Source organism: Benincasa hispida, chromosome 9 (genome assembly GCF_009727055.1).
Source record: "Benincasa hispida cultivar B227 chromosome 9, ASM972705v1, whole genome shotgun sequence".
Taxonomy (NCBI): Eukaryota; Viridiplantae; Streptophyta; class Magnoliopsida; order Cucurbitales; family Cucurbitaceae; genus Benincasa; species Benincasa hispida.
In genome coordinates, this window is record NC_052357.1 from 7,639,327 (window position 1) to 7,711,415 (window position 72,089).

The following is a 72,089-nucleotide window of genomic DNA, read 5'->3' on the forward strand; positions in this document are numbered from 1 at the left end:
TCCTTGGTATTCTCGGTGTGAGAATCCAGAGGGTGGGCTCTTTTCGGACTTGATATGAGGCAGACGAAGGAGGAAACACCAATCACGTACATGACTGGACAAGTGGGAGATGGCAGAGACCTATTATATAGGTCGATGCCCAATCGTTTAGATAAAGCTAAGCGATCGTATAACAAAAGCCATGCGATCATTTAGCTCGGTCTACAAACTCTACAAGATCGTTTAATTTGGGCAAGTGATTGTCTAGCAAAACTATACGATCGTTTAGTAAATACTGTCCGATCGTTTTAGCTCGTTCCCAACCGTCGTTTAGTAATTCGTATTTACTTAACGACTACGTGAGTTTCTTTTTTTTTCTCGTGAGAAATCTCAAAAAATTTTATAAACTTTTTTTAAAACTCTTTTTCAAAATAGGAAACCACTTTCCTTTTAGTCACAGTTACCATGAATCCAATAACCACCTACTCATTTGGTTATTAAAGAATAGAATTATTTTATATTTAATATTTTATTAATATAAATGATAACCAACTTGTCATACTATATTTATAACCTATAGTTTTAATATTTCATCTCATGAAACATATAAACCATAATTCTTTTCCTATTCCATGGTACTTAATATAAATCTCATTTACATCAATCCTCTACTAGATGTATCTCATACATCATACCGATTATATCATATATAATTAAAATACCTCTTGTCAATTTGAACATTTCAAATCAACACCAAGAACTTATCCTCAACTGAATCCATTGAGCTACCAAGGGGACCTTATGGACCTGTAGATTCGAAACGGTACGTGAATAACTGACTAAACTCTTTAGTCACAGGATCCACCATCCATTAACTGCCAGGCACTCCACTAAAGACCGACAGCTGAACTCTCCTCACTACAGATATATTATGTGTTCATCTTAACCAATGAGCAGTGCGACAACCCTTTACAGATCGCTCGTAAGTACAACTAGGCCAATAACCGTTATGCTTCTGTAGTTACATCTGTCTCTTTAAGTACCACTGATCCCTCTAATGAACATAAGTCATAGTCCTACTATGATTGAGTCTTCTCTTCTAAAGATAAGTTGTGGCCACTATGTTCAAGCCCCGAAATCAGCCTTTAAGGGAGCAATCTCTCTATTTATCCCTGCTTCGGGAAAGGAGTGAATTCCATCTTGTGGATTGAGTTCCCAGCTCCCAGATCAGACAAGTCCCCAAAAAGGTAGGCATGTTGAGTTGACAATTCGACCACTTTCAACCATACTAATCAAAGGACCGCCTTCAAAGGTAGGAATTCCCAAAACACTCAGGATTGAGGTCGTGTCACCTATGGTCGTTTAGGTGAGATGTAAGTCTCTAGTATCAATGACGTTATATACAAAGTCTAGTCATCTCATGGTCCAGGTCTTATACAAACTCTTTGTATAGAACACACTCGCTCGTACATTTCCACATAAATGGTTAGAATCTACCATCTATAGTAGTTTACAATACTTGCAAACCTCCACAAAGTGGGTCATATCCGTAGTGTCACCAGGATCAGGTATCCCACCTTAATCCTTATACTACAAACTTATTTAGGTTATCACTTAAGGCATGATCCACTTGTATATCACATATACATGCTTAAGTTCACATAAGATAACCAAGAAGCTTTGTTTATTGGATATGAGTAAATGTTAGAATTAAATAACACTTATTTTATTCATTAAACAATGTGTATCTTTATAAAACAACGAGACTCCAGGAGAATTAGAACACCAATCCCAAGAGTAAAATGGGTTTCAGAACAACTCAAACTCCACAAATGGATAGGATTTCTTAGGTTGATTCCCAACCTTGACTCTTCGACTCGGTAGCATTGTCAGGGTCAACCTCTAAAGTCTGAAAAAAATGTTGGGATTGGTGTCCTCATTCTCCCAGAGTCTTGTAGTTTGTAAACAGTTTGTACATATTGTTTATTAATAAAATAAGAGTTATTTTATTTGTATTTACTCATATCCAATAAACTAAGATTTGTGGTTATTGTATGTAAACTTAAGCATGTATGTGAGACATACAAGTAGATCATGCCTTAAGTAATAACTTAAATGGTCTGTAGTATAAGGATAAAGGAGGGATACCTTGTCCTATTGACACTACGGATACGACCCGCTTTGTAGATAATTGCAAGTGTTATAACGTGCTACAAATGGTCTGATACTGACCATTCATGTAGAAACATGCGAGCGGGGGTTTCCTATACAAAGAGTTTTTATTAGACTGAACCACGAAATGATCTTTATATAACATCGTTGATAATTGAGACTTACATTTTAGTAAAACAACCATAAGTGACATGACCTTAATCATAAGTGTTTTAGGAACTCCTGCCTATGAGGGCGGTCTTTCGATTAGTATGGGTGAGAACGGCCAGATTGCCAACTCAATAAGCCTATCTTTTTGGGGATTTGTCTGATTGAGGAGTTAGAAACTTAGTTACACTAGATGGAATTCACTCCTTCTCCGAAGCATGGGTAAGTAGATAAATTGCTCCATTAAGGGCTGATTCTGGGTCTTGAACATAATGGCTACACCCTCTCTTTAGAAGAAAGAACTCAGTCATAGTAGGACTATAACTTATTCTTCATTAGAGGAATCAGTGGTACTTAAGGAGTTAGATGTAACTGCAGGGGCAAAATAGTAAATTGGCCCAACTGTACTTACGAGCTGTTGGGATTGGTGTCCTAATTCTCTCGGAGTCTCGTTGTTTTGTAAAGATACACATTGTTCAATGAATAAAATAAATATTATTTAATTCTAGCATTTACTCATATCCAATAAACAAAGCTATTTGGTTATCTTATGTGAGCTTAAACATGTATATGTGATATACAAGTGGATCATGCCTTAAATGATAACCTAAATCGGTCTGTAGTATAAGGATTAAGGTGGGATACCTGATCCTGGTGACACTACGGATACGGCCCGCTTTGTAGAGGTTTGTAAGTGTTGTAAACTACTACAGATGGTAGATCCTAACCATTTGTGTGGAGACGTGGAGCAGGGGTTTCCTATACAAAGATTTTGTATAAGACATGGACCACGAGATGACTAGACTCTATATATAACGCCATTGATACTAGAGACTTGCATCTCACCTAAACGACCATAGGTGACACGACCTCAATCCTGAGTGTCTTGTGAACTCCTGCCTTTGAGGGCGGTCCTTTGATTAGTATAGGTGAAAGTGGCTAGATTACCAACTCAATATGCCTACCTTTTTGGGGACTTGTCTGATCTGGAAGCTGGGAACTCAATCCACAATATGGAATTCACTCATTTTCCGAAGCAGGGATAAGTAGAGAGATTACTCCCTTAAGAGCTAATTTCGGGGCTTGAACATAATGGCCACAACTTCTCTTTGGAAGAGAAGACTCGGTCATAGTAGGCCTATGATTTATGTTCATTAGAGGGATCAGTGGTACTTAAGGAGACAGATATAACTATAGGGACATAACGGTTATTGGCCCAGCTATACTTATGAGCGATCTGTAAAGGTTTGTCGCACTACTCATTGGTTAAGATGAACACATAATATATCTGTAATGAGGAGAGTTCAACTGTCGGTCTTTAGTGGAGTGCCTGACAGTTAACAGATGGTGGATCCCGTGACTAAAGAGTTTAGTCAGTTATTCATGTACCGTTGGAGCTTCAGATCTACAGGTCCATGAGGTCCCCTTGGTAGCTTGGATTCATGTTGAAGGATCAGTTCTTGGTGTTGATTTGAAATGTTCAAATTGACAAGAGGTATTTTGATTATATGTGATACAATCGGTATGATGTATGAGATACATCTAATGGAGGATTGATGCAAATGAGATTTGCATTAAGTACCATGGAATAGAAAAAGAAACTATGGTTTTTATTTATAGATTTAAAATATTAACTATTAAAGATAATAAATATAGTATGATAAGTTGGTTATCATTTATGTTTATAATACTATTAATTATTAGATAATTAATATTTTTCTTTTAAAATAACCAAAGTAGTGGGTGGTTATTGGATCATGGTAACCGTGAGTATAAAAAGAAAGTGCTTTCCTTTTTGTTTTGTTTTTTTTTTTTTTTTTAAAGAAACTTTTACAAAAAGTTTGAAAAGAATTTGAGTCTTCTCTCATGCGAAAAGAAACTCACAGAAGTCGTCAAGTAAAGACAGATTTACTAAACGACGACTGGGCGAGCTAAACTATTGTGCAGGTGCTAACTAAACGATCGTGCAGTGTTTACTAACGATCGCATAACTTTGCTAGACGATCGCTGGCCCAAGGTAACCGATCGTGTAGAATCGACCGAGCTAGACGATAGAGCTAAATGATCGCATAGCTTTTGTTAGACGATCACATAGTTTTATCTAAACGATTGAACATCGACCTATACGATAGGTCTTCGACTTCTCCTACTTGCCCAGTCGTGTACACGATCGTTGTTTCCTCCGTTCGTCTGCCTTACACCATGTTCATAATTGGTGTGATATATGAGATACATTATTTGGAGGAATTGATAGAAATATGATTTATATCAAGTACCATAAAATAGAAAAAGAATCATGGTTTGTATGTTTCATGAGATGAAATATTAAAACTATAGGTTATAAATATAATATGATAAGTTGATTATCATATTTATTTATAATGTATTAATTATATGATAATTAATTCTTTTTCTCTAATAACTGATTGAGTGGGAGGTTATTGGAAGTTTTATGGTAACCGTGAGATAAAAGAAAAATTGTTTTCCTAAATTTAGAAGTTGCTTAATTCAAAAAGTACTCACGGAAAGAGGCTATTAAGTAAAATTATTTTACTAAGTGATAGCCGTTGAGAGACTACATGATTAGCTAATCGATCACTTAGAGTTGACAATACCATAGTCATTCAGTTGATCATTGCTACACGATCGAGTAGCAAAGTCTATACGATGGGCTTTATTTTACTAACCGATCGAGCACATCGTCTATACGATAGACCAACTTCTTATTTCCCACTTGCTCGATCGTCTATTCAATCGTAGACCTCCAGTCTTTTCCTCAATCCAATATCATACAGAGTCCACAACTCTTGGATTCTCACACCAAGAATACCAAGGTAACACTTGTGGTGGTGTCTTTACTCAGTTCGTGAATCGAGTTGGACTCAATTGGGTTCAAGGAACATTCAGACGATCATTTTGTTCGTGTTCGTTGGTGTTTCTGTTCGTTGCGTCCAAGAGTTGTTGTGGACACATTGGAGATTGATCGGGGGATTCTTGAAGAATGATTCTTCAAAGGTATACATCCTCTTTCCCTTGTATCATTGTATAGCATGCTGTAATTTCTATTTATGCATGACCTGTTAGTTTCCGTTTTTAGACTGTAATTGTTTGTGTTCAATTCGAATGGGATTTGGAACGATCCCTTCTGCTGCTGATGGAAATCCCCGTGTTTGATTTCCTTCAGAAAATGGGGGGTTATACTTACCAAAAATGGTAACTAAATGACTATAGGAATATGAGTTATTATGGAATTAATATTAGTGAAGAATGTCTTGCTTCAGTGAAGGAGTATTTGACTACCCCTCGGTAGCATCTATTCCGACTCACTAAGTATCGTTACAAATGTAATAATGAAATTTGGGTATATTATTACTTTGCTAAAACATGATTGGGTTTAAAAACAATTTACTAATTAGAATTTGCTTATAATTTCATCATGTTGACTTCTTCAAAATCACTTGCTTCCAATAAAAGTAATGGTCTTAATCATTAAACATCAAATATAAATGTAATACTAGCAGATGATGTTTTAAAATTTGTTTTAACAGAGGAATGTTCTCTATCTCCCAACTCACCTACAAATCAAAAGGTTTTGAATGTCATAGATGAGGAAACAAAATAAGCACAATAAAGTAAATATGATTTTCTTGTCATTGAGACATGTTTAGTGGAAAAGATAAATTAACTTGGATATTAGATTCAGGTGCCGCTAACCATATCTGTGCTTTCACTCAGGAAACTAGTTCCTGGAGATGGTTTACAGAAGGCGAAACAACCTTTAAGGTAGGGACCAAAGAGATTGTTTCAGCTAATGCAGTGGGAGATATGAAGTTATTTCTTGATGATAGACTCATTTTACTTGAAAATGCTTATTACATTCCTTCCATGAGAAGGAATTTAATATCTATCTCATGTTTGCTAGAACAGAAGTACAAAGTCTCTTTTGAATATAATGAAGTGTTCATTATTTCAAAAGGTATTAAAATATGTTATGCAAAACTGGAAAATAACTTATATGTATTAAAACCGAAAAACTGTTTTGAATATAGAGATATTTAAAATAGTTGAAACTCAAAACAAAAAACGAAAAATTTCTCCTAATGCCTATCTTAGGCACTTAAGACCGGGTCACATTAATCTCAATGGGATTGGAAGTTGGTTGAGAGTGGACTCCTAAATCAGTTAGAAGACAAATTTTTACCACCATGCGAATCTTGTCTTCAGGGTAAAATGACCAAAAGATTTTTTTGGGGAAAAGGTCAGAGCCAAGGAACCTTTAGAACTAGTACATTCAAACCTTTGTGGTCCGATGAATGTTAAAGCGCGAGGAGGGTATGAATATTTCATCAATTTCGTAGATGATTATTCAAGATATGGCTATGTTGACCTAATAGATCATAAGTCTGAAATCCTTGAAAAGTTCAAGGAATATAAGGCAGAGGTTGAGAAACAATTAGATAAAAAAATCTAAAACACTTCAATCAGATCGAGGTGGTGAGTATATGGACTTAAATTTCCAGGACTATTTGATGAAGCACGAAATTCAATCTCAAATCACTGCACCTGGCACACTCCAACATAATGGTGTAGTAGAAAGGAGAAATAGAACCCTGTTAGACATGGTACATTCGATAATGAGTTATGCTCAGTTGTCTAGTTCTTTTTTAGGATATGCAGTACAGACTGCAGTGTATATTTTGAACACGGTTCCCTTAAAAAGTGTTTCAGAAACACTTTACGAGTTATGGAGAGGACGTAAAGATAGTTTACGTCACTTCAGGATTTGAGGATGTCTAGCACATGTTCTAGTGCAAAACCTAAAGAAATTGGAATGTTGTTCGAAAATATGCCTATTTGTAGGTTATACTAAAGAGACAAAAGTGGTTATTTCTATGATCCTTGGGAAGATAAAGTATTTGTATCGACAAATGTAACATCCCTCGAGGAGGACCACATAAAGAATCATCAACGTCACAGTAAACTAGTATTAAGTGATATGTTCATAAAAATTACAGATAGATCAACAAGAGTTATTGATCAAGTTGGTCATTCAATAAGAGTTGTTGATGAAACTGATATTTCACATCCTTCTCAAAAGTTCAGAATGCCTCGACATAGTGGTGGGGTTGTTCATCAGCTTGACCGTTACATGTGTTTAACGGAAACTCAGATCGTCATACTTGATGATACCTTAGAGGATCTATTGACTTTTAAACAGACAATAGAATATGTGGATAAAGACTAATGGATAAAAGCCATAGACCTTGAAATGGAGTCAATGTACTTCAACTCAGTCTGGAAACTTATAGATTAACCAGAAAGGGTAAAACCTATTGGTTGCATATAGATCTACAAGAGAAAACGAAATCAAACTAGTAAGGTACAGACCTACAAAGCTAGACTTGTGGTAAAAGGGTTTACCCAAAGAGAGGGGGTGGACTACGAAGAAATCTTCTCTCCAGTTGCCATGATCAAGTCTATTAGAATACTCTTATTCATTGCTACTTTTTATGACTGTGAAATCTGGCATATGGACGTCAAGACAACATTTCTAAATGGCTATCTTGAAGAGAGTACCTATATGTTTTAACCAGAGTCAAGACATATAGAACAGGGTCAAGAGAAAAAAGTTAGCAAGCTTAAAAGATCCATTTACGGGTTGAAACAAGTGTCTCGATCCTGGAATATAAGATCTAACACTACGATCAAATATTATGGCTTTGAACAGAATGTTGACGAACCTTGTGCTTATAAAAAGATTGTCAACAGAACTGTAGCTTTTTTTATTTTATATGTTGATGATATTCTACTTATCAGGAATGAGATAGAAGTCCTTGCCGACTTTAAGAGACGCACAATATGTTCTTGGAATCCAAATAGTTTAGAATCACAAGAACAGAATGCTAGCATTATTTCATGCATCTTATAAAGACAAAATGTTGTCAAGATATAAAATGCAAAATTCAAAGAAAGAAATGTTACCTTTCAAACATGAAATTCATTTGTCTCAGGAACAATGTCTTAAAACACCTCAAGAGGTTGAGGTTATGCAACGAGTTTCTTATGCATCAACAGTTGGAAGTTTAATGTATGTCATGTTGTGTACACGCCCTGACATATGCTATGCAGTTGGAATTTTCAACAGATATAAGTCCAGTCCTAGATATGATCATTGGATTGCCATTAAAAACATCGTCAAGTATCTTCAGAGAACGAGGGACTATATGCTCATGTATGGTGCTAAGGATCTGATCCTTACATGATACACTAATTCTAATTTTCAGACTGATGTGGATTCAAGAAAATCAACTTCAGAATCAATATTCACTATGAATAGAGGAGCTATAGTATGGAGAAGTATAAAGCAAAGTTGTATTATTGACTCCACCATGGAAGCAGAATATATAGCTACACGTGAATAAGCCAAAGAAGCAGTATGACTCAGTAAGTTCTTGACTGATTTGGAAGTCTTTCCAAATATACATCTGTCAATCACCCTCTATTGTGATAACAGTAGAGCAGTTACAAATTTCAGAGAACCTAGAAGCCATAAGCACGGAAAACACATCGAGTGCAAGTACCATCTCATCAGAGAGATCGTACACTAAGGAGATGTGATCATCACGTAGATAGCCTTAGAAGATAACTTAGCTGATCCATTTACAAAGGCTGTCATGGCTAAAGTTTTCAAGGGTCACCTAGTTAGACTAGGACTACGAGATAGATAAATCTATGGCAAGCGGAAGAAATACTGGGTATTTGATGCCCTAGTTTATTGTATTTATTCTTTCATATTCAACATTGTATATATTTGTATATTTGTAAACCCACTGGAGATTTAGTCCAAGTGGGAATTTGTTGGGTTGTATGTCCTAAAACTCGCAATTTGTAAGTTAAACATATTCTGTTTGCAATAAAGATGTTGAGGTTTATTCAATAAATTTGTTATTGAATATATAAATTGCACTTGTAAAACCTAAATCTAATAAACTAAGATCTATGGCTATTACATGAGTACTTGGACTTTACGTGGAGACATAGGAATAGATCAAGTTCGAGTAAATGGCTAGAATGGTCCATAGTATACGAAAAAGCTTGGGTACCTTATTCTGGTAATACTATTGGATACGAGCCACTTTGTATTTAGTAAAAACGATGTGATCCTAAATCGTTCATGTGGAGACATGCAAGTGGAAGTGTCCTACGCAATGAGTTTATGTAAGATCGGACCAAGAAATAAGTCACTCTTACTTTATAATGTTGTTTACTATTTTAAGACTGACTATTTCAAAGCGATGACCTAAGTAACTCAACCTTAATCCTAAGCTAACTATGAACTCTTATTTATTTGGGATTATTCTTAGATTTGCAAAGGTGAGGGTTGGTTCAACAGCGTCGACTCAATAAGCCTCCCATTTTAGGAATAGGACTAGATAGATAGTTGGGGACATAGGGTGCAAGACGGAATACACTTATACCTGCTTTTAAGGATAGTAGAGAGGTTGTTCTCTTAAATATTGATTCCAAGTCTCGAACAAGAAGCCTCACCCTCTCATTGGCCCGAAAGGGAATCAGTTTGGTGATTGGATCACAAACCAATTGTTAATTAGAGGATCAGTGGGAATTAAGGAACAAGATGTAATCTCGGGGGTAAAACAGCTTTTGACCTAGCCGTTATTACGAACAACCTGTGAAGGGTTGACTTACTGATTATGGTTATATCGAGTGGATAGAAATATTCTCTAGAGATGGGAGTGCAACTACTGGGCTTTAGTAGAATGACCCGGTAGTTAACAAATGTTGGTTAATTAGGTTAAAGAGTTTAGTTGGTTAATCTCGAATCGTTGGAGCCCATGATTTGTAGGTCCATTAGGTCCTCTTACTAGCTCACAAACGGATTAAACCTTAGAATAACGTGATGAGAGAATTTGAATCGTTCAAATTCAAATCGAGAGAATTAGTAATTATATACGATATAATTACACATTTAACTATCGAATTAAACAAAATTGAAGAATCGGATAATATTTAAATATGATTTAAATATTATTTAGATGAATAGGGATTCATGTTTAGAATAGGTGTTATATTAATTTAATATTTGACATTAAATTAATATTATTAATTTAATTATTTAATTTAGAATTAATTTTAGTTTAAAATTAATTATTATAATTAATTTCACTTTAAAATTAATTATTAGAATTAATTTCACAATAAAATTAATTGGATTTTAAATATTAATATAGAATTAATATTTTATTATTTTTCATTTTAAAAATTTGAAATTTGATTTCAAATTAATAATTCAATTTTAAAATTAAAATTCAATTTAATATAAAATGAAGAATGGAAGAAAGTGGGTAATTCCAACTTCTTCCACATTCTTACATCTATTTTTCCACCCAATTATATGGATATGGTGTCAAATTATTACAATTTTAGTTTTTTGCATGACAATTTGATAAAAAGGAGTTTTGAATTATGAGATGAGGATTATGCAATTATGAAATTGTAAGAGAGAATGAGTTCTATCAAACTATAGACACCAAACCAGAAGATCCTTTCTAATGTCCTTCAATTCCAACTCATTTTGGATTCCACCACCCAATCTAAGGTCCAAGAGAATAGTAGGGAAGATCAAGTGGTGGTCTATAACCATTTGCTAAGGAGAATGAAGCTAGATTCGTGGATTGAAGAAGTTCTTCAAAGATAACTTCTGAAACCATCTTTTTATCTTATGAGCATGTTGTCTTAGTTACTAAAATTGATGAATTAGAGAGCTTAATGATTCTTTTTGCTTCCGTTTATTGCTTGCTAACTCCAACAAGATTGACTTGTAATATAAATGTTCCACCATATTTAGAGAGGAGCTATAAATACCTAGATTTATGTCTATTTAGTTTCTAAAATTAAAAAATTAATGAGTCGATGAACTTGTAATATTGTATCAAATGGATTTTTTTATTTTTAAAAAGTGTTTAATGTAGATACAAATTCAAACTTATTGACTGATCTATAAAATATCAATTTTATGAGTTCATTTGTGAGTAACATACAAAATCCAAAATTCAAGAAGAAAGATTTAAATAATCCATTGTCTCATGTGTCAAGAGGCCATAATCTTGTCTCTCAATCTCATTGAAATGCTTAAAATGTAATTTAGCTCGAAGACCTCCCTCTTTTGATAAAGTAATTAGGTTAAACCTTTAATCTTAAGGTCGATAGTGTTGGGATTTGTGCCCTAAAGTCTTGTGTTCAGTAGTTTGTAAATAACTTTATACGAATACTTGTGATGTATAATATAAATGATATTTACTTCACTACTTGGCTTTGCACATTTAGATTTTACCACAAACCAATAAACATAAAATCCCTGGTTATGTGTATATGACTCAAGCATGTATGTGGTGATATATAAATGGATCATGTCTTGAGTGATAACCAAAATGGTCTGTAGTATATGGATCTAGGAGGGAAACCTTATCCTAGTAACGCTACGGATGCGACCCGCTTTGTGGAATGGTCATGTGACTTGTCATAGATGGTTTGATCCTGATCATTCGTGTAAGGGACTTGCAAGCGGAGGCATCCTATACAAAGAGTTTGTATAAAACCTGACCACGAAGTGTTAACATCTCATAACACCGTTCATAACTGAGACTTCACTTCACTAGGATGACCATAGATAACATGACCTCAATCCTGAGTGAGTTATAAACTCCTGCCATTGAGGGTTGTCCTTTGATTTGCATGGGTGCGAGTGGCCAGAACGCTGACTCAAACCTACCATTATGGGGATTCGTCTGATTTGGGAGTTGGGAACTCAGCTACACAAGATAGAATTCACTCCTTCCCCGAGGCAGGGGCAAGTAGATAGATAGCTCCCTTAAGGGCTGATTCCAGGGCTTGAACAATGTGACACCATGCACCTTCTTATGGCCCAAGAGGTGTTCACACATAGTAGGACTATGTTGTAGTTCATTAGAGAGATCAGTGGTACTTAAGGAGGAAGATGTAATTACAGGGGCAAAATGGTAAATTGGCCTACGTTAATTACGAGCATCTGTGAAGGGTCATCGTACTGATGATTGGTTATATCCAATGGACATAGAAATATATCTATGGCAAGAAGAGTTCAACTAGGTCTTTAGTGGAATGCCTGGAAGTTAACGGATGGTGGATATCGTGACTAAAGAGTTTAGTCAACTATTCATGTACCGTTGGAGCTTCGAGCCATAGGTCCATAAGGTCCCCTTGGTAGCTTGGATACAAGTTGAGAGTCATTTTTTGGGTCAATTTAAAATGTTCAAATTGACAAGAGGGAGTTCGATTATATATGATATAATTGAATGAGTTAATTAAATATGATATAATTAACTTTATGTATGAGATACATTAATTTGGAGGAAAATAGATATAAATATGATTTATATCTAGTAGGGAAAAAATATTATAATTAATATTTGAATATTAATTTATAAGTTATGAATGTGATAAGATCACATTAATTGGACGGTTATAAAGGAAATGGGAAGGCGCCTCTTTGTTTAAAATAATGGATGAGTGCATTATAAATAGCCAAACGGTATGTTGATCTCAGGGTGCCAGATATTGTGAAAAAGATAGTGTCATCGTTTAGAAAATCAGTGCCTATACGATAGGGACTGCACGATCGCTTACATATACGATATTGCTAAGCGATCACATACCGATTACACCGTCGCGTGCTATTACCTAAATGATCGTTTACCTTTTTCTTAAGCGATCGTTCAGCTCCCGGTATTTACTAAACGATCATATAGACGATCGCTTAGTTTTTCATACGCGATCGTTTTGGACGATCGCTCACCCTTTTCCTACACGATCGTTTAGACGATCGTTTACCTTTTCCTACACGATCGTATAGACGATCACTTACTTTTGCTACACGATCGTATACTTTACCTAAACGATCAAGAATATTGTCTATGCGATAGAAGACCACATCTCCCACTTGCTTGATCGTTGTGTACGGTCTCTCTTCCTTCTTCCCTCTACCAAATCCGAACAAAGCCCACACTTTGGATTCTCACTCCAAGAATACTGAGGGCTCTAAGTGGTGTTGTCTTCTCTGATTCCTTCTGTCTGAGTGGTGATTGTTCGAGGTAGGCAGTTGGGCTTCAGACTCGCTGTGAAGAAAAAATCTTCATCTGGTATGATTTCTTGATCCCCTTTGCATTATGAAAGTATGTTTGAATGTATATGCGGTAATTATTTCACAATGAATTGGAAAGATCCGCTTCCGCTCGTAAGTACTCTTTAATAAGAGTTCCTTCAGATAGTACATGTTTGATCTTAGTTGAGCTATGCTCATTTAGACGACGAATTTTGTTTTCGTGATTTTTATAAAATAAAATCTTTAAGGGCCTGTTTGGTCCCAATAATGGAGTGGGCTATAATAGTCCACTTCATGTTTGGGGCTCAAACTATTTTTAGTTGGAGCTTTAATATTATCTTCAAAATTAACCCTAGGGAACATTGTTCCTAACCCCACAATTTCTGTCATTTCACTATTTGCAACATCTTCTATCTTCTCCCTCATCTCTTTTGTCTCCTTTCTTGTTCGATCGAACAAAATACTCAGATTAATAATTTTCTTTATTCTTTCTTTATTTCTCTGTCTTCAGATCTGGTTTCGCGTTTCTTCATCATCGTCAGTTTCATTATCGTCGAAACCAGATCTGAATCCTTAGATCTATAGATCTAGCCCTTCATAGATCTACAAATCTACGTTTATGGTGCTACTCTTCTTGCATATTTTTCTCTAGACTCTTCACAGATCTATAGATCTACAAATCTGGATTCGTATCTCTTCCCATTGCCACTCCAAACAATCTCTCTTCCACTGCTTCAAACTTTTGATTCCATTTTCTGCTTTATTCAATATTCTCACTATGTCGAAACAGGCCCTAATTTGTTTGGTTAAGGGACGATTGTGCTTTGTGGGGGTGAAGGTTATCATCTGGAGAGTGGTAGGGTGTGAAGGACGAGTTTTGGAGCTTGGTAGGACGAAGGCCGAAGGTAATCTTCTTTTTCCCTTTTCCAACCGATGATGAGGTTTTTTTTTTCAATTTTTGCTCAAAATTTTGTAAATTATGCGCTATGTTTGTCCAATGTTGTCCACTATTTTTTTTATGTTCATTGTTTTGCTCAAAAATGTTTTGCTTTGAAAATATGCTTTGTATTTCGTTTCATGTTCATTATTTTGCTATTATTGTCTCTGTTTGTTCATTATTTGTCCATTTTATAAATTATAAAAAAAATATATAGAAACATGTGTTTTGGGCTACTGGGTATTTTTAGGTTGATTCTATAGGGTATTTGATGGATTTTGCTAATTTTGATTAGGTTATTTGATGAATTTGATGAATTTTGGTAATTTTGATTAGGTTATTTTTCATTATATTGATGAAGAATGATGGTTTTTCTCTCCGCAGCATCCATTGTTTGTCCATTTTGGTCACTATCTGTTAATTATTTGTTACTTTTGGCCTCTGTTTGTCCATTGGTTGGCCATTTCTGTAAATTTTGGTATCTGTTTGTCCATTGTTTGTTCATTTCAGTTTTTGTTTGTCCATTGTTGGTCCATTTTATAACTTTTGGCCTTTGTTTGACCATTGTTTATTGTATATTGATTGACAGTGGTTGTTAGATATTGTTTTTAAAGAACTCTTATTGAAGAAAACCAGTGAGCGGAAGCAAAATCTTTCCAAGCCGATTGTGAAAGAATTAAACGCATTCACAAACATACAGGAACAGTTATGCATCTTAAACAAAATTATAGCATATTTTCTTAATTAAAAATACCAAGAATGAGAAACATACCTTTGAAGAACACTTCTTCTGCAAATCTCTCACTCTCGTGAAGAATTGGATAACAACCTCTCGCTATCGTTCAGATCGCCTAGCCAATCGTCTAGTAATCACGAACAGTCTTCTCCTTGAACAAACACCCTTCAACACAACCACTCGACAACCTTGGTATTTTCGGAGTGAGAATCCAGGAGGTGTTGGCTCTGTGTGAATTTGGTAGAGGGATAGAAGAAGGAAACGATCGTACTACACGATCAAGCAAGTGGGAGAATATTTTGTCTATACAATAGACTGAGAAGGCTTGATCATTTAGTAAATATCACTAGTACACGATCATTTAGTAAATCTCGCTCTACACGATAGTTTAGTCTCTCAATTGTTTAGTAAATCTTTCGCTGTCGTTTAGTCTCTCGTAAGGGCTATCGGGTAGGCTCTCATGAATAAACGATTAATGATTCACTAATTAAGCAATCTCTTAACAAAATAAAAACACTTTTCATTTTATCCTTTAGTTATCCAAAACTAAAAAATAACCTCCCACCTTTACGGTTAATGGAGAAAATAACCAACCACAATTATTAATATAATTGTTTAATTATAAATAAATATAATAACTAACTTATCAAATCATATTTATAACCTATAGTTTTAATACCACATCATATGTAATATTTAAACTATAGTTCTTTTTTTCTTTAATTAATATAAATCATATTTATATCAAATTCCTCTAATTAGTGTATCTTATACATCATATCAATTATATTACATATAATTGAACCAATTTAATTATACCATATATAATTAAACCCCCTCTTGTTAATTTGAACACTTCAAGCTAACCCAAAAACTGATTCTCAACTTGAATCCATTGAGCTACCAAAGAGACTTTATGGACCTGTAGCTTGAAGCTCCAACGGTACGTGAATAACTGACTAAACTCTTTAGTCACAAGATCCACCATCCGTGTGTCCATTGGATATAACCAATCAACAGTACGATAACCCTTCACAGATCGCTTGTAAGTACAGCTGGGCCAATTTATCGTTTTACCCCTATAGTTACATCTAACTCCTTAAGTACCATTGATTCCTCTAATGAACAATACATCATAGTCCTACTATGAGTGAACACCTCTCGGGGCATGAGAAAGTGTGTGGTGTCACATCGTTCAAGTCCCGAAATAGCCCTTAAGGAAGCAATCTATCTACTTACCCCTGCTTCGAGGAAGGAGTGAATTCCATCTTGTGTAGCTGAGTTTTCAGTTCCCCAATCACGAATCCCCAAAGTGGTAAGTTTGAGTAGGAAATCTGGCCACTCGCACCTATGCAAATCAAAGGATCGCCCTCATAGGTAGGAGTTCCCAACTCACTCAGGATTAAGATCATGTTACCTATGGTCATCCTAGTGAAATGAAAGTCTCTGTCATGAACGGCGTTATATAACGAGACTAAATATTTCGTGGTTTGGTCTTATACAAACTTCTTTGTATAGGACACCCCCGCTCGCATGTTTCCACATGAATGATGAGGATCAGACCATCTGTAACACTTTACAACACTTGTAACATCTACAAAGTAGATCGCATCCGTAGTGTCACCAAGATAAGGTATTCCTCCTTTATCCATATACTACAGACTATTTAAGTTATCACTTAAGGCATGATCCACTTGTATGCCTCCATATACATGCTTAAGTTACAACGATAACCAGGGATCTTAGTTTATTGGTATATGGTAAATGCAATTAAAATATCCTATATTTCATAGACAATAGTGAAGAAAATATCTCATATTATTACATCACAAGCGTTTGTTCATACAGGTGTTTACAAACTACAAGACCCTACGAGATTAGGGCATTACTGTATTCATCATTAGCATATCCCCTGTTTTTAGAATGATTTATTGTATATTGATTGACAGTTGTTGATAGGTATTGTTTATTATATTCACCATTGCCATATCCCTTTTTAAGGATAGTTTATTATATATTTATTGACAATGGTTGTTAGTTATTATTTATTGGGTATTTTTTTTTTTGTCAAAATCATTTACTTTTATTTATATATAGATCTCACTTAAAAATTTTCATAGGCGAGTAGTTCACACAACTATATATACGTGTCTCACTTCACTTCAACTTTAGGCCAAACCCATTCCATCTACTTGCTTAATGTAATTGGTATGTCATTTCTTGTCTCCAATATTTTCTTATCCTATGTTTGATTTCAAAAGACCATGAACTTCTTTGCATCTTTTGGTTTCTATTGTCTCTATTGTTCGTCCCTAATTTTCAATTCTTCTTCCTTGAATGAAATAATTTACTATTGTTTGTCTCTGATTTAAAATTAATTGTTGGTCGTTCTACCTTCATTGTTGATTTCTCATTTACCATTATTCATGATATTATCTGAAATTCAAGTTTCAATGAATGAATTTCATAACTGTGAGACTGGACCCTATTCCATTCTTTTTTTCTTTTTTTTTTTTTTGCACTTTATAATATGGTCTCACTTGCCTTTAACTATAAAGACAAACACATTCCATCTATTTCATAAATGCAACTGGTATGTCTTCTCCCTCTTTATCCAACATTTTTTCATCACCGGTGTTGACTAGTGCCTCCCTGTTATAACTTCTTTCATATAGTACTAATGTTCTTTGTTGTAACTGATCGAAAAAACATGCATATAACGGAAGCAAAAAGAATCAATAAGCACTATAATTACACTTAATTTGAGTTTAAAAGCATGCATAAAACTGTTCTATAAAAAAAGGGTTTCAAGATATATACCTTTGTAGAAACTCTTCAAGTCTTTGTTGAAATCCACAAATTTGACCTTTAAATCAGTAGTAGACTACCAAAAGAGTCTTCTCTACTATTCTCAGCCTTGGATTGAGTGGTGGAAACTCTCAATTAAGCTAGAGTTAAAAGGGTTTAAGAGAGTGATGAGAGTAAAAGGAAAAATTCAGAATTTCTCACTAATTTTCCAGATAAATTCGGAAAAAATGAAGCTTTTATCAAGCTCAATCATGCAAGCACCACACTCATCCAACAAAGTGACACTTTAAATTGCATTAAGTGAGTGGCCTAGGTGTCAAAGATTGGAAAACTCCACTAAAAACCTAAATGTAGGACTTTTCCACTTAAAAATTAAAATCATTTTTTATTTAAATTTATTTAAATAATAAACTCAATTTCTAAATTTTGAATTTATTAAATTTGAAAATAATTTTATTTAAATAATTAATTAAACTAATTTAATTAATTAATTAAATAACAATAACTTAATATCAAATATTAAATTAATAAAATACCTAATTTAAACATGAATAATATTCATGTACAATATTTAAATACTTTAAACTCTCTAATTTACATTTAGTTTCAATAAATTAAAATGTTTAATTATATCAAATATAATTATCCAAACCCTAAAATTGAATTTGAACATTTCAAATTCAAAACCCTAATTTCGAATTTTGAACACTTCAAATTTTGCTTAATTTTCTAATCCATGGTGTAAAGTTTTATGAGCTAGTAGAAGAATGTTATGAACCTACAGATCATGAGCTCCAAAGATTTGAGATTAATCAATTAAACTCTTTAACCCGATTCAATCAATATTCGTTAACTACCAAGACATACCACTATAGCTCGATGATTGCATTCTCCTCACTGTAGATATATTTCTGTCCACTTGATTTAACCATAATTTGTAAGTCGATCCTTCACAGGTGTTCGTATTTACAACTGGGTTAAAATTACCGTTTTACCCCTGATCCTCTATTGAACAATTGCTCCTTAAGCTCCCATTGATCCTCTATTGAACAATTGGTTTATAGTCCAACTAATAAACCATGTCCCTCTCGACCATGAGAGGGCGGGGCCTCTTTATTCAAGACCAGGAATCAATACTTAAGGGAACAACCTATCTACTAACCCTAAAACGGGTAGGAGTGAATTTCATCTTGCATGATCATGTCCCAAACTATCTATCCGGTCTTATCCCCAAAATGGGAGGCTTGTTGAACAGTGTTGTTGAACTACTATCACGTATGCAGATCAAAGGATAATCTCGCATAAGCATGAATTTATAGTTAGCTCAGGATTAAAATTGAGTTACCTTAGGTCGTTGAATTGAAATAGTCAGTTTTAACAGTAAACAGTCGTTATAAAGAAAAAAGGGACTATTTTGTGGTCCGGTCTTATACAAAACTCTTTTGCATAGGACGCCCCTACTCGTATGTCTCTAAAGGAACTCTAAAATTAGAGAACTAGTGAGCGGAAATAGATCGTTCCAAACTCCATTGTGAAAGAACATAAACATTTACAGTCATACAGAAATAGTTATGCATAAAGATAAATTACAGCATGCTTCTTAACAAACATACAAGGGATCGAGTAAACAATACATTTGAAGAATCCTTTCTTCACATATTTTCTCGATCAATCACCAACGCATCCAACAGCACAAACTGGAAAAACCTCGATCACCAGCGAGTACAACTCGATCCTCGATCCTCAAACAGAACTGGACACCACCACTTGATTACCTTGGTATTCTCGGTGTGAGAATCCAGGAGTTGTGGACTCTGTTTAATTTTGGAGATGGAGGAAGTACAAGAAGTAAGTGATCCAGTAAATAATAGAACGATCGTGCAGAAGATTCAATCTATCACATAGACTCGATCCTCGATCGTGTAGTAAGCAAGTTCTATCGTATAAAAAACTCGATAACTATCGTTTACTCTCTCAACAAGCTATCGTACAACTTGGTCTTTTTGCATGGAGCGTTTTGCCATTCAATAATGAAAAACTATTTTTTATCTTTATCCCTCAATTGCCATAAACCGTCTAAAAACCACTCACTAAGGTAGTTATTGGAGAAAAAGAAAATTAATTATCTCATAATTAATAATTTATAAATAAATACAATATCTAACTTATCATATTATATTTATAACCTATAGTTTTAATATTGCATCATATGCAACATATAAACCATAATTCTTTTTCTCTTTTATGCATTTAATATAAACCATATTTATATTAATTCCTCTAATCGAATAACGTATTAAATACATCAAATCAATTATATCATATATAATTAAATTCTCTCTTGTTAATTTGAACATTTCAAACTAACCCAAAAACTGATTCTCAATATAAATCCATTGAGCTATCAAGGGGATCTTATGGACCTATAGCTTGAAGCTCCAACCAACGGTACATGAATAACTTACTAAACTCTTTAATCACGATATCCACCATCCGTTAACTACTGGGCACTCCACTAAAGACTGAAAGTTGCACTATTCGTACTATAGATATATTTTTGTATCCATTGGATATAACCAATCAACAGTACGATGGTCCTTCATAAATTGCTCGTAAGTATAGTTGGGCGAATTTACCGTTTTGTCCCTGTAGTTACATTAACTCCTTAAGTACCACTGATTCCTCTAATGAACAATAAATCATAGTCCTACTATGACTAAACCATTCTCGTGCCAAGAGAAGGTGTGGCGCCACATTGTTCAAGCCCCAGAATCAGCCCTTAAGGGAGCAATTTATCTGCTTACCCCTGTTTCGGGGAAGGAGTGAATTCCATCTTGTGTAGCTGAGTTTCTAGCTTCCCAATCAGACGAATCCCCAAAGTGATAGGTTTGAGTTGGTGATCTGGCCACTCGCACCCATGCAAATCAAATGATCGCCCTCATAGGCAGGAGTTCCCAACTCACTCAAAATTAAGGTCATGTAACCTACGGTCATCCTAGTGAAAGGAAAGTCTCAATTATGAACGGCGTTATATAACGAGACTAAACATTTTGTGGTCCGATCTTATACAAACTCCTTTGTATAGAGCATCCCCGCTTGCATGTCTAATGCACGAATGATCAGGATCATACCATTTATAGCACTTTACAAAATTTGTAATACCTACAAAGTGGGCCACACTCGTAGTGTCACCAGGATAAGGTTTCCCTCCTTTATCCATGTACTATAGACCATTTAGGTTATCACTTAAAACACGATCCACTTGTATGTCTCCACATACATGCTTAAGTTACAACGATAACCAGAGGTCTTAGTTTATTGGTTTGTGGTTAATGCAACTAAAATATCTCATATTTCATAGACATGAGTGAATAAAATATCTCATATTATCTATAAAAAAAAAAAAAAAAAACTATTTGTTTATACATGTATTTACAAACTACAGAACCCTACGAGATTTAGGGCATCAAACTCAACAGTCTCCATATGAACAATTTTAGGATCACGTTGTTTGTATCATTATACAAAGTAGGCCGCATCCATGGTGTTCCCATGATGAGATACCCAATCTTGAATGTGATCCACTCTTATGTCTCCACATAAAACTCAAGTACTCATGTAATAGTCATGTTTTCGTTTACTGGATTTTTATTATATCATGCAATTTCAATAACACTTTTATTGAATAGAAACTTCAACAATATTTTCTTTGATAAATAGAATATGTTTCTATGATTTACGAACTACGAGTTTTAGGACATTCCCGACAGTAACTTGTTGTAAGATTGGTCTTGTTACAAATCAGCCGCATCAAAAACTGTTTACCAACTTTCTCTTGCTAAGGTGAAAACTATCTGTCATTATTATGGTTTATGTAACTTTTTTCGGGGTTTGGGTTATACATTTTTCTTTATCTTACTTATATTTGTTGCTAATCATTACTTTTTGTGTGCTCTTGTCAGGATGGACTATTAGTATACTCGAGCATTGCGTGAGATTCGTTAACATGAATCTATAGTAATTTGGACGAATATTCATATATTTTTAACTATAGATGTTTGTATGATGAAAATAGTAATATATGTTTGTTTCATATTTATAGTTGTTTGGAAGAATTTATGGTTGTTTGAATGAACTTATAGTTAGATGACTATTTTATAAATCTTGTTTATGTTTGGATGAATAATATTACTTTAAACTTATTGCTATGTTTGGATGATTGACAATAATAACATTACGTGACTTGTTTGTTAGGTGAACGTATGTGCATGAATATTTCTTATTTTGTTCCACTGCATAATTTTCTGGGTGCGTTAGATGGCACTGTTAGGGTTGATGCCTTAAATCTCGTAGGGTCCTATAGTTTGTAAATGTATTGAACAAACTCATTGTCTATTTAATAAAATATCATATATTTTATTCCCTTTTTTTTGTGCATTAACCACAAACCAATAAACTAACATCCAAGGTTATCTTGTAACTTAAACATGTATGTAGACACATACAGATGGATCATGTTTAAGTAATAACCTCAATGGTCTGTAGTAGATGGATAAGGTTGGATACCTTATCCTAGTGACACTACGAGTATGGCCCGCTTTGTAGGTGTTACAATTGTTATAAAGTGCTACAAAAGATCTGATCCTGATCATTCATGTATAATGTGAGTGAGGATATTCTATACAAAGAAGTTTGTATAAGATCGAACCACAAAAGGTTTAGTCTCATTATATAACACCATTCATAATAGAGACTTACATTTCACTAAGATGATCATAGGTAACATGACCTGAATCCTGGGTGAGTTGTAAACTCCTGCCTATGAGGGTGGTCCTTTGATTTGTATGGGTGAGAGTGACCAGAATTTCAACTCAACAAGCCTACCATTTTATAGATTCGTCTGATTGGGGAGCTAGGAACACAACTACACAAGAAAGAATTCACTCCTTCCCCGAGGTCGGGGTAAGTAGATAAATTGCTCCCTAAAGGGCTAATTCTAGAGCTTGAACAATGTAGCACCGCACCTTCTCCTGGCCCGAGAGGGGTTTAATCATAGTTAGACTATGATATATTGTTCATTAGAGAGATCAGTGGTACTTAAGGAATTAGATGTAACTACAGGGGCAAAACAATAATTTTGGCATAGCTATACTTACGAGCAATTTGTGAAGGGTCATCGTACCGTTGATTATTGTTTATAGTGCGAAGAGTGCAACTGTCGGTCTTTAGTGGAGTGTCTGACAATTAACAGATGGTGAATAATTTAATTAAAGAGTTTAATTAATTATTCATGTACTATTGGAGCTTCAAGCTATAGGTCCATGAGGTCCTCTTAGTAACTTAATAGGATTAATTGAGAATCAGTATTTGGATAAATTTGAATTGTTCAAATTAGTAGAAGTATTTAATTATATATGATATAATTAAGTTATTTTAATTATATGTGATATAATTATTATAATGTATTTGATACATTATAGCTTTAGTGAGAGGAAATAAATATTTGAATATGATTCAAATATTATTGATATGAATTAGATTCATAATTGTTAAACTTAACATAAATGTGATTTATATTAAATACCATGAAAGAGAGAAAAGAATCTATAAGTTATATTGTATGTGATACAATATTAAATCTATAAATTATATGTTATATTTGATATAACATATAATTATATATATATATATATATATAATATGATAAGTTAGTTATCATATTTATATTTATATATGTTAAATATCATTTTTATTTTATTTTTAAATAAAAAATGAGGGAGGAAGTTACAAGTCCCTCCCCCTCTTTTCTCTCCATCCACATAAGTGGGTGGTTGTGGTATTTTGGTTTTTTGAAAGACAGGAGAGAGTCTACTTCAACAATCTATTCTTGATTGAGAGATTGGAAAACAATAGAAGAGTTATGTGTGTGTGAGTTTGAGTTGTTGGTGAACAATTTCAAACCTTCATCTTCACAAAAATTCCCTCAATCCAAAATAGTAAGAGCCTAGCACTCTTGGGGTCTATACCTAAGAAGCCTTTGTGGTAGTGTTTTGTGCTCTTGATCGAAGTTTTCTTGAACAGAGTCTTCAAGACGTTCGTGTGCTATTCGAGGGATTCTTGAAGAAAAGTCTTCAAAGACAAGGTTTCTAAAACCTATTTATATAGCATGCTGTAATTTATGTAAATGCATATCTTGTTCATGTTTTACTGTAAAATTTACATTCAATGAAAAATGGATTTGGGATGATCTATCTTTCGCTCATGGTTCCCTTAAATTTGGGATCTTTCAGACATGTACATCAAGGTAAATGTCAGTGCAACTAATCACCCAAGGTATAGGACGAGGAAGGGTGAAATTGCAATAAATGTACTCGGTGTTTGTGATATAAATGGTGACTTCGTATTCGTCTTATCAGGGTGGGAAGGATCCACAACTGATTCTTGAGTTCTCAGAGATGCAATATCACGACCTAACGGACTGAAGGTTCTGAAGGGTAACTAGTTACACATACTATCTCTCCCTACTCTTTGTGTTTCTAATATAAGGTTTGAAATGATTGGACATTCAACAGGGTATTATTATCTATGTGATGCCAAGTACCCAAATGCAGAGGGTTTCTTGGCTCCATATAGAGGCGAAAGATATCATCTTTTCAGAGTGGCGTGGAGGAGGTAATACACCAACAACTCCACGAGAATTCTTTAACATGAAGCATTCTTCTGCACAAAATGTCATCGAGAGAACGTTCTGGTTGTTGAAGGGTAGATGGACAATCTTGCGAGGAAAATCATGCTACCTAATCCAAATCTAATGTCGAACCATCATGGCGTGCTGCCTTATGCACAATCTTATCAATAGGGAGATGACTAACTGGATGGGGTGGATTCAAACTTTGCTACAATTAGGAGGAGGAGGAGAATGAGATCAATTATATTGAGAGTTCAAATAAATGGACCAAATGGAGGGATGAATTGACACAACAAATGTTTACTGAATTGGAGATGCGTAACGTATAGTGCCTTTATGCTTCTTTAATCAATTAGAACACTTATTTTCTTTATCGTGTGTTACAAAATGACTTCATTCGAAACTCTCTTAATATCATTATTTTTACTATATTTTGTACTTCACTTTACCCATTAATTATGTTCCATATTTTTGTTTATTGTTTAATTGTATTAAAATATGTACGTGTATACACTAGAATTTCAAGTTCCTCAAGAGCCCCGAAGCACATTTGAACTAAAGAGGAATAAGCGAAGTTGGTCGAGTGCTTGGTGGTGTTGGTCGCATATGGTGGATGGAGGTCAGACAATGGGACGTTTCGACCTGGGTACTTGTCATAAATACAACATAAGATTGCTGAGAAGTTGCCCGACTGTAATACCCAAGGATCGTCGATTATAGATTGTCGAGTCAAATCCCTGAAAAAAACTTACCAAGCGATCGCAGAAATGAGAGGATTGACATGTAATGGATTTGGCTAGAATGAGGAATTCCAATGCATCATTGCAAAGCGAGAGTTATTCGATGGATGGGTGAAGGTGCAATTTTGTCTAAATTGATTTCTTTGACGGATTTGGATGACGTCACGTGTTCCTATCGTGAACGTTGGGTTGAGTAAAATTAATTTCGCCCAATTTGATGTTATAATTTGGGCGTTGGTCCCTAAATATGGGCTTAATTTTGGCAAAGTTCAGGTCCAAGTGCATGAGGCCCATCAGATAGCTCTATAAATATAGAGAGCTTTTCTCATTCCAAGGGGCAGCAATTCTACATTCAGGGAGCCCAAAAGACTTATAGAGATCGAAACATCAACATCAAACTCAAGTTCAACTCCACGAAATATGTTTCTCCGGAAACCTCATGTGAACAATTATTTTTAATATTTATTTGTTATTAATTTTTTACAAAATTAATTTTAAATTTTTAGAAAGTACACTCATTCAAATATTAACCATAGAATCTAATAATTTCTTAAGAAAATAATTTAACTTATTTTTTAAAAAATAAAATTGAAGAAATATAAAAAAAAAATTTTTACAAAATTGGAAAACAAAAGTTAGAGTTTTTATTGCATTAATATACAAAAAAATCTAAGACAAATAGTACTAATAAATCGATAATAATAGAAATAATAATATTTTTAACTAAATATTGTTGGGGTTGATGCTCTAAAGTCTCGTGTCCTGTAGTTTGTAAACAGTTTGTACGAACGCTGTGTTGTTAATTATATGATATTTACTTCACAATCTTGTATTTTTACTCAGTTGCTTGTTTTATTTGCTTTAACACAAACCAATAAACATAAAATCCATGGTTATCTGTATGTGACTCAACATGTATGTGGTGACATACAAGTGGATCATGTCTTGAGTGATAACCAAAATGGTCTGTAGTATATGGATATAGGAGGGAAACATTATTCCTGTAACGCTACGGATGCGGTCCGCTTTGTGGAATGGTCACAAGTGTTATGATTTGTCATAGATGGTCTAGTCCTGATCATTCGTGTTGGGACATGCGAGTAGGGGGTCCTATCAAAGAGTTTGTATAAGGACCTGATCACGAAGTGTTAACGTTCGTTATATTAACACTGTTCATTGACAGAGATTCCTACAAATAATACACTGATAACTATAGGTAACATGACCTCAATCCTGAGTGAGTTGGAAACTCTTGCCATTGAGGGCGGTTCTTTGATTTGTATGGGTGCGAGTGGCAAGGTCGCCGATTCAAACCTACCAGTTTGGGAATTTGTCTGATTTGAGAGATGGGAACTCAGCTACACAAGATGGAATTCACTCCTTCCCCGAGGCAGGGGTAAGTAGATAGATAGCTCCCTTAAGGGCTGCTTCTAAGGCTTGAACGATGTGGCGCCACATACCTTCTCTTGGCCCAAGAGGTGTTCACACATAGTTGGACTATGTTGTATTGTTTATTAGAGGAATTAGTGGTACTTAAGGAGTGAGATGTAACTGCAGGCGAAAAACGATAATTTAGCTTAGTTGTACTTACGAGCATCTGTGAAGGATCATCGTACTCATGATTGGTTATATCCGATTGACACATAAATATATCTGTGGTAAGAAGAGTTCAACTGTTGGTCTTTAGTGGAATGGCCGACAGTTAACGGATGGTGGATCTCGTGGCTAAAGAGTTTAGTCAGCTATTCACGGACCGTTGAAGCTTTGAGCCACAGGTTCATTAGGTCCCCTAGGTAGCTTGGATAAAGTCGAGAACCAACATTTGGGTGAATTTGAAATGTTCAAATTGACAAGAGGAAGTTCGATTATATATGATATAATTAGACTGGTTAATTATATATGATATAATTGGCTAAATGTATGAGATACATTATTTTGCTCCAAATTAGATATAAATATGATTTATATCAAGTAGAGGAGAAAATACTATAGTAGATATGTGATATCAAACTATAGGATAAAAATATAATACGATTATATTAATTAATTAATTAATTAATTGGTTAATTATATGATAATTAAGCCAAAATTTACGTTCGGACGTGGGTTAGTGGGTAGCGTTGGTTATTTTAACCGATGAGTTAAAATGAAAATTGTTTTCATTTTTGCATCATCCGTCAATCGTCCAAAGTATTTGTGGGGGAGCGCGCGTTAGAGAATTGTTGAACGATCACTTAAGTGTTTTCGAGAGACTATATAATAGCTCTTCTCCGCCGAAAAAATCGTCCACCTGGCGCTAAACGATCGCACACTGTCGCCTACATGATCGGATAGATTATCTAAACGATCGTATAGTGTGCTGATTTTACTAAACGATCGTGTACCTTTTCCTAAACGATCGTTCAGTAAATCCTACACGATCGTGTAGCTCCTCCTAAACGATAAGCATTTATGTTATGCGATAGCGGCTTTTTCACCCCCACTTGCTTATTGCCTACACGATTCGTGTTTCCTCCTTCCTTTACCAAATTCACCAAAGCCCACCCTTTGGGTTTTCACTCCGAGAATACCCGGGTCTCTTTAGTGGTGGTGTCGTCCCTGCTGCGGTCGTGAGTTCGCGGCTGTTCGTGCTACTGTAGTCGACCCTTCCGCAGGGCATTGGTAGATCACTTGGAGGGGTCCGCTGCCTTGTAGTTCCGAAGATTGAAGATTGAAGATTGTCTTCAACTGGTATGGAACTTTGTCCCTTTGTTAATTTGTTGTTCGTAGCATGCAGTTAATTAGATTTGTTTGCATAACTGTATGTGTTGAATGTATATATTTGCATTTCGGTCACTGTGAGATAGGAGCGATCCGAACGTGCTCATGGAACTCTTAGATATGAGATCCTTTAATTGGCATCAGAGTCAGGTTCTGATACTCCGATTTCATCTGTTGCAATGAAATAACATATACATTTATGGTGGGTGCATTTCTACGATGTTTAATTGTTAAATCTGCTGTAGATGTGTGGGATTAATGGATGTTTTCGGGATGATTAGCCTCGGTTTGATTTAGATCCTTTTACATTTACGATTGTTTATAAAGGCCCCTACGTTTTTAGGCATTAATAATCGAAATTGAGTTTGTATTCAAAGTTTGTTAGAAGTTTTGGGTCGTTCGTCGAAGAAGCAGATCTGTGTAAGCATTGCATAAGAGTGGTACGCGATCTGGGCAAGCGTTGCAGTTTTTCGTAGAAGGAGGTGATCTAGGTTTGATCGCATCGTGCAAAAGATGTTCTACGCGATAGATATTGATCGCATCATAAAGATGAATTGAACGCATCAGTTAAACGATGAGGTATGCAATCAAGAGTTGATCGTATCGGGTTGACGATCGAGTATGCGATCGCTGAGTATCGCGTCGTGTAAACGATGAGATGCTCTCGGATCGCTTAATGCATGGGCGCGCTAGACGATCGTTTAGGTCAGCAAGCTTTATCGCTTAGTAACTGACTAAACGATCACTTAGTATCGCAAGGTAAATCGTGTACCTGGTTGAACGCATCGTGTAAACGATGAGATGTTCGCGTATCGTTTAAAGCACGCACGCTAGATGATCGTTTACGTCAACAAGCTTCATCGCTTAGTACTGACTAAACAATCGCTTAGTAACTCAAGGTAAATCGTTTACCTATCGTCACGCTACACGATCACATAGACGATGAGGCTTCGCAACCTCCTCATCGTCTACGCGATTGTTTACTTATATTCCTATCATCTAGTGCGCGTTGAACGATCGTTTACCTATTGGAGTTTGCTACACAATGAAGACCTCTTGGCGGTTCAAGACCCGGTTCGCCTGTGAATCGGTTTGTTCCATGAAAAATGTAATAGATAGGGTTTTTTCATTCCGAATGTTGTAAAGGCTCATCCCGGTCCATTAATCCTTTGTTTATTACATGCGATGTATGTTTATTATATGTCATATGATATGCACATATAGTAAATCCCACCTTAGGTTATTCAATGGTCATGCATCATCTCTTTATTGTAATTGTTATAATTTAGAGAAGCATGATTTAATTATGTAAGAGCATGCTCATGCATCATATAATATAAGAGTTATATTTATGCATGCATAAAAAACATTGACATGCATCATCTTTATATTATAAATGTTATAGAATAAGGGTGAATGATAGCAGGTTTGCTTGGTTGTTACGCGTTATATAAAAGTTATATATATATAGTAATGACCGGACATTGCATGAAGCATGACACCCAGGTTACTTTATAAATGTTATAAATGCCTCGTTGTGCGCAATGGTTTTAGTTGTTTCTTTTTAAAAGTTAAAGAAAAATTAGAACTAAAAGGAATAAGAAAGACATGCATGCTCACTTAGGTTTAATTCATGGTTTTAAAGTGTTTAAAACTTGGATCACATAAACCTAAGATCACAGTTCTAATATGATTAGCAACCCTGAGGTTTTAATCTTTTAATCAGTTTAATAGGATTAAATTGGCTAATAAAAGGTTAAAGTGTAGCAAATCTATCTATAAGAGACCTTTTGCCTAAGGTGGGTTATGTCTAGGCTGGGGTATTTAAGTTAACGGAAACATAATACCCCTACCTAGAAACTTACCTGGAAAGGTGAATTAGATAGATTTGATGCATGCATGCAAGTTAAAGACAGTCCATTAAAGTGTTTAAATGTGACTACTTGAACTTGTTCATATTTCATAGACAAACGTTGTTTATGAGCAGAGTTTAAAAAGACGACTTAGACTAAAATCAGTAGCCGGATTGTCTAGGTTAATGAATTCCTAGGTAGAACATTCAGTGGGAGGTACTTGGGGCATAAGATGCTTCACTTAAACCTGTCATGTTTCTCCTAAATAGTCCACACTGTGAGATCTATTCTCGGCCTCGCAGAACCTTTGGCGTGTCCTCCCAACAGATGGTGTTTAGGTAGGTCAATATCAAGGTGGATGGAGAGAGTGTTCATAGTAAGTGGGAGCGGGAAGTGCGACAGCATATCCCTCGGTCTCCCTCGTTAGGTTGAATAACGTTACTGCGCATTTTCTCGAGGCACCTTAGGAGTGTCCCCCTAAAGGATGGAAGTTTTGCACGTGTCTTTATTTGATCTCCTGTAAGAGGATAAGGTAACTTAGTCTCTTGTCCTAATCTGCTTCTTTCCTACGGTGGGCTCATTAGGGCGGGACTCTGGTACCGAAAGCGAGGGGTTACACTTACGCAGAATAGTTAAAGGTTAACGATTCTGGACCGAAAAATGGTGGTTTTTAGGTTCAGTTCCAAGAGTTGGTTCTGCCTAATGGTTGAGAATGTCTCATCCCAGTGAAGGGGCAACTGATCACCCTACCGGTGGCGTTTGTCCTACTTCACTGGGGCATCATTGCAAAATAGAAGTCTATAACTTAGGGTACTTGAAACTGTTTTGCAAAACTGATTGGTTTAAAAGTGGTTTAGCAAAACCTAATAAAGTTTTGTTCGTATTTTCAACAACATTTTCAAAATGGCAATAACTATGTTAGCATTGCTAAGCGTCGAAAAAACTTACTAGCGATAATTTTGCGACATAGAAACACATGATCACGACGATCTTGATCATCGAGGATCTTATGTTCGCTCTCACGGAGGCTTGTTCTCCTATTCCAGCTCCGAATGCCACTCAAAATGTTCGGGAGGCATACGAGCGATGGAGAAGGGCGAATGAGAAGGCCCGAGCCTATATCTTGGCAAGTCTTTATGAAGTCTTGGCCAAAAAACATGAGTCTATGGTCTCAACGTGTGAGGTCATGGAGTCTCTGTGGGGGATATTTGGACAACCGTCTGAACAGCTTATGCATGAGGCTCTTAAATACATAGTCAACTCCAAAATGGAAGAAGGCATCTCTGTTCATGAACATATGCTAAACATGATGGTCCACTTTAATGTGGCAGAGTTAAATGGGTCTACCATCAATGAGGGCAGCCAAGTTAGCATAATCCTGCATTCTTTGCTGGAAAGCTTCATGCACTTTGTTAGCAATGTGATTCTTAACAAAGTGAAATATAACTTTATAACTCTCCTCAACGAGTTACATACATACCAATCTTTACTAAAAACTAAGAAGAGGCAGAAGGGTGAGTCAAATATTGCTTCATCCTCTAGGACATTCCATAGAGGTTTGACCTCAGGAATGAAGTCTGCACCTTCTAATTCTAACTCTGCAAAGAGGAAGAAGAAGAAAGGTGGTAAGGGTAAAGGGAAGGCACCTGCTAACCCATCGTCTGTCGTCCCAAGGAGGCGTCCACAGGTTGTTAAAGGAAAGTGTTTCCACAGCAACCAAGATGGACAATAGAAGAGGAACTGTTCTCGGTATCTAAAAGAGAAGAAAGCAGCCAAGGCTAAGGCCAAGTCGGATAAAGGTAAGTGTGATTTACTTATGCTTGAAACTTGTTTAGTGGAGAATGATGATTCTGCTTGGATAATTGATTCAGGCGCCACTAATCATGTTTGTTTTTCTTTTCAGGGGATTAGATCTTGGCGACAGTTGGAGGCTGATGAGATGACGATGCGAGTAGGCGCCGGGCACGTCATCTCAGCTGTGGCAGTGGGAGGACTCCAGATAGCTTTATAGAATAGGTTTCTTGTTTTAAATGATGTATATATTGTTCTTGAACTAAAGAGGAACCTCATTTCTATAAAGTGTTTATTGCAATGTAAATATACTATCTCTTTTAATGTGAATAAAGCGTCTATTCATAAAGATGGTGTTTTTATTTGCACAGCAAATTTGGAATCGAATTTATATGTGCTAAGGCCGTTAGCCATTAATTCTCTCCATAATACTGAAATGTTCAGAACTACCGTAACTCAATCAAAACATCGACGAATTTCTCCAAAAGAAAATGCCTAACTTTGGCATCTTCATTTAGGGCACATCAATCTCAATAGGATTGAGAGATTGATGAAGAATGGACTTCTAAATGAGTTAGAAGAAAATTCTTTACCATTGTACGAATCTTGTCTTGAGGGTAAAATGACTAAACGACCTTTTACTGGAAAAGGTAGAGTCAAGGAGCCTCTTGAGTTAGTAAATTATGACCTTTGTGGTCCTATGAATGTGCGAGCCCGAGGTGGCTATGAGTATTTTATCAGTTTTACTAATGATTACTTCAGGTATGGGTATGCTTATCATATGCAACAGAAGTCTAAATCCTTTGAAAAGTTCAAAGAGTTCAAGACTGAAGTTGAAAACGCATTAGATAGACGGAATAAAACACTTCGATCAGATCGAGGTGAAGAGTTTTTAGACTCGACATTCTAGGACTATTTGATAGAGCATGGAATCGTTTCCCAACTCTCAGTGCCGGGTACACCTCAGCAGAATGGTGTAGCGAAAAGGAGAAATAAGACCTTGTTAGACATGGTTTGCTCGATGATGAGTTACGCTTCCGTACCAGACTCGTTTTAAGGTTTCACAGTGGAGACTGCAGTGTACATACTCAACTGTGTTCCCTTCAAGAGTGTTGCAAGAATACCTCTGGAGTTGTGGAATGGGCGTAAAGCTAGTTTACGTCACTTTCACATTCAAGGTTGCCCTGCACATGTGCTTAAGGCTAATCCTAAGAAGTTGGAACCACGATTGAGGTTATGCCTCTTTGTAGGCTACCCCAAAGGGATACGAGGGGGTTATTTTTATGATCCGATGGAAAATAGGGTGTTTGTTTTAATAAACGCTACTTTCCTGGAGGAGAATTATATAAGAGAGCACAGTTCACAAAGCAAAGTCGTGTTGCGTGAGCTTTCCAATGAAACTACTAAAACTTCAACAAGAGTTGTTGAAGAGCCTACTACATTAACAAGAGTTGTTGATGGGAGTTCATCCAGTAGGTCGGTTCCACCTCAAAAGTTGAGGGAACCTTGATGTAGTGGAAGGGTTGCGAATCCAATTGTTTGCTAACTGGGTTTCACGGAAATCCTTGCTATGGTAGCAGATGGCGACGTTGTGGATCCGTTGTCTTATAAGAAGGCAATGGATGATGTTGACCGGGATGGCGACGTTGATGAACCTTGTATCTACAAGAAGATCCTCAACGCTTCAGTAGTCTTCTTAGTGTTGTATGTAGACAATATCCTACTCATTGGAAATGATGTAGGTCTACTGACTACAGTTAATAACTGGCTAGCAGCTCAATTCCAAATGAAAGATTTAAGAGAGGCTCAGTTTGTTCTAGATATACAGATCTTTCAGGATCGTAAGAATAAAGTGCTAGTACAATCTCAGGCATTGTACATTGATAAGTTGTTGCTCAAGTACTCGATGCAGGACTTTAGGAGGGGCATACTGTCGTTTAGGCATGGAGTCACTTTGTCTAAGGACATGTGTCCTAAGACACCTCAAAAGGTTGAGGAGATGAGATGGATCAGTCTAACCCAGGCCATTTTAATGTTGATGACTTGTTTATGAAGGCTCTCATGGCTATAGTGTTTGAGGGTCATCTATGGAGCATGGGTCTACAGGATCGCCCGCGGTTGGACTAGGGCAAGTGGGAGATTTTATTGTATTGGGCTTTTATGCCCTAGTTTATTGTTTTGTACTAAGTTTTCACCCCACTTCGATTTAAGACAAGTGGGAGATTGTTGGGGTTGATGCCCTAAAGTCTCGTGTTCTGTAGTTTGTAAACAGTTTGTACGAACGTTTGTGTTGTTAATATATGATATTTACTTCACATCTTGTTTTTTTGCTCAGTTGTTTGTTTTATTTACTTTACTATAAACTAATAAACATAAAATCCATAGTTATCTATATGTGACTCAAACATGTATGTGGAGACATACAAGTGGATCATGTCTTGAGTGATAACCAAAATGGTATGTAGTATATGGATATAGGAGAGAAACCTTATCCTGGTAACGCTACAGATGCGGCCCGCCTTGTGGAATGGTCACAAGTGTTGTGACTTGTCACAGATGGTCTAATCCTGATCATTCGTGTTGGGGACATGCGGGCGAGGGCGTCCTATACAAAGAGTTTGTATAAGACCTGACCACGAAGTGTTAACGTCTCATTATATAATACAGTTCATAACATAGACTTCATTTCACTAGGATGACCATAGGTAACATGACCTCAATTCTGAGTGAGTTGGAAACTCTTGCCATCGAGGGTGGTCGTTTGATATGTATGGGTGCAAGTGGCCAGGTCACCGATTTAAACCTACCATTTTGGGGATTCTTCTGATTTGGGAGCTGGGAATTCAGCTACACAAGATGGAATTCACTCCTTCTCTGAGGCAGGGGTAAGTAGATAGGTAGCTCCCTCAAGGGCTGATTCCGGAGCACGAACGATGTGGTGCCACACACATTCTCTTGGCTCGAAAGGTGTTCAAACATAGTTAGACTATGTTGTATTGTTCATTAGAGAAATTAGTGGTACTTAAGGAGTGAGATGTAACTACAAGAGCAAAATAGTAATTTGGCCTAGTTGTACTTATAAGCATCTAAGAAGGGTCATCGTACTCATGATTGGTTATATACTATGGACACGAAAATATATCTGTGGTAAGAAGAGTTCAGCTGTTGGTCTTTAGTGGAATGCCTGACAGTTAACGGATGGTGGATCTCATGGCTAAAGAGTTTAGTCAGTTATTCACAGACCGTTGAAGCTTTGAGCCACAGGTCCATTAAGTCCCCTAGGTAGCTTGGATAAAGTCGAGAACCAATATTTGGGTGAACTTGAAATGTTCAAATTGACAAGAGGAAGTTCGATTATATATGATATAATTGGATTGGTTAATTATATATGATATAATTGACTAAATATATGAGATACATTATTTTGGAGGAAATTAGATATAAATATGATTTATATCAAGTAGAGGAGAAAATACTATAGTAGATATGTGATATCAAACTATAGGATAAAAATATAATACAATTATATTAATTAATTAATTAATTGATTAATTATATGATAATTAAGCCAAAATTTACGTTCGGACATGGGTTAGTGGGCAACGTCGGTTATTTTAACCGATGAGTTAAAAATTATAATTGTTTTCATTTTTGCATCGTCCGTCAATCGTCCAAAGTATTCGTGGGAGAGCGCGCGTTGGAGAATTGTTGAACGATCGCTTAAGTGTTTTCGAGAGACTATACGATAGCTCTTCTCCGCCTAAAAGATCGTCCACCTGGCGCTAAACGATCGCACACTGTCGTCTACACGGTCGGATAGATTATCTAAACGATCATCATAGTGTGCTGAGTTTTACTAAACGATCGCGTACCTTTTCCTAAACGATCGTTCAGTAAATCCTACACGATCATGTAGCTCCTCCTAAACGATAAGCATTTCTGTTATGCGATAGCGGCTTTTTCACTCCCACTTACTTATCGCCTACACGATCCGTGTTTCCTCCTTCCTCTACAAAATTCACCAAACCCCACCCTTTGGGTTTTCACTCCGAGAATACCCGTGGCTCTTTCGTGGTGGTGTCGTCCCCGTTGCGGTCGTGAGTTCGCGGTTGTTCGTGCTGCTACAGTCGACGCTTCCGCAGGGCGTTTGTAGATCACTTGGAGGGTTCCGCTGCGTTGGAGTTCTGAATATTGAAGATTGTCTTCAACTGGTATGGAACTCTGTCCCTTTGTTAATTTGTTGTTCATAGAATGCCGATAATTAGATTTGTTTGCATAATTGTATGTGTTGAATTTATATATTTGCATTTTGGTCACTGTGAGATCGGAGCGATCCGAACGTGCTCATGGAACTCTTAGATATGAGATCCTTCAAATAGGACCTCAAAGAAATCTTATAACCATCTTATTACTAAGATCATACAAATTGGGAGCACTTCGATATAAAAATAATTTTAACATGATTATCATGACTATATTATATAAAATAAAACTATAATGATACAATTATTTAAATTAAATATTTGTTTTAAGAAACTTGATTAGTAATTATTTCTTAAAAATATAACTGTATTATTAATTTTAAGAAAATCCATAATAATCTTTATAAAGAAGTAGCTATCCATTTAAATATCTAAAAGAAAAATCCTAAAATATGAGTTCACCTATATTTCAATAATGGGTTAAAATCTCAACAACCTATTAAAAAAAAATTAAGTTAATGAGTTACGAGTATCCTAGGATCAAGAAAAAAATCTATAACTCGGGATAAAGTGATCAATTTTATATAAATAGATCAAGAAAAAAAAATCTATATTTCGAGAGAAAGTGATCAATTTTATATAAATAGATCAAGAAAAAAAAAACCTATAATTCAAGAGAAAGTGATCAATTGACACAAGTGAACATTTACATAAATAGCTTAATTAGTGAATTAGTTTACATAAATAGCTTAATTAGTGAAGTATTATAGTTCAACCAATTGGTTAACACTAACAAAAAAAAATAAAATTAATGAATTAAATCCTAACTAGTAAACTAGAATTTATAATAATTATTAAAAAAAAAAAAAAAAAAAAAAAAACTGCGCTATGTTATTGGCCAAAGATGCAACACATTAAAAGACTAGGTTAGCCCACTAACATTAGCTGATTCCTCAGTCACAAGTTTATTCACCTTCCTACATTTATTATACTTATAAAATGTTAGATCATGTACTCCAAATTAGTTACTTTCTTTGGTAATTATAAAAACTAAAATCCCTTTAATAGGCTTAATATAAAAAGTTGTAGTTGTAAGGCCTATAAGATCAGTTTGAACAATTAATGATTAATCAAATTGGTGTGGTGTCAAAATTAGTTTTTCAAGGTTAATACAAGTTTTTTTATTTTTCCTTTGGATACGTTATTTCGAGTCTTCGACATATATTATTAACATGAGATTAGTAAAAAATGTAAATGTGTGAAGGAAAGGTTCAAATGTGACAAACATTTAATAATTTGACGTGTGTTTAGAATAAAATATTTTCATGGCTTATAAAAACTTAAACTTTTATCAATTATATTATACATCATAAAATTTATTGATGGTGATACTTATAACCACATCTAATCAATATCAAAATTAATCATTAAAATATATCCATAACTATAAAGAAAATTTATATTGAATTTATAAAGAGTAATGGTTTTTTTAAAAATCTAACTTACTTTTAAAAACAAAAATTAAGAAATATATTTTGAAAATTATTTAAAAAAGGAAAAATAGATTAGAATAAGTTGATATTGAATTAACATAGGAAAATATCAGCATAAACAAAAAAAAATAAAAATAAAGTGATAATAACCTAAGAAAACATGAAATTGGAGAATTTTATAACTATCTAATCTTTAATATGATCATACAATTTAGAAACACCATAATATGTTATTAACTTGTTTATTATGACGATACTATATAAAATAAAATTATAACAATTACAATTATTTAAATTAATTATTTGTTAATTTTTTTAAATAAAAAACTTGATCAGTAATTATTTTTAAAATATATCTTTTTATAAACAAGTAAAGCTATTCATTTAAATATCAAAAAGAAAATCTGAAAACATGAATATATTAAATTTCTACCAATTGATTAACACATAAAACTCTCAAAAGTTAAACCATTTTTTTTAAAAAAAAAAAAAAAAAAAATCTTAAACTTAAAATGAAGGAAATAAATCTTAACCATGATGCTAGACTCAAGAAAATTTAAAGAATTTTTTTCTAACCGAATCATTATTAAATGTAAAAGATGATTGAGTACCATTTATATTTACTAAGTTGATACTATATGCATTCTACATGTTAGATAAAGTTTAAAAAGAGAATTTAATTATAAGTTTAATAATATAACTTTAATTTATTTTAAAAAAATTATGAGCTACACGTAAATATTAGAAAAAATGATAATCTTTTGAATGATTTGATTACCGTCCTGATTTTAAACTTCAAATTAAACAATGATATTTTTCTATATTTTATTTATTTTGAATTTGATGATTTGATTATTCTCTTGATTTTAAACTTTAATTTAAATGAAAGTATTCTATTTTTCTATTTTTGTATAAAAAAATTTCGTTCAAATAATGATTTAATTACGATCTTAATTTAAACTTTTAAAAATTTTAATTTAAACCAAACTATTATTATTATTTATTTTTTATGCATACATAAACTCTTAAAACTTATTGTTATTCGTATTCGTATTCTTATTCTTATTATTTTGTAGATTTGCAATATTCTTCTTATTGATTTTAAATTTTATTTTGATTTTATAAATTGTTTCAAAATTATATAAAGATGAGTTGGTGTGTACTCACAAAAAAATTCGAAAAGAGAAAAGAAATAACAAAAATATGTAAAAAATAGTAGAAAATTTTTTAAACCCTTAAACTCATTGGTATGCATTTACAAAATTTAAAATGTAAAAAAAAAAAATTACAAAAGCATAAAAACAATCACTATCTTCTCTGTCACTTTGATGATCTTTTAATTAAGTAACATGTAAATATGATCCTAAACTAAAAATGGCAAAAAGGAAAATCAATGCTCCTTTTTTTTTAAATAGTATAGATATATATTTAACAAAACTATTTTATGTTTATCTTGACTAATACTGCAACAATTACAATTATTTAAATTAATTATTTGTTAAAAAATTTAAAAAAACTCGATTACAAATGTTTTTCAAAAAATATATTTTTTAAACCAGCAAAACTACTCATTTAAATTCTAAATCTCTAAAAAGAAAATCTTAAAACATTAACCTATTAAATTCAACCAATTGGGTATAAAAAAAATTCAACCAATTAGTTAACACACAAAAGAATCTAGCAAATTAAAAAATATAATTAAACATACTATGAATGAAGTAAATCTTAACTATTATGCTGGAATAAAAAAAAAATAATTATTATAAAAGGAGATCATAAGTTTCCGATATATACATATGACAAAACCATTTTTATATAATATAAGTTGCCTAAACATGCATTATAAGTGAACTCTCTAAAAACTTATTTATCCATCCCAATTACTCAAAACATTAGAATTAACAATGTTATTAATATTTAATATAATTTAGAAACTAAAATAACCATCATTGTTTTAAAAATTATAATTTACCTTATTCTAAAAAAATTATAATTTATCTATTATAATATTTTACCAAAATTTCAAATCCATTTTATTTAAAGCTCATAAAAATTGATATATAATATTTAAGTTTATATAAAAAAAAGGGATTTTTTTAATAAATAAGCTCAATTTCTCTTTATATAAAAAAGATGAAATTTTTAATATTTAGGTATCAGGTTTCCGAAAATAAAAAAAAAATCTAAATTGAATTTGAATTTAGATGCCTAAAAAAACAATTAAATTAAGTAGTGAAGTGTCGTTAAAATAGCATCACCATATATTCTATCACCATTATGAGCTTATTTTATTTATAAAGATCTATAAAATTATAGATTTAACACAACAAACAATTCACTCATAATTGTCCTCTATTATTAAAAAAAAAAGGACAACTTTGTTTTAAATGACTTATAAATTTACATGTTTAAATCATCCTATCCTATATTTATGGTACTTAAAAGAAATGTTAGAGTTGACAAGGTCTTGTTTACTTTTACACAAACACTTTTATTTACTTTCTTTTGTAATTGTCAAAAAGAAAATTAAAATATCTGTTATACATAGATAATAAAATATTTTTAAAGGTTTCCAAAAATATTATTAATTTTATTAATTACGATGAGTGATACTTATAACTAAATTGATAAACATCAAATTAGTCACTAAAGTATTTATCCACACAATTATAAAATTATAACAATTTCTGGAGAATCAATTATTTTATAAATTTTCGAAAAGTTTTATTGGAAATTATTTTTAAATGTATATATTTGTTGATACTTTTAAGAAATTTCATTTTAAATTTTGAAAAAGTAAGACCACTTATTCAAATATCAGTAAAAGAATTTAACTAATTTTTTAACCATAAAACTTAAGAAATATAAAAAAATATTTTTTTTCTAAAAAAATGGAAGAGAGGCCAAAGTCCATCCCTGAGTTAAATAATAAAATCTCAACATACAAAATAATGATAAAGTGATAATAATAGCAATGAATAATTTTAAATAAATCCTATAACCATTCTTTATTAAGTTCATTCGATTTAAAAGCAAAATTACAGATCAAAATTAATTATTATCTTTATCATGACTATATTATATAAAATAAAATTATAAAAAACTACAATTATTTAAATCAATTATATATATTCATATAATTAATTGATTCTTAAAAATTTATATTATTTTTTATAAACAAGTAAAACTACCCATTTCAATATGTAAAAGAAAATTCTAAAATATGAGTGAGTCTACATATAAATCAACCAATTTATTAACACATAAAAATCTCAACAACCTAACCATTAAAAATAAAAATAAAATTAAAATTAATGAGTTAAATCTTAACCAATATCCTAAAATCAAGAAAAAAAAATCTATAACCACACCGATTTTAAGGAGAAAGTGATCATATAACATGTCTATATAAATGGCCTAAACCTAGCAAATCAACTCAAACCAAAAACCAAAATCTTCTTTATCGATCCTATTACTCAAATCTCATATCACAATAGCCATTATGAAATTTCTCATTGTTCCTCTTGTTTTGATTGTTCTAACTTTTGGATTATGTGAGAGCTTTAAATTCGAAGGGAAAGAGTTAGAATCCGAAGAAAGTCTATGGCATCTATATAAGAGATGGAGTAGCCACCATAGAATCTTAAGGAATGGAAGGGAGATGCACAATCGTTTCAAGGTGTTCAAAGAAAATGCAAAGTATGTGTTCAAAGTGAACCAGATGAACAAATCATTAAAGTTGAAGTTAAATCAGTTCGCTGATATGTCCGATGATGAGTTTATTAATACACATGTTAGCTCCAATATTACCTACTACAAAAACTTACATGCCAAGAAAATAGAAGCTCTTGGTGGTCGTGTTGGTGGGTTCATGTATGAGCACGTTGAGGATCTTCCATCTTCAATCGATTGGAGGAAAAAAGGAGCCGTCACTGACATAAAAAACCAAGGCCGTTGTGGTAATAATTAATTTTGAATTATGGCTTTGTAAAATTCCTAATTATTCAACCTCGTACATAATAAATTTTAAAATATCCTTGTAGGAAGTTGTTGGGCATTTGCAGCGGTGGCTGTGGTTGAAGGAATTAACCAAATCAAAACCAACAAGCTAGTATCTCTCTCAGAGCAAGAGGTGGTCGATTGTGATTATAAAGACGGAGGTTGCGGTGGAGGATTTTATGACTCAGCTTTTGAATTCATGATGGAAAACAATGGGATCACAATTGAGGAAAATTATCCCTATTATGCCGAAAACAGATATTGCCTCGCACAAAAAGTGAGTTTGCTTTACATAATTAGAAAAAAAAATTCTATGTCTATGCAATTAAATTCATCATTATGTATGTCTATGCTATTAAATTCATCATTATGTTTGATTTAACAGGGTAATAAGAGAGTGACAATTGATGGATATGAGAATGTACCTCCAAATAATGAGAATGCTTTGAAGAAAGCTGTAGCACACCAACCGGTAGCAGTATCCATAGCCGCCAGTGGACGACGTTTTCGATATTACTCAGAGGCAAGTAGTTTTGTTTGATTGATTGTAACTATGATTGATTGTAACTTATTTGTGTAGAACAGTTTTAATGTTCAAGCATTGTTAAAAGTGAATTTGTAATTTGCAGGGAATGTTTACTGAAAATGACTATTGTGGAGATAGAATTGATCACACAGTGGTGGTAGTTGGATACGGAACAGAGGAAGACGGAACAGATTATTGGATCATAAAGAACTCGTGGGGAACTAACTGGGGATTGGAAGGTTATATGAAGATGCAACGAGGAGCACAACAACCGGAAGGTGTATGCGGATTGGCAATGAATCCATCCTATCCCATAAAGTACTAGGTGTCACTAGATTTCGACATTTAACCTTCTTTAGGAGTAGAAAGTAAGGATTCTTTCTATTAGCTAGGCTTTGATTGATTTGCTTTGATGAAAATAATGAGGAAAGTAATTTCTTTTCTTTCTTATTTTTAGTTTCGAATGTAGCATTTCATATATAAATAAATAAAAGTAGTCTTGTTTATTTGTTTTAGAATTTGCTTTGACCTAGTTAATTTATTTTATCCATTTCGATTTATTTATATAATTTATTTGTAAACATGTATCATGCATTGTCTTCTATGTCAACAAATCTATAATAGCATCAACCATTGATAATAAGATGTTTCTAAACATCGGAAACAAATATGAACCAACAATGTCTCTTATATATTATAAGAGACTACATCAAAATAATCTAAATATTTTGTTGAGCTATCATTGATAGATACAAATTGTGAATTAAAAGTATATTAGTACCATGGTACTAATTAATATTATTTAAAAGTCCTAAAAATTATATTATTTAATTTTGGTTTACTTTTGGAACTTAGAGCAATAATAGACTTAATTGTCAACCTGTTTGGTTTCATTGCCTCAACCATTTTGTTTTTGTACACATTGGGAGATCCAAAATTTCCCACCATGGTCCTTATATATATTTATGGTCAACTTAAGTTTCACAACACAAAATAGTATGATGCTTTTGGGATCAACCAATTAACTAAAAAATGTTTCATGACCATCATACATAAGTTGTTCCCATACTATGATGATCTGGCATACGTCTTCGGCAAGGACTATTGCAACCTCCTCATTCAAGAGACCTTTTAATCAACACTTGTTTTGGACTACTTTTCGATAATGAACAATGATTACTTTGTTTCAATTATACATTTAAGTTTGTAGTAGATTTGGTATTTTTTGTACCTAAAAAAAAAATAGAGTTTTATATATGAAAGAATTGCATTAGAAAGTAATGTACTTTTTTTTTTCTTTTTTTTACCATGTTAACCAAGGTACCTCCCAAAATAACAAAAAAAAAAAAAAAATGGTGGTTAGCTTTTAACATAAATTAAAATCAAATTAATTTTGTATAAATTGGTGGAACATATCATTTTAGTTATATTTTCAAAATATGATATTTCATATGCATAATTATTAGTATTATAAAAGATGGTGAAGAAAAAGTTACATACAATCTAAAATAATCTACCTTCAAATTTGCTCTACGTCCCAAACAAAGACTATTATAAACTGACTCTAGTAATCTACCACCTAAATATAGAATATAGAAACACATAGTTTATTATAATCCACATATTATAATAACCTATCATGCATCCCAAACGCCCCTAAAAATTAAGACTAAATTTGTAATTTAACAATAATAATAAAAAAACGTCGGGGACAACTATGAGAATTTCACTGGAACCTAGCTCTAATTTTGCACAATTAAATGCATCCGACGTCGTTTAGACTTTCGATTAGTTGAAGCAAATTAAGCGCCGCAAGACATTTAAAATCGAATTGGATATTTAAATCTCAGTAGCCGTTACAATGCATTGCAGCCTTTCGTTTTCCCTTTTTCTCTTTTTCACTTTGGGCTTTTCGAATTTCAAAATTCAAACGGCTCTTCAATAGGAGTTGAGATCCCCCTTCCATTTATTACACCCACACCAACGGCTCTTCATCCAATGCCATTAGCCAGTTTCTTCTTCCAATTTCTTCCTTCCATTCACACAGTGCTAAAACCCTAGAAATTTGCAAATTTGTAGTCGCTTCTGCTCTTCACAAGTCGAATCTAAATCGGTCGGTTATAATGGGTTCTTCGAGAAGTTGGCTGAAATCTCTCATCAGTCACAGAAAGCCTCATCCAGTTACAGAACAAGTAAGCCTTGCGTATGCTTTGTTTATTTGAAAACTCTGTGCCCTAATTTTCATTTCGATGGCTAATGACGTTTTTTTTCTTTTCTTTTTTTGGATGTTTCTGTAGGAGAAAGTTGGGGATCGGAACAAGAAGAAATGGAGGTTATGGAGGAGCGTATCTGATGGGTATGGATCTTCGGGTAAAATTACAAAGAAGGAATTTGTTGAATCGACAGAATCGCACGATTCGAAGCTTTTGGCTAACGCTGTGGCTGCAGTTGCTCGAGCTCCATTGAAGGATTTCGTGGTGGTGAGGCAACATTGGGCTGCCGTTCGAATCCAGACGACTTTTCGGGGCTTCTTGGTATGAAGAACTTTTGCCCCTTTTTAATTCTCTTTCGTTTTCCTGTAACTTTTACCTACTTCTCTAAATCTGTAAAAATGAGGATATGGAAATCTGCACTTTCAGAAATTCTTCATATCTGGTGTGCAGTTTGTTTTCTTTTATTCTTTTCTTCATTGTGACCAGTGGGTATAGGGTTTACCCTATAATCTTAATTTTCGTCAAAAAGTGTAGCAATTTTTGCTTTCCAGTAGGTAATCAGAGAAATTGTTGGAAAAGAAATGCTCACATGGGTTTGAGAGTTTTGAAGGATTAATTTAGTATTTCTTTGTTCACAAACTAAGGTGAAAAATGACACCCTCCGTCTGAGTTAACGAGTATGCATTGATTTTCCCTCTAAAGAAGATCTGCGTTTGAGAGCTGAATGTGATACGACTTGAATAGAACTATTCTGTGACTCTCTTTTGGAGCAGCCATTTTTCACCCACCAGCTGTTTCATATTTACTACTCCCGGACCCTGCAGTTTTTGGATTTAGTAGTGATTTAGCGGAGCTGATTATGATGCGATCTGATCTGACTAAAACTACTATGTCATCTTTCTGTGATGTACACTCTTTTTTTTCCACATACCAAGTGTTTTGATGACAATTGACAATCATTGGTTTGTGTTTTGCAGGCAAGAAGGGCACTGAGGGCATTGAAGGCAGTGGTGAGACTTCAGGCCATATTCCGGGGTCGGCAAGTGAGGAAGCAAGCGGCCGTGACACTGAGGTGTATGCAGGCACTACTCCGAGTTCAAGCCAGAGTTAGAGCAAGATCAGTTACTGCAGATGTCGACCAAGAAGAAGCTGATCCAATCAAGCAGGCTGAGGCAAATTTCTGAAACTAATAGAGGGCTCCTGCATCTGTTATGAACTTCAAGGATCTAAAGCATTATAATGTTTTTGTTTTGCAGAAGGGATGGTGTGACAGTCCGGGAACTGTGGAAGAAGTGAAAAACAAGCATCAGATGAGAAGAGAGGGAGCTGCTAAGAGGGAAAGAGCTCTTGCTTATTCCATCTTACAGCAGGTAAGAAGAGTTGGTTAAATATACATTTTAGTCGTTTATTCTTTAAGATAGCTTAATTTAGTTCTCTAAGGTAGTCGGTGTTAATTTGGCGTATGTTAAAGCTTTAGATGAAATATACTTTGTGAGTTGTGAGTAAACAAATACTAAGAAATTGCCATTGAGAGAAAAGAAAAAGTCTCTATCAGTGGCGTTGCTGTTTTGATGTGGACATAGATCAAATCATCTATCCTTTAATTTTTTATATGTAAATTTGATTTTTCTGTCAAAATCTTCTTTCTTTAGATACTGACAGAAATTTTGACTCTAGTTGTTAACCTTTCTAGATGTGCATTTTGTCTGTCAGGCTCCATCCAAACTTGGCTAATCAAAGTTTAGCTAGCTCAGTTCAATCCAGTTCATTTATTCATTTTATTAATCTCTATGCTCAAATTTCACCCTCAGTCACATATAGTTCAAAGTTGTTAAAATGAAAGAGAGTACATTGGATAAAACTCAAACTCAAACAACCAGAGTCTAGACACATATTTTAACTGAATGTGTTTGTAAGTTTAATGCTTGTTTGAATGTGTTTGATTAATGGTGATGATCTTAAACTTCCCATTTCAGAGATCAAAATCATGTGCTAGTCCAAACCGTGGCCCAAGCAAACAAATGCTCCAACACAGGAAGTTTGACAAGAATTATAAGCAACAGGATTGGGGTTGGTTAGACCGATGGATGGCGGCCAAATCATGGGAAACTGGTTCTTTGGACACTATCCCGCCAGAAACGACGCCGTTTTCCCGGAGAAGTGAAGATGTAGGCTACTTTCCAGATAGTGTCAGAACTAGAAAGAACAATGTCACAACAAGAATCTCAGTTCAACAACCCTCATCATCCAATCAAATTTCTCGCACTCCATCTTCCTCTGAGTCCGTATATGATGAATACTCTGCCTCCACGTCATCATCATCCTCAGCACCGGCGGCGACGACAGGTGAAGAGGAGATCGGAAGCAAGCCAAGTTATATGTATCCCACAGCATCGATCAAAGCAAAGCAGAGAACTTGCGGAGGTAGCAAGAATTTATCGACCACAGGCAGTGGGAGGACGACGTTAGTTGAAAATCGAGAGACGAGTAACAGTACATGTTCCGAGAGTTCAGGGAGGTTGTGTCGTGATATGTATCAAGAAGTGCCGTTTGGGCGGCGAGATTGGGTGAGATGCTGAGACAAGCCACCTGTGCGGTGGCTTGCGAAGAGTGTTTGAGATTTGAACTTCTCTTTTTTTTTTTTTTCTTTTTCTTTTTCAGTTCAACAGCTTGTTGTTCTTTTTTGTGTGTTTTGTGGGGGGTGGTGTTTTTGATATTTATTATAGTATACATTGTGATGAGAAAGAGGAAGATGTATGTAATATGGTTACTCTAAATACAAGATATAGGACTTACATTTTTGTAAGTGTTCATTCTAATTTATTTTTTATATGCATTTTTGATATATCGATGTTTGTAATTGTCTGAAGAGAATAATGATGTGTATTTAAACAAATATTTCTAGGAGGAGGTATCTGATGTTCTAGTTTATTGTATTTATTCTTTTTATTTGTTCTCATTGAACTCAACATTGTATATATCTAGAGTTTTAGTCTAAGTGGGAGTTTGTTGAGTTGTGTATGTCCTAAAACTTATAGTTTGTAGAGTTAAAATTTTTCTATTATCAATAAAGATGTTATTCAATATTTCTTCAATAAAATTGTTATTGAATTTGTAAATTGCAAGACTAAATCCAATAAACTAATTTTATGTAGAGACATAAAAATTGATCATGTTCGAGTAAATAGTCAAAATGATATAGTGTTACTATAATAAAGTTGGGGGAGGTATTTAGAAGAATGATATGACATAAGAGTTCTACATTTTGAGGCTATGTTTCTTCAAAATAGATGCATGTGGCATTTTTGTTATGTTTAGAGCTAATAAATATTTTATTTCTAAGAAGGGTAAATTTGTAAATGAAATTTCTATTTCTACCGTTGACAGTTGACGCCCAATTTAATCATGTATCAATAGATTACATGATACCAGACCTTCTTAAGACACAAATTAATTGGTCAAAATAAACATAACTCATCAATAATTGGTACCCACTGCATCCCTTGAGGTCAGAAGTCCAAATCCCCGCTACCCTATCATTGTACTAAAAAAACAATAACAGTATCAATGGTTAATTTAGTTATAGGGTTACCATTTGCTCGAGGGCTATCCAGACTATTCACGACCATTCGAATAGCCGTGCCTCTTCTTTAAGTTGGTTATTTTCGAAAAGACATATTCATTCATGAAAAAAATGCAACTCTACATGAACGGTCACATACCATTTATTCAAATAATCCTCCCGTAAATGACAAGTTGACAATTGAAGATTAAAAAAAAACGTTCGGTATTTTCCAATGAAGAATCTGCATCAGGATGTAAAAACTTTCAACCTTCCTTAGTGAACATCAATCGAATTTACCTGGTTAATCAGTGGACTTGATGCCTTGAACTTTCAACCGTTTTAAAGTAAATTAAGACAATTTAAGTCGCATAGTTTCTCATTATAACAAAGTTTGTTCGCATAACTGTGTTCATTTTGGCCTTGAACACTACTTGGTCTCATGAGTGTTTTAGAGAATTTGGCTTAAAATTCTCATAGAAGCGGCCCCTTCTCACTCACATAGGTGATTCCTGTTAAGAACATCGTCTATGCTCTTTTCACAAATAAATACTCAACCAGTTATAGAAATCATTAAAAGCATAATGCTTACCCTAAAAGCACACGTACATTGTCTCATGATCCTTAACGTAGAACTCATTAAGTTTTTCTAGAAGTCGGTTTGAACCTAGATCTTGAGATTTCCAATTAACTAGGTTGGGTTGCCCCTCTAGTTAACTTTTTAAAAAATTATAGATTGTAATCCCATTCTTGTTGCTGAACTTTCAACCAACTCTCTAGTTAGGCATTTTGTAAATGGATCCGCAATATTATCTTTTGACCTTACAAAGTCAATTGTGTTAATTCACTAGAAAGTAGTTGTCTGATTGTATTATGTCGAGACTTATTATTATCACAAAAGGGATATAGGTTATATTCACACTTTAGGAATATCATTTTATCTCAACATTATCCAATTTCTCGTGAAATAGCTTTCTAATGTTCTAAACTTGGATTATCAAGTTAGGAATGACCAATATTCTCAAATACACCATTTTCATAATCTAATCACATAGACTTTGTGGTATCATTGCAATAGATTTTTATTTGATTCTTAGCAACCACTTATAATGGTATTATTATGTTATATTAAAGACCTTTCTTTTACCACTTTTGGACATGAAAATTGAAAATCATAATTACCATCTTCAAATTAAGAATCAAATCCTTATCACTCAATGTCAAACTTTAGGAGAATCAATCAAGTAAGCAAACTAAACAATATTCACTTTACTAAAGATAGAGAGCTTGAGTATTACATTATCATACAAACATAAGGCTCATTAAGTTCACTATGATTACTAAATCAAAGGCTAGACATTTGTACACTTTAGGCAGATAAATCAATGTCTATAACTCCATCTGAAAAATTTTCCATTTCGATTATATGGGTTTGGATATTTCTCTTCTGAAAGTTTCTTGGCTTACGACAATCCTTCGATCAATGTCCCATTTTATTGAAATTAAAGCACTTGCCATTGAACTTTCTTGTGTATTGTTGCCTTTGATTTGAACTTCCACATAAAGTTTTCTTGTTGCTTTGTGGTCTATTCTCAATAATAATTGCCTTGGGGTTTATAACACTGTCTAGAGAACATTTTTCTGCAATTTTATTCGTTCTCTTCAATTCAAGACGAACCAAAATTTTTTCAAGTTTTATCTCCTTAAGATTATGTTTGAAGATAGTTTTTGAAAAATTCTCTCCATGAGGGTGACAATTTTTCAATTATTGCTGTGACCTGAAATGATTCGCTCAAAAGCATATCCTCATCATGTAAATCATGAGAATTACTTAGAGTTCTTGAACTTGACTTATCATCATTTCTGAATGCACCATTTTATAATAAAAGAACTTGCCAACTATGAATTTCTTCGAACCAGCAACTTCTATTTCATACTTTTTCTCTAGTGAATTCCAAAGATTCTTTGTTGAATCAACACTTACACATTGTAAAGTGTGTTGTTCCAATCCATTCCAAATATAATTCTTACATAGGTATTCAACGTGTTTTTTTTGTCAAATTCTCCCTCAAACAAAACAGGAGCCTCCTCTTTGAGAAAATTTGCCAAATTTAGAGTGGTGAGATAAAACAACAATCTTTTGTTACCAACATTTGAAACCAACACTACCAAAAATTTCAGGTTTCTCCGCATGGACAATCCCAACAACGAAAATAGAATTAAGATTATTTGCATATTTTCCAAAAAAAAAATAATAATAAAAAAATTAATTACTAAAAAAATTATTAATCAAATCTACATAGAATTCAATTTTGAGTAAAACAGAGTCAATAAAATAATCCGCTTGTTTATGCCAATTGTGAGAAACAAAGTCACAAAAAGGAGGAATATATATATATATATATATATAAATGAATAAAAAATTTGAGCAAAATCTCAACATCTTATTCATTTTACATACTGGAAATGGGCCAATGAAAATAATAGATTTATTCTAAAACCATTATATACATACTACATAGAACAAAATATTTGTTTTAGAAATCAACAATTATTAGATTTTTTTTCCTTAAACCAGAATATATAAACACAATATACCAAAGCCTGCAAAATCTATATATTCAAAATCAATTTGAGCGTCAATTTCAATTCCAGTGCAAAATGATCTCGGACACAATCAATTTATAAAACTAAATCAATATATATTTTGACTCAAAAAGAATTTTACAAAAAGATAAAAAAAAAATGAAAAAGAAAAGAATATTTGGTCTCTGCATATACATACAAAACGGAATAAAAGAGTGTTTTATAATATATATAAGTAAATATAATAACAAAAAAATTGAGTAAAAACAGAATGAATTATTGATATAATATTCCAAATGAAATTCTATATTTGAGGTAATAAGTTGAGACAGGATGTCTAAAGTATGAAGTTCATAATTTGAAATTCATATTCATATGTTTGTGTTTGAGATAATATACTTTTATGATTACTATTTTTGTTTTAAAATTTTTTATTCAATAATTTTATCCATTTTTGTTGGAATAAAATATGTATTACAATTTTTTCTTTTAATTTTAAAAACTTTTCTTTCTTTCTTTTTTTGCTATAAACAACAATTAATGAGAACCTAAATCGAAATTAAAACTTTTGATTTTGGCTAATTTTTCTCAATGAATTTCATTATCATTTTCTTCTTCTTTTTTTTTTCTTCTTCTTCCTATTCTTGCTCTATATTTTGATTGTCATGAATTTTTTTAATTAAATCTCCCTCATCATCGTAACAACCAATGAAATATTACCATATTTCTTCAACAGTTTCACTTTCATTTTCTTTATTTTCACTAATTATGGCTAGAAAATATTCTAGATTTTTTTTTTTATTTTACGATTTTTTTTGTTATATGTTACATACTTTTCAATTACATACATACTTTTCGTCTAAATATTCAACATTTGTTTGATATGCGAATTTATTACGTATAAATATTGCACTAAATATAGATAAAATAATATTTTTTTTATATATAATCAACAACCTTACAACATACTTTAACAGTCATCTAGTCAGAAGTGGTTGTCGAAGTTGATTATCGAATATGATTTTTGCTGAAGTTTGTAGTTAGAGGGGATTGTCGGAGCCTGAAGTTGGTCACATGTGTATTGGAGTTGGTACTCGAAGTTTGCCATCGGAGGTGGCTTTCGATTCCCGGAGTTGGTCGGGCGAAAGTGGTCATCGAAGTTGATCATCGAATATGATTTTTGTTGGAGATTGTAGTTAGAGTTTGAAGTTACTCACATGAAGGTTGTATTAGAGTTAGTTGTCGAAGTTTTTCGTCGAAGGTAGTTGTCGAAGCCTCGAGTTGGCCGTTGGAGTTGCTTGCTCAAAGGTAATTTTCATCGGAGTTTGTAGTCGGGGCCTACAAGGTGGTCGTCGGAGTTTGTTATTAGGGCCAATTGGTTGTTAGAGTTGATAGCGCGAAGGTGGTCGTCGGAGTTGGGGTCACCGGAGGTGGTTGTCGGAGCGAGAATTGGTTGTTAGAGTCGGTCGTGCAAAGGTTGTTAGAGCTCGGAGTTGGTCGCGGAGCTATCATCGGAGGTGGTTGTCGGAGCCCGAAGTTAGTCGCCAGAGTTATCATCGGAGGTGGTTGTCGGAGCTTGGAGTTGGTCGCCGGAGTTTTCATCGAAGGTGATTGTCGGAGCTTGGAGTTCTATGATTGTGACAGTGGCCGATGGGTGGAGCTATTGAAAACATGGAAATAAGGGAGAGTTTGAGTGAGTTGGGGTGAGTTGGTAAAATACACCAACTCAACTCACCAACATTTAAAGTTGGTGGGCAAAACAATGAGCTCTTATATTATACCAACTCAACTTTAACTCATGGTGAGCCAATCACCCTATAAATGAGATCTCATTAACAAAAATTAGTTAAAAGACATGAAGGCAACCAAGAAAAACACATGAACCAGAAGGAAAAATATCAATGCAAACGAGGACAAAAATCTAAAATTTGTCTTAAGATTGTTATATGAACAATATCATCAAACAACAAAAAATACAAAATCTTATATAACACAGAACGTTGTTTCCTTAAAACAATTTTACTCACCCTAGTACTTGAGTTTCATGAATAATTTGTTATGATAGAACAAATTACGTTTCTTATGGAAACAATACCTCATCCATAAGATCCAACGAATTGTGTACAAATTTATAAAGGAAAAAAAGTTTTATGAGAGAAATGCTTATGAAACAATTGTGAAGACATATTTATAGACTATTTGTGACCATTCGAATAGTCATGTCTCTTGTTCAAGATACTCTCGAAAGGACATATCCATTTATAAAATAATGCACCGAATTGTCACATACCATTTATTCTAATAAGTTTACAAGTCAATTCCATTGTTCATATATTAGCAGAAAAACCGTATATATTCTTTTTTATAGTGCAACTCTTAAAGGGGAATTGGAGTATATAGCAAAATTAGGAGTATATAGTAAAATTTTAAGTTTCAATTGAAAAAATGACAAAACTGAATTTTAATAAGAATTTTAACAAATCTTATAGAGTAGGTGATCTGACTTTTTTTAATTTCTTATTTGCCTTCAATTTGATCGGTAAGTAATTGTTGAAAACTGAGTTATTAACATTTTTACATACAATGTAATTATTAACTATTGAGTTATTATTTTAAAAAACCGTTTTTCTATTTTTATGATTTTAAAATTTTTTTACTATTTCTCCAAATGAAACTTTAAAATTTGCTATTTATCTCGTGCCATATGCCTGAATTTGACATTGACACAAGAGTGAATCACCATTGCCCACTAACGGTTGATCTTTTATTCAATAGTGGCCCAACAATAAAGAAGCCACCAAAATTACACCATGGGCCAGATCTGTGTTTCCGTATTGAATCTGGGCCATGTATTCTAATAAGCCCATTAAAAACAAGAAGTACGCGATGGGCCGGCGGCCCAACTTTTTGAATTTTTAGAATGATACGACACCGTTTCTTCACTATGAAAATTAACGAATCTCGGAATCATATCAATTCAAAACTGAAAACGATAGCTCGGTTTCAGCGCGATTTTCTTAAGCCCTTCCTCTGTTAGGGTTTTACTCAGCAGAGGAAAAAAAAATCTTCAAAAAACAGTAGATCATAGTTTTCATAAATTAACAGAAGAATTTTCAGCTTCGATGGCGGAAGAAAGGCATTACAATCCCGACTTCAACGCTTACAATGGCGAAAATTTCCTCCAAATGTACGATCAACAGCACCAATTTGATATGGGGAGTGAGTTGGAACAAGGGAATGTTGATAGTACAAGCAATGGAATTAAACATTCGACGAATCATTATGATTCTTCTTCCAGTGGGTTAGTTTCTTTTTTATGGTTCTTTTGTCATTTTTCTGGATATAGCCGTTATTGATTTTGTAAATTAGTTGCTGAATCGATCACTCTTGGAGCTTAAAACTTCGCCTTTTCTTATTTGGTAGCAAACTTTTTGTTGGAGGCGTTGCTTGGGAGACCACTGAAGGTAAATGTAAATTTAGTAAGTTATTGATTAATGGGGGTGTGGGGATACCTTAGAAAAAGGGGTTCTTTTTATTCGTTTAATCATTAATTAATCTTTTTTGTATTGCAGTCATATGATGACAGATGGATTCTTTGGTACATTATTATTTTTGTTTGATAAGATGGGCACTTTCATTAAACCAGAACTACCATGAAAAAGAAAAAAAATCCTCCAATGTTGGTTTAGTGTCCTTCATAATTTGGCATAAATCAACTCACGTATCTTTCTATAGTAATTGCTTGATCTTTTGAGATGATATGTCTAATTGTACAAGTTATTGGTGAATATAATTTGGTCATGATTCTTGTTACTAGTCTAGCTTTTCTTTATATATATCAGTGTATTGTTTTCAGTTCCCACTATAGAGCTCTCTTTCATCTTTTAATTCCACATTATTTTGCTCGGAGCCTAAATAGTTGTCATTTGAAAATTCCTACGAATCTATGTTTCTTTTATTGTATAAATCATTGGATTTATGCTCATTTAATAATGCTGTAAATTTCCTTTGTTGTATAAGACTAGTTAATGTCAGCATAACTTAGCAATAATTGATATATACTTTTCTTCTCGATGTTGGAGGTTCAATTCTCATGCCTCACATTTGTTGTAATAAAAAGACTAGTTAACACTAAAGAACTCTTCTTGGGTTTAATAGCCCCCATCTCTCTGGCATCCTTAGGAAAAGAAAATTTGTTCTTTCTTTTGTCACATTGCCATTGTGCTAATATGTTATTGTTTCCACGTTATTCTTTCTGAATTCTGACTGTCATCATCCTGTCATACATGTCTTGACAATTATTTATTTATTATTATTTGATATTCAGAGACCTTTAATGGCTACTTTAGCAAGTATGGGAAGATAGCAGATTCAGTGATAATGTTGGACAAACACACTGGAAGGCCACGGGGGTTCGGTTTCGTAACATTCTGTGATCCTGCCGTTGCTGACATGGTTCTGAAGATAGACCATGTTATAGATGGCCGAGCGGTAACATAAATGTTTTTTATTTTTTGTAATTCTAAACTTGTAATCTGGGTGATGGATATTGGTCAATGGAATATTTTTATATGACTATTAGGTGGAAGTGAAGAGGACAGTTCCTAGAACTGATATGAATGATAAATCGGTATCAAGAACAAAAAAGATTTTTGTTGGAGGAATACCACCTGGTTTAACTGAAGGTATTATTGTAGAAGTCAATATATATGGTCTTTTCTGATTGAATCTTGTTTTCAGAATTAATATTAATTGAAAGATGCTCTGTTTGGATGTCTCATGAACATTGCAGAGGAGTTTAAGGACTACTTCTCTTCTTTTGGTAGAATTATAGAACACCAAATCATGATAGATTATAAAACGAAGCGGTCTAGAGGATTTGGATTTATCACTTTTGAGAACGAAGATTCAGTTGAAAATATTTTTGCTGGAGATAAAATACATGAGCTTGGAGGCAAGCAGGTAAATGGGAAATGGATTGAAGCATAAAATTCTATATTTTTTTTGCTTACATGAAAAAAACTTTAAGAGATTGTTTACACAACTTCTGTATGTCAATATATGATTAAATGCAGGTGGAAATCAAGAAGGCTGTACCAAAAAGAGTTGCTTATGATGTCAATAGTAACAATGCACATATGTCTTCAGGATATGACATGTATAGATGTGGAGGTTTATATGATGGTAAAATGGGCACAGATTTTAGTCGTTACGATGTATATGCTCCGTATGGTGGGTACGGTGGAAACTATGCCAATTTCTACAGTGCATACAGCTACGGTTTTGGTTATGGTGGTTCGATGTATATGAATGGTAGATTTGGGATGAATGGCTACGGCGTCCCCGCAGCTGGATATGGATATAATGGATATGGAAAAGGATATGAAGGAAATGGTGGTTCAATGCCTGAGAGATATCATCCATATTGATGTTGAGCAAACTTCTCCTAGATGGTTTCAATCGTGAAGAAAGTGATGATTGATTTTGAACACAGGCACAAGTGTTATTATCCATCTTAGTTGCTGTGCAGTTTGAGATTTTTTCAGTGTAATATAAATATTGTAGACAATTTTTCATTCCTCTATTATTGTTGTTTTTCATTCCTGGGATATGAAGAAATGATTTGATTGATAAAATGGAACGATGAACGGATCGTTTCCTGAGATATTATAGGTTTGAATCTCTACTACTCTATTTGTGATGTGAAATTCTCAAATAACGAAAACACATAACATTTGAAGTGAGGCTAAACATAGAAGATGTAGTTTACTTCGTAATTGTCTTCAACCCTTTCTATATGAGAGGAGAAGAATGTTATAGAGATTCATTCCTACTTGTTTATTTACCCAATCACTTATCGTGTGTGGCATGATGTTCATGTTTACGTGATTCATTTTTGAGAATCATTCCCTTTGATTAATAATGTTTGTTTTTTTTTTTTTTTGGTGAGAGAAAATGTGGGTTGCACTTCATTTTGATTTTTTTTTCTTCATAAGAAAACAAAAGAGAAAGCACATGTGAATGCAGGGTAATCACATGGATTACACAACCTACGAATTAGTGGCAAATCCAAAACAGTTTCAACAGAAATGATTATAAGTAAAAGGGTTCTTTTATTCAATTGCCAATTGGCTTTATCAAAATGCAGAAAAAAAGTAAACAATGGCTTATGAAACTAGTCTTGTATTTAATTGATTTGAGCTTTCTTCAAGCTCCAAGCACCGAGTTTTGTGATGGTGACACTTTCTGTTCCATTGTTGAAAACATAGAGACCAACATTGTCTCCAATGGCTAATGTTGGATAAACTCTAGCTGTAATGCAAGCCTTCCCCTTAGATCCAAAGCTCTCAACAACCGAGTGATCAATCTGTAAAAATTTCACAAGTTTTCACGTAAATTTCGTTAGACGAATATGGTCAATGCAGAAAAATACACTTTTAATCTCTCAAATTTGAGTTTAATTATATTTGGGGCTTCCTAGTTCTCAAACACAACAATTTTATCGTTATGATTTGCATGTTGTATTTAGTCCGTTGTTATTAAAATAGAATTTTTTTTAAAAAAGGACCCTGCTTTTTATTGGTAACACAAAAGCTGACAAATATAACATTAATAAATTGAACTAAATTTCTTTTCTTTTGTTGTCCAACTACTACTCGTTTTTTTTCACACAACTTTCGAAAATAACTTCATTCCTAGATCCGATACCTACATGTATGAATTAAATTATATTGACTTCAAATAATTCACGTGAAGTGAAGAATAAAAATTATGAATATTGAGCCTCGCACGTTATAGGTTATGCTTGTGGAGATCTCGTTTATCTTTAGACTCACCAACTAACCAAAAGTATGCCTTTAAAATTCATGAGTAAGTGCTTTTTTAAAACTTTTTTTTCCTAAAGCCAAACCCCTTAGTTAAGTGTTTTTGAAACAATTGGTTCCATAAATTCAGTTTCAAATCTCGAAGCATTGTTGATTATATATTATCAAAAGTCAGTGGAGAACAAAAGAAAACAACCTTAATATATCCAAATAAATAACAGAGAAAAAAAAAGGGAATCTCACCAAACTTCTTAGTGAAAGATCTTCACTAACTGGGTCCACATTTAAGAATGCTCCATATGTTGTCTTGTCATTGTTTGGATTCAACGAAGACCTATTCAAAGTAATAAATTATTCAATCTGACTGTCATGACTCGTTAGTGCAATGTTGTTTCAATTTCTTCAATAAATTTTCATACCTGCTTTGGTCACTACACATAAGTACGATGTATTTGCCTTGTCTTTTGAATATCGTAAAGGAGATGGAAGTGTACTCTTTCAAGTCTTTTGAAGCCAAAACTAGAAGCCCAAATGAACCAACTCCACCTTTTGTAGTTGCTCCCTTTTGGCTACAAAGCAATTGTGGGTCTTTCCATTCAGGTTTCAATATTTGAGCTTTCTTAAAGTTTTTTACTTTAAATGAAACCTCAACATCTGCCTATAATATTACCAAAAACAAAAACAAAATCAAACAAACATTAAATAATGACATGATTGTCTATTTCGTTGTGTTTTTAAGAATGTTTTATGGAACAAATTTTGTTCACCTGTGCTGCTGTTACACCTTTTACTTCAATCAATGATCCTTTCTTCAATACTTTGTTTGTCAATTTAACTTTGTCCTTTCTAAGCTTTTGTATTTCCTCAATTGGCCATTGAATTAGTTGCTTCCCAGAAGCATCCAACCAAATAGTCCTTGGAATTGCCTGCACAATATAAATAAATAAAAAATACATAATTGCTTTCATCAAATCCATATGTGACCATACAATATATAATAATAATATCATTTAATTTACTTTCAATCTTGACATTTTTTTTTAGTATAATTGAACTTAATCGATTTATCCTAAAAAATAAAACCCTTGAAAAACTAAAGTAATTTTTTTCCCTTGAAAAACTAAAGTAATTTTTTTTAAAAAAATTATTATTATTATTATTAAAGGACAAATAAAAACAAAATAGAATTTAAATCCATCACTTTTCATGTCGGCAGATCTCCTTTTGTTTTCAATATATAGTTTTTTAAAAAATATTTAAAATGGGATTAAATCATTGACTTTGACTTTAATATTACCTGGATGCCAGACCATCCTTTCTTGATATCATCTTCAACACTTGATGATTCGTTCACCCAACCCCACAAAACTCTCCTTTTCTTTTGCCCGTCATAGAAAGTTTTTGAAGCATAATATTTCCCATAATCATATCTCAATCCCATGTAACCTTCAATTGATCCTTTGTTTGGAACATAAATATCTTTCTCCAAATCATAGTTTCCAACTGTATAGTGGTCATGCTTTGTATCATCCAAGCTCACCTTTAGCACGTGCTTCACGTGCCCTCCGCTCACGCTCGTGTCAACCCCTTTCCGACCGGTCTTCGCCACCGGGAAGAAATCCGGACACTCCCACATTCCTGTTCCGTCCGCATAATGAAGCGGATGGTCAACCTATATATATCATCGACTAAAAGGGTATTAAAAAATTCGATTATTTCATCATCTATCTCTTTTATTTGCAACCTATCTCATCAATGACAATAGAAAAAAATTTAAAAATATATTTATTTTAAGAACAAATAGGTGCAACCGAGAAAGTTCACTTTACTCAAACTTAACCCAAGAAAAGTCCGAAAATTATAAATGAAAGGAGAGTTGGAGAGTTTTTTGAGTTTGGTAGCTTAACACGACCTGATCCCACTTAACGAAATCTTTGCTTTGGTACATGATGGCGAGTCCACGGGCATTAATTTTGCTCCCGATGATGACTCGCCATTCGCCGTCGGGGCCGAGCCAGGCGGTGGTGGGGTCCCGGAAGGAGCTGGAGTTGATGTGGTTTTGTGGGGTGGGGGCCATGAGAGGGTTTTTTGGGGATTTCACCCATTCTCTTAGATATGGGTCGGAGAGATTCTTAGGAACAGCCAAGTTTTGAACTTGTTGGTTTTTCGGATTAATTCCTGTGTACAAAATCGCCGGTTTGTCGCCGGGGAGGATGGTGGCGGATCCCGACCAGCAGCCGTTAATATCGGACGGCTGAGATGGGTAGATAGCGTGATCGTGAGGTTCCCAGTTGATCAAGTCCGTTGATGTGGAGTGGGCCCACACAATGTTGCCCCACACGGCTCCTTTTGGGTTGTATTGGTAAAACAAATGATAAATTCCTTTGTATATCATTGGACCTGAAATATTACAATTTTGGTGTTAGAAATTTGAATAAGAAAAATTGTTTTGATATTTATGGTGAAAAATTAAATAAATGCAGGGGAAAAGGAAAAAAAAGAAAGAAAAGAGGTGGAACTAACCATTTGGATCTGTGAATTTGAAGTGAATTCCATTTCCAAATCACATGTCAAAGAAAAAAGTTGCAAACTTTTAGTGGGAGAAAAAAACCCAGAAGAAAAAAAAGAGATGAAGAACAAGAAAATGAAAAATAAAAACCATTGATCCAATTCTTGGGAGGTTGAAAATGGTAGGAAGTTCTATAAGGTTGCTGATAATGATGGGGAAGAGAGTTAGATAATTGAGCTCTGTAAACATGGTGAGAAGCTTGAAGCTGAAGAACTCCATGGCCAAACAAGAAACAGAGGAAAGAGATGAAACATAGAGAGAAGGAAGCCATTGGATTGGAAAAGAATTTGTTTAAGTATTGAGTTTTTCAGCTATCTATTTATAACTAAAAATCTGATTTTGATTGGTCATTTTTAGAGGAGGGAGAGAGAGAGAGAGAGAGAGAGAGAGAGAGAGAGAGAGAGAGAGAGAGAGAGGAAAAACAAATAGCTAAGAAACTTAAAAGGGTGGGTTGTATTGACAAGTCAAGTTGATGTAGGTGTCTAATTTTTTACTAAACTTTAGGGGTAGGGTAGGGAATATATTTTTTTTTTTTTTCGTGGATATCTAGATTACCAAGTTTGTGAAAAATCAAGAAATTTAAAATGGCGGGTTTGTATTAATATGCCAAATTGATGTTTGTGTCTAATGGTTGACTAAACTTCAGAAGTTTCGTTTTCTTGAGAATAAAAAATTTGCATCTAGTAGACATTTAGATTATTGTATTTGTTTTTGTTAATCTAAAGAGCTGTTTCGGGGCCCAACATGAGATGGTATATCCCACATCCTATATCATCTCAGTGTTTGGAGGCTCATTATCTTATCTCACCGATTTTAATGTTTGTCGGCATGGAACGTGTTTTGCATCTCACCATCATTTCTTTTTGTATATTGTATATCATCTCAATGGTTAAACAGATCATACTCAATCAGAATTCTACAGACATCAGAACTCCCCACATCATATATCATCTCAGCGTCCCAAACAGCCCCTAAGATTTTTGGACATCTAAAAATTCTTGAGCATCTTAAGATATCTTTACGGATGACAACTTGAAAGTTTTAGATGCTCTCCTAACATATGGATTTTATAAATTCTTTCATTGACACCTTATATATATATATATATATATATATATATATATATATATATATGTATTATAGATCTTGCATTGAGAGCATCCTTTTTCTTATATATATATATCACTCTTATTTATTTATCATTTATAATTAAAATAAATACTGTAAACCATATATATTCTCTTTTTAATTATATCATAGTTGTTTTTGTTTTTTAGAAAGATATTCAAATTTGAATTTAAATTAATATTCATTTATAAAATTTTAAATTAATACATGATATTGTTGAGTAAAATAACATAAAAAATATTATAACTTATATTAATTTAAAAAATTCAAATTAATAAAAAAGAAGTCATATAAACTCGTAATATTAAATTAATTATAAATCAATGAAAAGTTACAAGGACATTTTCGAACATTATGTAAATCTAAGATAATCACATATAGAAATCATCAAGCAAATACAATTATCGAAATCATTCCCAAAGCTTTATGAAAATATTAGTAGAAAAATGGATGACAAAACATAAAATTTTATGGATGAAAAAAGCAAATGATTATCGAATGAAGCCTAAAAGGCTAAAACTTTCAAGTATTATACATGTCTATAGAATTTAAAATATATCAAATAGGTCAATGATCTAATAATAAACACAAAATTAAAAATTCACACACATTAGAGATACTAGATAATTTTTATCTATTAAGGATCAATTAAGAACATTTTAAACTTCTAGGACATTCAATACAAATATGTGAAGTCAAATCCACCTATTGATCATCAGCTTCTCTGTTTTGTGAGCTATAAAAGAAAAAATAATAATAATAATAATAATAATAATAATAATAATAATAATAATAATAATAATAATAATAATAAAAATAAAAATAGGAGTGTCTTTATCTTCAAGATAATGAGAGACAAATCACTCAGTCACATGATGTGCTGTATTGTAGTAAGTTAGAATAATGTAAATTAAACTTTGGATCTTTAGGACTTTTACTCATACATTCTTTATTCATTTTCTTTGGTAATTTAATACTCCACAGATAATGTTCAATTTTATAGCTTTAAAGTCATTAGACTATTCTACTTGGCTATCTACATCATTGAAACTACTTCTTTTGACTTTAGGATCTAAAAGAAAACCACTTCTCACTATAAACTATTTCAAGAATATATATATATATATATATATGAGCCATGAAGCAACATTAGATTTGAAAATTAAATCTAGGACGAGGATTATTAATTAATATATATATATTCGATTAGATAATATGTGAGAATGGATGATTTACACTTCTCATTAATCTTTTCAATTAAATGATATACTGACTTAATCAATTCAACGATATTTTTTTAGGTTTCAAATCACACATATTATAGATAAATATTGAAAAAGAAATACTAATGTGGTTGTTAATTGAGTTATTCACAACTCTAATTAATCAACAATCTTGTCTTAATTAATTACTTTTAAGAAAAGAATAATACTTTATTTTGATAAACTAGAAGTTGGTTTCAACTAAAAAAAGATCATATTAATTAAATATAGGTATAGTTTTTATGGTTTTCTCAAGATAAAACAAGTGTTTACGGTTTAAATTAATATTCATTATGGAAATATTAAAATAATATAGGAATCAAAATGTTAAATTATATTTATAAATTAATTTATTATTAATTTAGTTTTGATCAATATGATATGTAATATACTAAACACTAACTGCGTCATTGAAACAACTATTACTTTATCATTAAAAAAAAAACCCATTAACAAACTTATACTTGTAAATTAAGAACTTTTTTTTTAATATGTTTTAAAATCTATAAACCTCACCTATTATTCGTATTAGCAAGTTTCAACCTCATTAATGGATTTCAAAGTCAAATTTAGTCTAAATTTAACTCAAACTCGATCCAAACTCACCCTTAATCAAAATATAATTCCACTTGTTGAAAACTTATTGAGATATGAAGCGCTAGATCGGCACAAGCACAATGACACATTTAATACAATACACCTATTTATATATTGATTGACTACTTGATATATGACTTTATTGATTTTTTGAGTTCATTGAACTACGTACAATTCATAGAGTGTATCTTTCTAGTCTCAAACCTTGGTTAGACTACGATCCATTTGATTGCAACTTTAGTCAAACTATTACAACATTTGTTCCCATCTTAGTCTCATACACTTTAGTTAGGCTATTATTTATCAAGTCACACCTAAGCCAAGTTGTTAGGCATAGGAACACATTTGCTAGGTGACTATTGTCATCCATTTGGTATACAATGTCGATTACAAACTAATATCATCATTTTAATTCGTCTTTGTAGATGTACGATGACATGGGTATGATGTTGATTTTGGATTGACAGCATATCTAGCTGTCATCGTATAGGTACAAGGATACTTAATGTCAGTTTTAAATAACTATCGTACCTAACCATCATCATAAATATGACGAATGTTTTGATTGTCATCATATTCAAACCGTCGTCGTATCCTTTGATGACACTTGCAAATATGGTGATTTGCAATCTATCATCAAATGTATATGAACCAAAATTGTTGTAGTGACTTTTTCATTTCAATTTTAGATAAACTAACGACTCACTTTGTATATATGGCTTTATAATCTCATCAAAATTAGGGGTATACACCAAGTATCTAAAACAACAAAGCTTGGTGCTTATCATCTTCATAGGCAACAATCTACACGCACAAGTTGATGATACCAATCGATGGCAAAGAGTTAGAAAAATGTGTTGGTAAGATGGACATTCACATAAATTATTATATTACTTTAAAACCCTATTAATAATATTTTTCACACCGTAATCATTTGACAATGGAAAACTTTTAAATTAGGCAAACAACTTTTTTGGAAAAGTTTATAAAATTTAAAATTTTTTAAGTTGCAATGTGAGAAAAGTGTGAATTGAGGTGTAAAAAGAGACACAACGTTATGGACTAAGGAATGGGGCATAAAATCTCTACTATATATAAAAGGGGCAAAGTGGGGAGAATCTATACATTTCCACTTTGCCCCTCATTTTTTAGCATGTGTCCTTCATACCCTTTGCTTCTAATGGTTGGTTATTAATAAATGTATTTCAATCTACGATCAAAACCTTTCAAAACTTTCACACCTTCATACCTTTCTAATAAAACATCTTTTCAATAAAACACGATTTTTCACCAAAAGACTTCTTCTGTATGTATTTAATTAATGTGAAGGGAGAGACTAGAATTTTTTGGAAAATCTATCTCTTCTATAGAACAAAGGTAAGCACTATTGAAGCGTTCATCAATAACATCTCCGAATAACCTTTCTAATAAAATATTGTAAGTGCTTGAGCTTTTTTAAAGGCTTTGACCAAAAACAAAGAAAATTACCATTGACATGTATGTGTTTTTTATTGTATTTGTTTTATTTTTTTCCTTCAATTCTTCCTCCTTCAAAACAAAGGAAATTCTCATTGATGCGTTGGGAAACACATTAAATCATATGTCTTAACTCATGAAAAACAAGTCAACTTAGTGAAACTAATTACTCACTGTCTTAGGTTACTTCCTCAAAGGATTGTAGGCTTCCTCTATATGTGTTTGCCCCGTGACAAGAATAGAAACCTTTGGTTAATGCTATTAGCTCCCTTTTGAGCTTAACCATAACATTCAAGCTTCACACTACACGTTCACTTACCTCAATGCATCAACATACTTAGTCATATTTACCTTGTAACTAGGTGGAGTGGTAGCCACACACACATGGGTGTTCACTAGGTGCTAGAACACGCCTACCTTGCCTAGCCATTGGGCACTTGATAACACAAGCCTACCTTAGCTTGTTCATCTAGCCAAATTTCCATTTTCAACTTTCAGCATCAATCACTTAAGTTCGAAACATTTTCTCACAAAGATTCCTTCTAAGAACTTGTTCCTAAACATCTTTATCTGTCTTACCTTAAAATTTGAGCCTATGATTCTTCTTGATGAGCTTGAACTCCTTCAATCTTCCAAACCTGTCCGAGCAATCCGAGAACCTTAAGCACTTGTGGAACTCTTCAATTTTAAACTTCAGTCCGTATGAATCTTCTCTTGGAAGCCTATGATCATCTTCAACACTGATGGAATTTCAGATTGGCAGCAATTTTTTCCCTTTTGCACGAGAAATAAGGTCAAACCAAGCTCTTCTTCCCCAACTTTCTTTTTATACTAAGGGTTGCATGATCAGATGATCTATTAGGGTGACACCTAGACCAGTTATTTTTGCTTAAGGCCCTAATTAGGCTACTTAGCGCACTAACTAAATGACTAAGCCAGGTGCTTCAGCCTTACTCCAACACATAGGCTGGCATCCATTTAAGCTTTCCTTTTCGGCAAATGCCTACACCAACCAATGCCCCACTCGCCTTTTCTTAGGCAGTTGCGTTAGGCTTGCCGCACACCAACACCCCAAATAGCCTCTATAACACGCCTTCGCGCCCCTTGCATCAATGCCTAGTCCTTGGATAACCACATTCCAACCTCTAAATCTTTCGACCAACGCACACCTTGCTGCCACCTAGCTCTATGGCCTAGCCTTATGCCTTTTCCCACACCTACATTAACCTCTTTAGCATCACTTGGCACCCTTTCAACCCATTCGCCCATGCCATTGCCTAAACCTTGGGCAACCTTCTCTCTTCTCAGCCAACGTCCATTCTTAAGCCTTGGCGCCCCATAGACGTTCACCATGGCACTTGGTGGCTCGCATGCCACCTACCTTAGGCCACACTAATCTCCATTGAGGCTAACACATGCTTCTTGGATGGCCACTGCCAACGCCTCACTTGATAGGCACAACTAGCCTCTATATGGCCCTTCAACGCATGCCTCATGCCACACTTAGCCAATTTTCTCCTTTGAGTCTTTGGGCGCATAACACAGCAAGACTTCCATTCTTAAGCTCTCCTATTTCCTTATAAGTTCCAAGTTTTCCTGATTCACCCAAGAGCCTCATGTGCCATCCTTGAAGAATTTTCTTCAATCTTAAGCCTAACTCCACGCCTAGTTTCCTTCTTGTCTACACTTTGCAAAATCTCACTAAGTGTGGAATACCTTTGTAGGATTGTATCAGCAACAACGGAAACAACAAGGATCATTTAAGTACTATAATTCATTAATTTTGGCAAAATATAAAGCATACTCTTGCAGAAAACAAGTGAATTTCATGACATACCTTTGTAGAACCTCTTCAAAGCTCGATCTCTAGCTGTAATCTTCTCCAAATCTTATTGATGACCACCTCAAGATCTTCCCCACTATTCTCTTGGTGTTTTAGATTAAGTTATGGGACTCAAAACAAGTTTGAATCAAGGGATGAAGTAGAATTACTCACAATAACAATCTTGATGAAGAACCCTTTCTTAAGCATGAATTTTCTCTAAAATCCTCTCTTGATTGCATGCCCAAAATTCACTCCAAACTCTTCAATATATTATAGATCAACATGCAAGAGAGAGAGAGTTGCATGAGTTATAGCTCATGCTTAGAGTAACACAAGGCAATGTTGATGGCTTTTGTGTGAGTAAGTAGGAGATGGATAATGGAAAACATGATTTTTCCATTTTGTGTTTTGCATTTCTAATTTTTCAATTTTATCACAAAATTAAAACTTGATTTTTAAAATCTATTTTGATTTTAAAACTGAAAAATTTAATTAACTTCATAAATTAATTTTTAGATAAAACTTAATTAATTTAATAGCAAATATTAAATTAATTTTTACACATATCCATCTTTATATATTTAAATCATATTTAAATATAAATTCTCCTATTCCGTTTAATTCTCAAATTAAACACGTAATTATATCTCATATAATTACTAATTCCCTTAATTCTAATTTGAACGTTTCAAATTAAATTATCACGCTATTCTAGAGCTAGTCCGTTACGCGCTAGTAGGGGAACTTCGCAGACCTACAGATCATGGGCTCCAACGATCCGAGATTAATTGGCTAAACTCATTAGACCAGATTAATCCCCATTCGTTAACTAATGGGTCACGTTAACTAATGGGCCACTCTACTAAAGACTATAGTTGCACTCCCCTCATTGTAGATATATTACGTCCACATGATTTAGCCATAATCAGCAAGTTGAACCTTCACAGATTGTTCGTAATAACGATTGGGTCAAATATCTATTTTACCCCCGAGAGTACGTCTAATTCCTCAAGTTCCTACTGATCCTCTAATGAACAACTGGTTTATGATCCAATCACTAAACCAAACTCTCTCACCCCAGTGAGAGGGTGGGGCCCCTTGTTCAAGACATCGATTCAGTACTTGAGAGAACAACCTTTCTTCTATCCCTAATTCGGGTAGGTGTGAACTTCGTCTTGCACCCTATGTCCCCAGCTATCTATTAGGTCTTACCCCTGATATGAGAGTCTTATTGAGCCGGCGCTGTTGAGCTAACCCTCACTTATGCAAATCTAAGGGTAATCTCAAATAAACAGGAGTTCATAGTTAGCTCAGGATTAAGATCAAGTTATCTAGGTCATTTAGGTGAAATAATCAGTCTTATATAGTAAACAACTTTATAAAGTAAGAGTGACTTATTTCTTGGTCCAATGTTATGCAAACTCATTACATAGGACGTCCCCACTCCTCATGTCATAACATGTACGAATTAGAATCACATCGTATGTAGCACTTTACAACTCTTTGTAACAACTACAGAGTAGGCCGCATCCAATGGTGTTACCAGAATAAGGTACCTAACCTTATTCATGTACCATAGATCATTTGGACTATTTATTCGAACCTGATCCACTCTTATGTCTCCACATAAAGTTCAAGTACTCATGTAATAGTCATGAGTCTTAGTTTATTGGATTTAGACTTTCATACAATTTATGAAATCAATAATAAGTATATTGATTATAGAAAATGTTTATCATTTTACAAACTGCGAGTTTTAGGACATAAAGCCCAACAACCTCTTCATACTACCCAAGAGCATTCTTGCCTAGCACTTAGAGAATTTTATCTCATTCTCAATACTCCTATGCATTCACATTACTCACAACCTAGTTTGCAACTAGGTTAATAAACATAAGCATCACACAATAGCTATAAACACTTAGTAAAATGAGTTATAGGATTTACACATGGAAACATTTAGCCCCAAATCCATGAATCAAACCAACATCTCAAACTTTTTCACATTCCCTCTATTAGAGTTTGTGTGGTTAGCAATATTTGTTTAAGTATCTTAGATGTTATGAGACGTGTCTTTGCATTGGCGCTTTCAGAAAAGGAATGTCTACGACAATGTTAATCCTGCAAATTACTTTTCTTTATTGTCTTATTTTGTTAATATCTTTTCCTTTTTAGCTCGCGATTTCTATGGAAGTTAGGTTTGCCCATTATTTTTTCGCTGTGCATATTTATAGGATAATTAGTCCTCTGGTTTGGATTAGTCGTATTACTTTTGTGTGAAGCTCATATATGAAAAATCAACTTAGTGTGTATCCGGTTAACAGTGCAGTGTATTGAGAAACTTGAGTTCGTGAAGACATACTTTATGTTCCCCACATTGAAGATTCAGATCCTTTTGAGAAGGGATTCTTAGCTTAGGGGGAGCCTAAGCCATTCGAACAAAGGAGATGTTGTTCTTAGAAGGAAAGATACAATTCGAGTAGGAAGGAATCTCATGATTTATGGGGAGCTCAAGTCTTATAAAGGGAGTCTCGATTTTAAGGGAAGCCTAAGATTTTCTTTACTAATAATATAACTTAGGGAGAGTCTAAGATACCGTGAGAAAGTGTCTCACACCTAGGGGAAGCCTGTTGGATTTAGTGTCTTACATCTCATATATCTTGTATTTTATATTTTGAAAGAACAAATTATTTATTTAATAAAATAATAGGTATTTTGTTTGATATAGAAACTGCAATAATTCAATCCAATAACCTAAGATCCAAGGTTATGTGATGTCATTTTAACAATATGTGGTAGACATACAAGTGGTTAATGTTCAAGTTATAACCTAAAAGGTTTGCAGTAAATGGATAAGATTGGGTGCCTTATCCTGGTAACATTGCGGATACGACCAACTTTGTAATTGTTACATGAGTGATAACTCTAAAAAATAGTTATAACTCCTAGCTTAATTTAGGTTCGTTAATGGGTTTTATGTGTTAATTGTCTTATTTTGTAGGTACCAAACAATCGAGAGGTAAAATCGAGCGTTTGGAGTTAAACAGGGTCAATTTGAATCAATTTGGAGTTGATTGGAGCATCTAGGCTTCAAAGAAGTGAAAATGATCAATCGACCCTTGTTAGAGCGTTGCAACAATCATGCATGCATAGCTCCAATGCTTGCGCAATGCTTAATAGCAGAAGCTGAGGATGCAGGGCAGCGTCAGAATGCTACCCTTAACGTTGCAACACTACTCTTAGCATTGCAACGCTACGGATTCTTTGATGCGATTCCCAGCTGTCCGCGCATGCCTTTCTTCAGCCCATACACAGGGTAGCGTTGCAACGCCATTCATAGGGTTGCAGTGCTGCAACTTTTTCTATAAGTACTCTCTTTGGTTTTTAGGTTAAGAGGGGATGCTGATTTTTATGGAGGCCAAGAAGAGGCCCAGTTTTTTTTCTTTCCCCTTTGTATTTTTGGTATTAATAGGTTAGTTTATGTTTTATTTTGGATTGTAATCGATGGATTGGATGATCATTCTTGATTTGGCTATGGATTAAGAGGTAAATTCGTCTAATTTCTTTGAGTAAGAGGTTCGATGCAATTTTCTTGAGAATTCCTTGATTGAATTTTATGTTCTTCAATCCCATGCTTTCTTTGAATCTTGCTATAATGCATATTTGTATTTATATGTTGGAGTGACGAACCTATCATAATTTCATATCTCCACTAGTTAATTTCGAACTTGCACGTTTTCTTGTGTTTGTCTATGTTTGAAATCACCCTAGTGGCAAAAGATTGAATGTGAATGCTTATATTTATAGGCTAGTCTTGAATCTTACTAATGCATATTTAATCTAAATACGAAGAATATGTTGGTTAATTGAGTAAGGCTATCCGATCAATTAATTACACAATTGAATTGTAAATCGTAATGCATGTGCCTTTAATTCTATATGGCCGATATCAAACCCAATCTATTTAAATGATAATTAGGATGATTGATTGATTTTGATTTAGTTAGTTGTCAGCCTTTGTAGAGGCTACTTAAATCGCATCAATTAGGTAGTTGTGCATGCATAGAACAAACGTTTGTTTAATTATCGAGGTCCATGATAGAAATTGCGTAGAATTCTCCCCCTTACTCTAGAAATTAGATGGAAAACATTCCTAAATTACATTTACCCCTTGCATTTTGATTTCCTGCATGTTTTCAAATTTTATCAATCAAACCAAAACCCATATTTTACTTCTTTCATAGTCAAATTTAGATTAAGAGAAATTTAATTCTTGGTTTCCCTGTGGTTCAACCTCGTACTTACCACTGTTGCTACGTTTTTGTAGTTAGGAGTAGTACAGTGTATTATAAATCTTCTTTTGTTTCACAGCCCTTTTATGGAATTAAATGGCACGAATAATGAGTTGTAAATGTTACAGATAATATGAGCCAAATTGTTCATGTGGAGACATGTGAGTGGGATATCCTGTATAAAGAGTTTATACATGATTAGACCGAAAAATGATTAGTTTCTCTTTATAACATCGTTATATGACGAAACCAATATTTCACTAGGATGACCATAGGTGACTTGACCTTAATCCTTAGTGAGTTGTAAACTCCTATTTATGAGGGAAATCCTTTGATCTTTGTGGGTGAGAATGCCCGTGTTAGCTGCTCAATAAGCTTACCATTTTGGAGATTTGTTCGAGTACGAAGCTGGGAACACACCTACACAAGAAGAAATTTGCTCCTTCCCTATCATAGAAAAAATAGATAAATTACTCTCTTAGGAGCTGATTCCGATCTTGAACAATGAGGCCTCAGCCTTTCATTGGCTCAAGAGGTGTTAGTTTATAGTTGGACTATAAACTGTTTGTTCATTAAAGAAATCAGTGGTACTTAAGAAGTTAGATTAACTACAGGGGTAAAAAGGTATTTTGACCCAAGTGTAGATATAAGCAATTTATGAAGGGTCGACTCGCTGTTGATTGGTTATATCCATGGACACAGAAATACATCTACAGTGCAAAGAGTACAGCTATCGATCTTTAGTGGAGTGACCAATATTTAATGAATATTGATTGAATTAATTAAATTAATTTCATGTCATTAGAGATTCTATCTGTAGGTCCATAAGGCCCCATTGTTAGCTCGCTAAGGATAGTAAAAAGGAATGATTTGAATTGTTCAAATTAATTAAAGAAATTTTATATTAATATGATTAATATAAAGTATAGTGAATTCTGATAGATATGATCTGTAATCCAAACTGAAGGAACTCTTATCAAAGAGAACTTATGAGTGGAAGCAAGATCATTCCAAATTCATTGTGACAGAATTACAAGCATTCACAAACATACATACAAGTTATGCATTTCAGAACAAATTACGACATGCTTTTAACAATATATTAAATACTAAAGAACGAGAGACTTACCTTTGAAGAACTCTTCTTCTGTCTTTCTCTCGCTCTCGTTTGGATCAGCACCTCTCGCTGTCGTTGCAATTGTCTACCCAAATCTCTCGCTGTCGCTCAACAAATGAACAGTCTTCTCCACGAACAAGCAGCCTCTCGGATACCACCACTCAGTGACCTTTGTATTCTCGGAGTGAGAATCTAAGAGGTGTGGGCTCTATTGGATTTGGTATAGGGAAGGAGGAAAGAATGATCGCATTAAACAACTAAGCAAGTCGGAGGGGTTTGTGTCTATCGTATAGACTTGTGCTTGATCGTTTAGAAAATGTGCACAATCATTTAGTAAAACAGGTTTAATTGTTTAGACGATCGTTTAGTGAATCTCGCTCAGGTGTGCGATCACTTAGTAAAAACAACATGATTGTTTAGGAAACAGCGCATGTACATGATCATTTAGGAAACACTTGGGGTTGTCGTTGTAGGCTTTCGTGAGCTAAACGATAGGCCGTGTACAACCAATGAAGCGATAATGCGATTGTAACACCCCGCACATTTTTTTAGTAATAATGTAATTTTAGTAACTTTATTATTTGGAATTTCAGTAATTGGTATTAGTTGGAGGGCATTTTTGGAATTTTGGACTTCAAGTGTAAGTGCG

At 33.8% G+C, this 72,089-nt stretch overlaps 3 protein-coding genes across 3 annotated transcripts; 2 read left to right on the forward strand and 1 right to left on the reverse strand.

The window, feature by feature from the left end:
• Positions 1–14,234: 14,234 nt before the first annotated feature.
• LOC120084502 (vignain-like) lies at positions 14,235–42,314 on the forward strand. The gene is made up of 5 exons (XM_039040298.1): positions 14,235–14,361; positions 40,962–41,423; positions 41,508–41,740; positions 41,849–41,986; positions 42,093–42,314. Exons 1-5 carry the CDS (start codon positions 14,235–14,237, stop codon positions 42,312–42,314), a joined length of 1,182 nt encoding a protein of 393 aa, XP_038896226.1.
• Positions 42,315–43,969: 1,655 nt separating this feature from the next.
• On the forward strand, positions 43,970–56,015 carry LOC120085946 (protein gar2-like). Its single transcript, XM_039042276.1, has 11 exons — positions 43,970–44,181; positions 44,287–44,523; positions 45,180–45,374; positions 45,459–45,572; positions 46,179–46,653; positions 53,468–53,651; positions 53,774–53,814; positions 54,678–54,841; positions 54,933–55,035; positions 55,143–55,312; positions 55,426–56,015. Exons 1-11 carry the CDS (start codon positions 44,113–44,115, stop codon positions 55,777–55,779), a joined length of 2,106 nt encoding a protein of 701 aa, XP_038898204.1. The 5' UTR covers positions 43,970–44,112; the 3' UTR covers positions 55,780–56,015.
• A 409-nt stretch (positions 56,016–56,424) lies between these two features.
• Positions 56,425–60,122, reverse strand: LOC120085945 (beta-fructofuranosidase, insoluble isoenzyme CWINV1-like). The gene is made up of 8 exons (XM_039042275.1): positions 59,834–60,122; positions 59,698–59,706; positions 59,087–59,574; positions 58,472–58,846; positions 57,942–58,100; positions 57,594–57,832; positions 57,418–57,508; positions 56,425–56,717 (listed from the first exon to the last, which is right to left on the reverse strand). The coding sequence occupies exons 1-8, from the start codon at positions 60,012–60,014 to the stop codon at positions 56,538–56,540; spliced, it is 1,722 nt and encodes a 573-aa protein (XP_038898203.1). The 5' UTR covers positions 60,015–60,122; the 3' UTR covers positions 56,425–56,537.
• Positions 60,123–72,089: the final 11,967 nt, after the last annotated feature.

Coding starts and splice junctions, on each gene's coding strand:
- LOC120084502 (XM_039040298.1), top strand. CDS start 14,235: ATGTCGAAACAGGCCCTAATTTGTTTGGTTAAGGGACGATTGTGCTTT. Junction 14,362..40,961: donor TGGTAGGACGAAGGCCGAAG/GTAATCTTCTTT, acceptor ATATCACAATAG/CCATTATGAAATTTCTCATT. Junction 41,424..41,507: donor AAAAAACCAAGGCCGTTGTG/GTAATAATTAAT, acceptor ATATCCTTGTAG/GAAGTTGTTGGGCATTTGCA.
- LOC120085946 (XM_039042276.1), top strand. CDS start 44,113: ATGGGTTCTTCGAGAAGTTGGCTGAAATCTCTCATCAGTCACAGAAAG. Junction 45,375..45,458: donor ATCCAATCAAGCAGGCTGAG/GCAAATTTCTGA, acceptor TTTGTTTTGCAG/AAGGGATGGTGTGACAGTCC. Junction 46,654..53,467: donor GAATTTATCGACCACAGGCA/GTGGGAGGACGA, acceptor AAGAATTTTCAG/CTTCGATGGCGGAAGAAAGG.
- LOC120085945 (XM_039042275.1), bottom strand. CDS start 60,014: ATGGCTTCCTTCTCTCTATGTTTCATCTCTTTCCTCTGTTTCTTGTTT. Junction 57,833..57,941: donor AAGGTGTAACAGCAGCACAG/GTGAACAAAATT, acceptor GTAATATTATAG/GCAGATGTTGAGGTTTCATT. Junction 56,718..57,417: donor ATCTTTCACTAAGAAGTTTG/GTGAGATTCCCT, acceptor AAATTTTTACAG/ATTGATCACTCGGTTGTTGA.